The sequence below is a fragment of the Molossus molossus genome, unplaced genomic scaffold (genome assembly GCF_014108415.1).
Source record: "Molossus molossus isolate mMolMol1 unplaced genomic scaffold, mMolMol1.p scaffold_m16_p_2, whole genome shotgun sequence".
NCBI classification, from domain to species: domain Eukaryota; kingdom Metazoa; phylum Chordata; class Mammalia; order Chiroptera; family Molossidae; genus Molossus; species Molossus molossus.
In genome coordinates, this window is record NW_023425355.1 from 16,591,748 (window position 1) to 16,663,836 (window position 72,089).

A 72,089-nucleotide genomic window follows, 5' to 3' on the forward strand; every position below is an offset into this window, starting at 1 on the left:
TTCTATGTAACAGAGCACCCCCATGCTGTGTGGATTAAAACAACTATTTTAAGTCATTATTGTGCAGATCAGCCATTTGGGCTGTCCTCAGTTGGATGGTTCCCCCCCCCCCCCCCCCCCCCCCCCCCGCCCCGGGTTTACCCTTACATCGTGATCAGCTGCTAGGTTGCCTGGAGGCTGGCTGGTCTAGAAAACCTTGAACTGGGAGAGTGTCTCTGTTCTAAAGGCTCTCCATCCTCCAGAAAGCTAATCCCAGGCCTGTTCCCATGATAAATTGAAAAGTTTCCAAGGAATAAAGAGAAGCATGAAAACTTACAGCTTAGGCTCAGAACAGATATATGGTCATACTGTATTCTGTGGCTCGAAGCAGGCTACAATACTGACTGAGATTCAAAATAAGAAAAAAATAGATTCTATTACTTGATGGGAGGAACTTTAAAAATAGCATTGCACAAGGTCTGAATACAGGTAAGAGTAGAGGATTGTGGCTATTTTGACATTATCATGAGAGCTAACTATTTTTGTTACTTTACCAAAGCAACAATTTTACAATTTATTGATTGATACAATATTCGATTCATTAAAAAACACAGATAAACCGCCCTGGCCGGTTTGGCTCAGCGGTTAGAGCATCGGCCTGCGGTCCAGAGAGACCCGGGTTCGGTTCCCGCTAAGGGCATGTACCTCGGTTGCAGTTTGTCCCCGGCCCTGGTCGGTCGTGTGGGTGGCAGCCACTCGATGTGTTTCTTTCACATCGATGTTTCTCTCACTCTCTCTGTTCCTCTCTCCCCCCACCCCCACTCTACCTGAACAAAAAATGGAAAAATGTCCTCGGGTGAGGATAAAAAAAAAAAAACAAAAAAAAAAACACAGATAAACCAATTGCAAATGAAATAAATATATTTTAAAATTAGAACTGTAGTCCGGCCAGTGTGGCTCACTGGTTGAGCATCAACCCATGAATCAAGAGGTCACCGGTTCGATTCCTGGTCAGGGCACATGCCCAGGTTGTGGGCCCGATCCCCAGTGGGGGGCATGCAGGAGGCGGCCAATCGATGTTCTCGCTCATCAATGTTTCTCTTTGTCTCCCTCTCCCTTCCTCCCTCTTTAAAATCAATAAAGAAAAAATAAAAATAAAAAAATAAAATTAGAACTATAGCCAGCTATCTTTGTTAATAAAGGCTAAATATGTAACCTGCTAGTATAACATGCATTTCACATAGAAGTCTGCTTTTTTAAACACACAAACTTCAGAGATACTGAGGATTTAGTTCCAGAGCTATGAAATAAAGTGAATATCACAACAGAAGTAGCCACACATTTGTAAAACATTTCCTAGGACATATAAAAATTATGTTTATGTTGCACAATAGTCTAGTAAGTGTGCAATAACATTATGTCTAAAAACTGTACATACTTTAATTAAAAATACTTCATTGCTAAAAATGGTTAGCCACCACCGGAGCCTTCAGAAAGTGATAAACATTTTGCTTATGCAGGGTCTTGCTTCAATGTTGATGGCTGCTGACTGATAAGCACGGTGGTAGCTGTGGTAATTTCCAAAACAAGTCAACAATGACGTTTGCCACATCGATGTACTCTTCCATGAACAATTTCTTTGTAGCATGCAATGCTGTATGATAACATTTTACACCCAACAGAACTTTCAAAATTGGAGTCAATCCTCTCAAAATTTGCTGCTGCTTTGTTAAGTGAGTTTGGGTAATATTCTAAATATTTTGTAGTCATTTCAATGATTGTAGCCTCTTCACCGGGAGCGGATTCTATCTCAAGAAATCACTTTCTTTGCTCATTCATAACAAGCAACTCCTCACCCACTGAAGTTCAAGTCTTATTATTTAAGAAATACATTTTGTAAAATTAGAGCTGCTATAGATAGTGATTCCTGTGTTGAATCTGGGCAAATTAAAATGAAAACCCTCTAAAAAGGGTTCATCATTCTAGATGTCGTTAAGAACATGATGTTCACCCACTGCGGTTTTATCAGGAGATTGCAGCAAATCGGGCACCTCTTCAGGCTCCACTTCTAATACTGGTTCTCTTGTTATTTCCACCACATCTGCGGTTACTTCTTCTACTGAAGTTTGAAACACCTCAAAGTCATCCATGAGGGTTGGAATCAACTTCTTCCAAACTCCCGTTAATGTAGATATTTTGACCTGTTTCCATGAATCACAAATGTTCTTAGCGACATCGAGAATGTTGAATCCTTTCCAGAGGGTTTTCATCTTACTTTACCCAGATCCAACAGAAGAATCACTCTCTATAGCAGCTCTACTTTCACAAAATGTATTTCTTAAATAATAAGACTTGAAAAGTCAAAATTACTCCTTGATCCAAGGGCTGCAGAGTGGATGGAGTGTTAGTAGTCATGAAAACAACATTAATCTCGTTGTATTTCTCCATCAGAGCTGCTGGTGCTCCAGGCGTCTTGTGAATGACCAGTAAATCTTTTGAAATGAATCTTTTTTACTGAGCAGTAGTAGGTCTTAAACTCTTCAGTAATCCTTGTTGTAAACCAATATGCTATTATCCAGGCTTTGTTGTTCCATTGATAGAGCACAGGCAGAATAGATTTTGCATAATTCTTAGGGGCTCTAGGATTTCCAGAATGATAAGTGAGTATTGGCTTCAACTTAAAAGTCACCAGCTGCGTTAGCCCCTACCAAGAGAGTCAGCCTGTCCTTTGAAGCTTTGAAGCCAGGGATTCACTTCTCTTTTCTAACTCTGGAAGTCCTAAAGGACCTCTTCTTCTAATATAAGGCTGTTTTATTGACATTAAAATTCTGTTTAGTCCCCGGCCAGTGTGGCTCAGTGGTTGAGCATCAACCCATGCACCAAGAGGTCCCCAGTGGGGGGCACGCAGGAGGTGGCCAATCGATGTTCTCTCTCATTGATGTTTCTATCTCTCCCTCTCCCTTCCTCTCTTTCTAAAGTCCATAAAGAAAAAATATTTTTTAAAAAATCTGTTTAGTGTAGCCACCCTCATTAATTAACTTAGCTGGATTTTCTAAAAACTTGCTGCTTCAATCTTGCTTATGTGTATGGAAACAGCTGTTTCCCTTAAACCATACGAACCAACCTCTGCTAGCTTCAGCCTTTTCTTTTGCAGCTTCCTCACTTTTCTCAGCATTCATAGAATTAGAGAAAGGGCTTTGCTCTGGTTTAGGCTCGGGCTTAAGGGAATGTTGTGGTTAAATCTTCAATAGAACTTTGTCCCTATCAGCAATAAGGCCCTTTCACTTTCTTATCCTTGGTTGGTTTACAGGACAGCACTTTTAATTTCCTTCAAGAACTTTCGTTTGTATTCAAAACTTGGCCAACTGCTTGGCTCAAAAGGCCTAGTTTTTTTTTGGCCTGTCTCGGCTTCTGACATGCCTTCCTCACTAAGTTTAATCATTTCTAGTTTTTGAATCAAAGTGAGAGGCGTGGAACTCTTCCTTTTATTTGAACACTTTGAGGTTATTGTAGGGCTATTAATTGGCTTAATTTTAATATTGTTGTGTCTAGGGAATAAGGACACCTAAGGAGAGGGAGGGAGACAGTGGAAGGCTGGTCGATGAAGCAGTCAGACCACACAGAACATTTATCAGTTAAATTTGCCATCTTATATGGGTGCTGTTTGTGGTGCCTCCAAGTATTTACAATAGTAAATCAAAGATTATGATCCGGAACACCATAACAGACTTAATAATAATGAGAAACTGTGAAATATTGTGAGAATTAACCTACAGGGCACACAGAGACACCAAATGAGCAAATGCTGTTGGAAAAATAGTCTTGCTTGATGTAGAGTTGCCCCAGATCTTCAAGTTGTGAAACACACAACATTTGTATTAAAAAGGCAGGTCATTTTTTTATGATTCATTTTATCATTGCTATTAATTGATTTGTAGTAATCAATATGAAATCAACAGAACTTTCAACTGTGAGAAACTATTCTAACCTAGAATATTAATTAAAACTGATTTTTAAGCAGAAATGTCTGGGACAAGCATTTCTGTGATTATTATGTGGAGACAAACACACTATTTTATTAACCCTCTTCTGTTTCCCAAAGGAGCTTTTTTTTTTTTTTTTTTTTTAATTTAATTTTTTTCTCTGAATAACTGCAGTCCTGACCTTTTATTCTATAAAAATCAACAACAGACATTTCACTCTTTATTAAAAGATTGATTTCCAGAAACTTGGGGCTGTACTGAAAAAAAAAAATGAATTTTGGTTAGAAAAATATCAATGTCTCTGACCTCCTTTTTTTTGTCAGACAACAAATGACATTTTACTTTGGTATTGAAAAGTAAGCAGGTCAACCTGTCTCTAAGCTGCAAATAAAATCCAAATGATAACATACACTCTTGGGAGTACCCTGAAGGAGCCAAGTAGACAGAGTACAAAGTGAACATAAGAAAGAAAACTTTCGGGGCTTGAAGTTGAGCTGGTTCATTTTGTCCCTCAAATATACAGCAAGCAGAAACCCACTTCTTCTTTTTTTTTTTTTCCTATAAACATTTGTACAACAATCAGTCCAAAACACTGGTAGACAAAACTGTTCAGAGTCAAGCCCTTGTGGCTTATCTGAAGAAAAACTGGGTTCTCAAAGCCAATGGAATGATTGGCTTTCCTAAATACAAGTTGGAGCAGGAGAGAAGTAAGTTCTGTACGTTTAGCAGGAGGTAAACATACCATGAGAATGTTCTTTTTCACAGAAAATCAAAATCAAACATGAGTGTTTCAATCTGTTTATATGTTCTTTGCTGTTACAATGCACATTTAAAAACTGGGCATCGTTTTAAAAATATACTGGAAGCAGTCTTGGCCGGTTTGGGTCAGTGGTTGGAGCGTCGACCTGCGGTCTGGAGAGACCCGGGTTCGGTTCCCGCTAAGGGCATGTACCTCGGTTGCAGTTTGTCCCCGGCCCTGGTTGGTCATGCGGGTGGCAGCCACTCGATGTGTCCCTTTCACGTCGATGTTTCTCTCTCTCTCTCTCCCTCCCACTCTACCTGAACAAAAAAATGGAAAAATGTCCTCAGGTGAGGATAAAAAAAAAATTAATAAATATAAATAAATAAATAAATTATATATATATATACTGGAAGCAGAGTATTTCTTGATTGGAAGTTAATGTGTTACCTTCTCTTACATCTATGATTGGTATTTCAGGTATGAGGGCATGCTATTAGTGAACTCTTGTGAGAATGATTGGAATTCTTAAGGAAACTCAAGCCTGGTGGGCCATTTTGCGGAGAGATTTGCATAAATGGTGCACGGATACCTGAATCAGTACAAACCCATATCCACTGCTGAAAGACAACTTCAATCTCATATTCTTATGATAGCTTTGGGGTAGAATCAGCTGGTTTTAATTTAGATTGCATAGCTCTCACTTGGAAAAATATTTTAAAAAATGCAGCTATAGATGTATTCATTTGAAGACTCTATCTGAATGCTTATTAAAGTTAGTACCTACAATTGGGTGCTGTTTGGTGTTAATATGTTTCCAAATGCTTTTGCAAATTAGAAAATGTTTAAAGCAATGACAGCAGGAATGTGTTTCTCATTTTATTGATTTTAGAGAGAGAGAAAGGGAGAGGGAGAGAGAGGTAGAAACATCGATATGAGAGAGAAATATCGAACAGCGGCCTCCTGCGTGCCCCCCACTGGGGATTGAGCCGGAAACCTGGGCATGTGCCCTGACTGGAAATCAAATCAGTAACCCCTTGGTGCATGAGATGATGCTCAATCCACTGAGCCACACCGGCCGGGCACAAACTAGAAAAAATTTTAAAAATATAGGATAGTATCATAATAGATTTAATGTGAATAATACATATTTATTTGCTGGAGCCACAGTCTGTCATTTATAAAGCCTCATTTTATGTACTATTTTCTCCTAGGAGATATACAAATGGAAGTTTATATTCTTTTAAAAATCCAAGTCTGCTACCTGTTATTGCAAAGCAGGAATAAAGGACAATGCAGATCACTTTCTAAGCAATCAAGTGATTTGAGTCAATACTAGAACAAACCCAAACATAAATACAAATGTATTTGTTAATTTTTTTCTCCTTGTTTAAGGGTAATTGTTTTAACCTTGGAATATCCATGTCATGTACAAAGCCAGTGTTTATTCATATGCCATCAGGAACCAGATTTATCCACTGCATCTTAGAACCTTAGCAGCCAAACTGAAACTTGTAATAGTGTAAATTATTCATTATTGATTCAATAAGGAAACGTACATGTGTCAAATCTTGTACTAAGTACTAACAACTCATTGTAAAGTATTTTATATTCTCTTTTGTCCTAAGCAGTTCACATATAGGCAGACTTTCACATCAGATTTGTAAATAACTTGGGTAAATTCTTAAAATAGAATGTTATATGAAAAAGCAGGAAACAGCCCTGGCCAGTTTTGCTCAGTGGTTGGAGCATTGGCCTGCGGTCCAGGGAGACCTGGGTTCGGTTCCCACTAAGGGCACGTACCTCGGTTGCAGTTTGTCCTCGGCCCTGGTTGGTTGTGTGGGTGGCAGCCACTCGATGTGTCCCTTTCACGTCGATGTTTCTCTCTCTCTCTTGCTCTTCCTCTCTTTCCATCCCACTCTATCTGAACAAAAAATGGAAAAATGTCCTTGGGTGAGGATAAAAAAAAAAAAAAAGCAGGAAACAAAATTAAATATATTACATAATCACAGCACACACACACGTAAACACACGTACACACACACAGACAAAACACATACACATACACACATAAATTTGGTTTGAATATGAATGAATGCACATCTCAACTCTCTTTTTCCTACCTAAATTGCTTTGTGTGAATATGGAGTTATTTAGGTGTTTTGCATTTAATTAATCTATAGTCTCAGAATATAATTTTTTTTCTTAAAAAATGCATTTTCTAGGACTCATCTCAAAAAGAAAAATCCTTATTAATGGACAGTTCCATGATTGTATACGAATACATAGAATCATACAACCATTACCACCATTAAGATATACAGTATTTTGCCCTGGCTGGTTTGTCGCAGTGGTTAGAGCATTGGCCTGTGGTCCAGAGAGACCCGGGTTCGGTTCCTGCTAAGGGCATGTACCTCAGTTGCAGTTTGTCCCCGGCCCTGGTTGGGCCCTGCAGGAGGCAGCCACTTGATGTGTCCCTTTCACATCGATGTTTCTCTCTCTCTCTCTCTCTCTCTCTCTCTCCTTTCCACTCTATCTGAACAAAAAATGGAAAAATGTCCTTGGGTGAGGATAAAAATAAATAAATAAATAAAAAAAGATATATAGTATTTTTACTGTCTCTCCTAATTCCCCATGTTCTTTTGTAGTCATCACTTGTCTCTCTTCAACACCTTGGTAAACATTGATCTGTTTTCAGTTCTTATAGTTTTGATTTTTCCAGAATATAATATACATGGAGTATATATGTATATACTAAAGTAAGTATATAGTCATTTGAATAGCTTCTGTTTACCTTAATGCATTTCATATTTATCCATATTGTCAAGTGTTTCAGTAGTTTACTTTTAGTTGTGGTGGTATTTCGTTGTATGGATGTAACTCAGTTGACTCATTCATCTACCAGATTGAGAGATATTTGGGTTGCTTTCTGTTATGGGTAATTAAAAATAAAACAACTAAAATATTTATATACAAGTTTTTTGTGTGCATGTTTATTTTCATTTTTATAAAGTAAATATCTAGAAGTGGGGCTATTGAATTATATGGTAAGAATATCTTTAACATAAAATATTTCAAGATTGCTTTTCAAACTAGCTGCACCATGTGTTTTTTTTTTTTTTTTTTTAACCCTGAACAAGTTTCAGTTGTCCTGTGTCCTGTATCATCACCAATAATTGGAAATGTAAGATCATTATTATTTTTTAATTTTAGCCATTTCAGTAGGTGTGAAGTGGTATCTTATTGTGACTTTAGTTTGCATTTTATTTTTTTTTTCTTTATTGATTTTAGAGAGAGAGGAAGGGAGAGGGAGAGAGAGATAGAAACATTGATGAGAGAGAACATTGATTGGCTGCCTCCTGCATGCCCCCACTGGGGATTGGGCCCACAAGCTGGGCATGTGTCCTGACTGGGAATCGAACCAGTGACCTCTTGGTTAACGCTCAACCACTGAGCCACACCGGCCAGACTAGTTTGCATTTTCTTAATAAAAAATGATGTTGAACATCTTTTCATGTGCTTATTTGCCATCCATATATCTTCTTTACTTAAGTATCTCTCAACAATTTGGCATATTCTTCTAATGGAATATTACAAGAATAAAATATTGCCATTTGAGACAATATGGTTGAACCTAGAGGGTAAGAGGATATTTTGCTAAGGAAAATAAGTCAGACAAAGACAGATACCCCATGGTTTCACTTATATGTGGAATCTACAAAAATAGACTCATAGAGGCAGAGACCAAAGGGATGGTTGCCGAAGGGAAATGTAGTGGCGGGGAGGGGCGAAAAATTTGAAGGGGAATGCAGTCAATAATATTGTGATAAGTTTGCACAATGACAGATGATTATTAGAATTAGGGGGGGTGGTCATTACATTGTAAGGCAGAAAAATGACAGATCACTATACTGTGCACCCAGAACTAATATAATATTGTATAGCATCTATATGCAAATAAATAAATAAATATTTCCTCAGGAGATAATAAAATAATTTTTTTCCTGTATTTCCTTTAAGAAGTTTTACAGTTTGGGTTCCTTTTCTTTTCTTTTCTTTTCTTTTCTTTTCTTTTCTTTTCTTTTCTTTTCTTTTTTTTCTTTTCTTTTCTTTTCTTTTCTTTTCTTTTCTTTCTTTTCTTTTCTTTTCTTTTAATAGAATTCGTTTTGGAGAACTTTTAGGTACACACAAATATTAAGCAAAAGGTATAGAGGCCCTTACATACTCCTGTACCCTTCATATACACAGCCTCTCCATTATTGACATTGCACACCAGAGTGGTATGTTTGTTATGATGAAACCTACATTAACATATCGCTATTATCCTAAGTTCGTAGTTTATATTAAGGTTTATTCTTCATCTTGTACATTTTATGGGTTGGAAAAAATTAAAATAACATTTATTCACTATTATATTATCATCCAGTGTAGTTTTACTGTCCAAAATACACTTTGAGCTCTGCCTATTCATTTCTCTTTCCCCCCTAAACCCTGGAAAACAATTATCTTTTTTCTATATTCATAATTTTGCCTTTTCTAGAATATCATATAGTTTGAATTACACAGTATGTATGTAGCCTTTTTTTTTTTTTTTTTTTGGTATCTTTCACTTAATAATATGGATTTATCCTCCTCCAATGTTTTTTGTGGCTTGGTTAATCACATTTTTTAGTATGGAATAATATTGCATTCCACAGTTTATTTGTTCATTCACCTACTGAAAGACATCAGTCTTCATTGCTTCTAAGTTGGCAATTATAAATAAGGTTGCTATAAACATCTGGGTGCAGATGTTTGTGTGAACATAAGTTTTTATCTCCTTTGATTAAATACCATGAAACACAATTACTGAATCATATGATAAGGCTGTTTAGTTTTGTGTGAAACCACTACAATGTCTTCCAAAATGGCTCTCCATTTTGCATTCCTATCATCAATAAATGAGAGTTCCTGTTGCTTCATGTACTTGTCACCATTTCATGTTATCAGTGTGAATCTTAATAGATGTGTGGTACAATCTTATTGTGGTTTTAATTTTCTATTCCATGATGACAAAAAATGTTGAACATTTTTTCATATATTTATTTATTATGCCTTTTTCTTTTTTTTTTTTGGTGAGGCGTCTGTGAAGATCTTTGGTCCATTTTTAAATTGGGTTAATTTATTTTTCTATGTTTGAGTTTTAAGAGTACTTTGTGTATTTTAGATAACAGTCCTTGATCAGATATATATATATATATATATATATATTTTATCCTCACCTGAGGACATTTTTCCATTTTTTGTACAGATAGAGTGGGAGGGAGAGAGAGGAAGAGAGAGATAGAGAAACATCGATGTGAAAGGGACAAACTGCAACCGAGGTACATGCCCTCAGCGGGAACCGAACCCGGGTCTCTCTGAACCGCAGGCCGACGCTCTAACCGCTGAGCCAAAGTGGCCAGGGCCAGATAAATATTTTGAGAATGTTTTATCTCAGTCTGTGGCTTGTCTTCTATATCTCTTGATAGCTTCTTTCACAGAGAAGTTTTTAATTTTAATAAAGTATAGCTTATCAATTGTTTCTTTCTTGGATCATGCCTCTGGTATTGCATTTTTTTATTTTTTATTCTCACCTGAGGACATTTTTGCATTCATCTTCAGATAGAGCAGGAGGGAGAGAGGGGGTAAGAGAGAGAGAAACATTGATGTGAGAGAGACACATCATCAAGTGGTTGCCACCCACACGACCCCAACCTGTGCCGGGGACAAACCGCAACCAAGGTACACGTCCTTAGCGGGAACCGAACCCAGGACTCTGGTCCACAGGCCAATGCTCCAACTGCTGAGCCAAACCGGTCAGGGCTCTGGTATCGCATTTTGAATTAATTTTCATAGAAGGAGTAATGTCAGAGTCTACGTTTATTTTCTCGCATATAGAAATCCAATAGTTACACCATTTGTTGAAAGATTATACTTCCTCCATTTATTTGTCCATCGAACTTTATTGAAAATCAATTTTTATTATATTTGTACGGGACAACTTCTGGATTCTCCATTCTTTCCCATTGTTTAGTCTTTCATCAATAACACAGTGACAAAATTATTTTGGCTTTATACAAATTCACAAGTATTATGTGCCCTCCAAATCTTTTCTTATCAATCAAAATTATTTTGGCTACTTCCTTACATTTTCCGTATAAATTCTGGAAATACTTGACAAGTTTAAAAATATTATGCTACAATATTGATTGCAATTGTCTTGTATCTGTCTATCTATCTATCTATCTATCTATCTATCTATCATCATCTACCATCTAATTTAGGGAGAATTGACAATTCCTAACAATGCAAATTCTTCCAATATACAAACATAACATGTTGATCTGTATTTCTCCATTTATTTAGATGTTTAAAATTTTCTTTTATCAGTGTTACATAGTTTTCAGCCTATAAGATGTGTACATGGTTTGTTAAATTTATATTTAAGCATTTCACATAATTTTAAGAGGTTGTAAATGGTATTATACTCTACTTTTAGAGTTCAACTGTTAGTTGCTAGTATATACAACTGATTTTTGTATGTTTATTTTGTATCTTGAGACCTTTCTGAACTTCCTTATTAGTTCTAAAAGTTTTTTTTTTTCTTTTTGCAAATCCTTTGGCATAAAAAAGTGTCAGTAACAAGTTTTGTGTCCATTTACATTAAAACCTTCTACTTGAAATTCTTGAGTCAGTTGAAATATAAATACCATTTAAAATATTTTATTGTAATATTATATATATATTCATATGTTATATATTAAAATCTTGCTGTGGATGACATTCATTTTATTCTTTTATTCATATAACATTGTTGCTGATAATTTTTCATGTTTCAAATTCTTTGTAAAAATCTGACTAAGTGGCTGCATAAGATTTTATCAAACTCATGTCTCATTACATATGTGTTATCTATTTTTGGATACTTATTGTTTTCCAATTTTGATGATTATAAATAATATTGTGATAACTATATGTGTGTGTTTTTGTGCACGCCAGTATATAATCTTTTCAAACAATTTTCAAAGAATAGATTCTTAGAAGGGAAATTAGTATGCTAGGAATAAAAATAAATAAAAAAAATTTAAATCCCTTGCTTTTTTTTTTTAGGAAGCATGTGGTTAATTTAAAATGCAAATAAACTATTTTAATTTTAAATCTTGAATAACATTATCCACTGGTGAAAATCAGAGTTTGATTGATCCAAATTAACACAGCAAGATATATCTAATATTCTTCTTAATTAATTTCCTCATTTTAATGTGAGGTAAATTTAAAATTCTTAAAATTATTTGACTATATTTTCCCACTATTATGACTTCCCTTTATATACTTTACAGCTTTTATGTTGAAATGTCTGTAAAATTATTGCTACAAGAAGAGGAAATTGAAAATGTATAAGAAAACAGATGCACACTCAGGCATTATTTTATCATAATCTTTCTATTAGTTAATCCCTAAAAAATGATGTTGGTTAGATGCTAATAGTCAAACTCCTTTTGTTATACTAGATTAGGCTTGTATGTCTAGTTTACATAATTACTTCCATTTATGTAGGTCTTTGAGATGTTATCTATTTGACAGTAATCATAAATAATATGAGAATAAAGGAAATGGTCCATAAGGTAACTACTCATGGTTTTATTCTTCTCATTAATCGACCTTATTGTTTGTGGTTTATACCTGCTCTACCCAGTGATGCTTAATAGCCCTGCTGTTCTTACCGCCATCCATATCCAGGCCTGTCAATTAAGGACAGTTATTACTTAATGAACATGTAGTGAAGTGTAGAATCAAAAATTAGTAAGCTAATCGCTCATTACAGTTTTGATGATAAGTTATCAAAAATTCCTTCAGTTTGGTTTTACCAACATCTTTAGCAGTGATCAGCTTCATCAGTAGGAATCTGACATAAAACTTTGAGTCTTACCTGCATTAGTGCTCTCAAGTACATAAGTAAAGGAGTTATTTCAAAAAACTGTCTTAGGGTAGAAGAACACATGTTTAAATATCTAGAAGAACTTCATTTGTATTTTTCTCCTAAGTTCATCAGCAGACTGATCTTGGACTAGGATATGAATTTCTCTAAAGTTCATTTTCCTCATTTGAAATAGTTGAAAAATTCCTAATGTATTGGTTTGTGGTGAGGAGAGTTCAATAACCTAACATAAAGTGCCCAGGAAACAGTAGCTGCTGTCAGTATTTCTTATTATAGAAGATTTGATTCATTATCACTTGGACTTCTGTTTCATTTCAACCTCCTAAATGTTTTGGTTTTAATTTCATATTCTCTACAATTTTATTGTGTGTGTGTGTGTGTGTGTGTGTGTGTTAGGCTTTCTAGTTTTTTTGTTGTTGTTGTTGTTGTTGTTTTTTAATCCTCACCCGAGGACACTTTTTCATTTTTTATTCAGACAGAGTGGGAGGGAGAGAGGAGAGAGAGAGAGAGAGAGAGAGAGAGAGAGAGAGAGAAACATCGACGTGAAAGGGACACATTGAGTGGCTGCCACCCGCACGGCAACGGAGGTACTTGCCCTTAGCGGGAACCGAACCCGGGTCTCTCTGGACTGCAGACCGATGCTCTAACCGCTGAGCAAAACTGGCCAGAGCGTCTTTCTAGTTTTTAAACAGCGAATACTATAGCTCTAAAGTCACACTAAAATTAATTGATGATATTAAATGCATAAGCTTAAATAAAGAAGTACTTTATGTTTTACTGGTCTTTTTGCTGTCATATATTAATATTACACTACCTCCCGAAGTTAAATGTTAGACTCAGTAAACCTTGTATTGTAAAGCTCTCGGTCGAGGTGATGTTGGGACATTTTTATATTTAGGTCTGAGTATCTTCCTTCAAGAAAATATAAAAATAAAATAAAATTCTATGCACTCTGGCATATTTCAACCTTGCATATTGGCCAACTAAATATTTTGACATTAAAAGTAGATTTTGGCCCAGCTGGTGTAGATCAGTGGTTGAGCGTTGACCCATGCACCAAGAGGGTGCTGGTTCGATTCCCGGTCAGGGCACATGCCCAGGTTGTGGGCCTGATCCCCAGTGGGGGCATGTAGAAGGCAGCTAATTGATGTTTTCTTTCATCGATGTTTCTATCTCTCCCTTTCTCTCTAAAAATCAATAAATAAAATAAATGAATAAATGAATAAATAAATAAATAAATAAATAAATAAATAAATAGTAGATTTTGGCCCAGCCAGTGGGCTTAATGGTTGAGCATCGACCCATGCACTGAGAGGTGACCGGTTCCATTCCTGGTCAGGACACATGCCCAAGTTGTGGGCCCGATCCCCAGTGGGGGGCATGCAGGAGGCGGCCAATCGATGTTTTCTCTCATTGATGTTTCTATTTCTCTCTCCCTCTCCCTTCCTCTCTCTCTAAAAAAAAAAAAAATCAATGAAGAAAAAAAATTAAAAGTAGATTTTGAAATCTACATTCACAAAGTTGGAATATCTTGCTGCTCATTGTGCAAGTAAATAACAACAGGCAGAGATCACATAGTTTCTTTAACCGCTTGCAGCTATTTGACAGAAGGACAGAACAGTAAGACAAAGGACATGTAGCCCTTGTCCTCGGTATACAAATTGACTTCATTTTGGGGATAATGTTATTTTAAGTGGTGGTTTAAATGTTTTCTTTAATAATAATATTAAAGATGCAGTTCTAGGAAACAAGACCTTTTTGAATTTTAAAATCAATATCAAATAGGATTACATAAAGTATACCCTTAATGGGCATTGCTTGGACAGGAACTCATCAAAATATCAAATGTAAGATGTATGGTTCTTGCAAAAGTCTGTTGACTCTTGAGTAAAGGTTAACATGAATCTTTTAAGCTTTCCCAAGTTGCAAATTATTGTATACTGATATCAACAAATGACAAAAACACTTTCAATGAAAAGTGATATTAATTTGCTTCACTATCAGTTAGATTCATATATATATATTTATATATTTACATGACTATATATGTATATATTTTATATATACACATATATATAATATATATGTGTGTGTATATATGTGTGTGTGTGTGTGTGTGTGTGTGTGTGTGTGTGTGTATATAACCTGTGTGTAATCCAGATTCTGCCACTTACTAGCTGTGTATAACTTTGGGCAAATTACTTAACCCCTATAAGGCTCAGTTACTTCTGCAATTTGTGAAATGGGGAATATAATATTATCTCTCATAGGCTTGTTGTGAGGATTAAATGATAAAATGCACAAAAGATAGTTTGTAATTTCCTGGCACATAGGAAGATTCATTTTCAGACAATGATTACTAGTTAAGTGTTACTGAGATTGATAGCTTAAAATATTATTTTTCTTTTTTGGCAAAAAGAATCTTGCAGTCTGTTACATCTATAATTCTGACTAAACTTTAATATATTTTCCTCTAACCCATACCAATTCATAATAATTTCTTATCAGTGTCTAGCATGTAGTTCTAGGCCATGAGCTAACATAAGGACCTATTTCTCATCTGTCTCTCAAGCTGAAATTTTGAGATCTAATTATTATTAAGTAAGAACAAACAACATAGTTAATAAATCTCTGTTTAATTTGCACATTCCCCTCATTTATATGTGTATTCAATAACCAATTTATCTTTAATGGACTGATTTTTCTCTAATCATAATCCTGTCTGTAATGTGCCTTATCTTTTTGTTTGGTTTCTAATCTCAAATGTATCCTAACTGATACTAACTCTTACCTCCTTCCTGAGACCTCTGTTTCATATTTAATTTTCTGTACCTGGTACCTGACCCTAAGCATGGTTGATCTATATAATTCATGTTTCTTAAAAAGAAAAAATTCAAGAAAAGACCTGTCTTGGTGCAAACACTCTGTCTACAACATATTTTCCACAATTATGAGCTTTAAGATTTTTGTTTTTGGTGGAATAATAGAAAAATTATGGGGATGGCATCTGTAACACTTTCAATAATAAAGATACATTTTCAAAAGAGATTTAAAAAAATGATTGAGCAAAAATATGGCTTAAAATCAACTTTAATATGTTCTGTTGACTCAAATGCACATGCTAACCTATCATCATATTATTTTGTCAGGGGTTATTTGAAAGCTGTTCATATATAAATATACACTTCATGTTTATATATACATATGAATATCCATATGCATACACAAGCAATGAAAATTAGAAACTTTTGTCTTGGAACAAAAGCATCAAACATTATTTTCAACTTCCAAATGTTTAGGCTGGCACCATAAAACACAACTAAATAAATGTAGCAAATCATTTCAGTTGCATATATTACAGTGGCTTAAGAGAACAAACAGGAGGAAACAGAAAAGAAATAAAGAGAAGGTATCAGCACACTTGTTATTTTATTGGGGTTCAAATATAGCCAATACATAGTAGATACGAAATGCTTGAATTTGGGCTGCAATACCTAGAGTAAAGTGTTTGGGGTTTTGAATATAGATGTGCAGAGCAGTCTTTTTCTTGCTGCTGCTTTTTATTTTAATCATAATATAAATGTTACATTTTCATACAACAGAGGCTAGATATGTAGGCAGCTTCTAATCACATAGCTGTTTTTCTTATGAGGAAGCATCGCATACAGAAAGAATTTGTTCTTGGGTGACAGGGAGCACGGAACAAGCATTTAGCCCAGTATATTAGAGGAAAGCAACCGTCTATATATAGTTACTGAAACCTGTGTCAACTTGGAGAAATTGCTAATGAGTACAGTGTTTTCTAAAACTGTGCATAAGGACCGAGCAGAATGATGTGGCATAAGTGTAACTTGAAAATCTTAATTAAGGAATCAACAGAATCCAGATGATTAAAATGGAATTTGTACCAGATGAGATTACTCCCCTAGCTGGATCTGAGCACACATTTCACCAATTTATAGTGCAGAAGAATTACCGATTTAAAATTAGAACATTAGTATTTATTAATAATTGATAGCATATTGTTACACATATAGTTAAACGATTGATTTTCTTTCTGATTGTTCTCTTTCTCTTACCACATATGTGCATGTGTTTCTATATTTATATACAGAGAGCAAATAGTCACAAACACATAGCAGTCTAGTGCAGCAATTAAGCAAGAAAGTTTGGACAAAAGACTTCCTGGGGAGTTAATCTTGTCTTCATCACTTGCTGCTGAGTAACCATGGTAACGTATTAATTTTTTCCCTCATTTTTTTTTTATTTGTGAAAGAGGGATGGTGATAACTACCTCATAAGACTGTTCTAAAGATTAAATAGGACAATTACAGCAAACCTTGAGATCTATGCCTGACTCATAGTAAGCACTTAAAAATGGTGTAAGTTACTATTATTACACAGTTTTTATTCTATTTTTAATCTACCTCTTTTGCTGTATATATAAAACACTAAATTAAAGAATCATTCCATGTATTGAAGGAATAAAGTAAGGGTGAAGGAGACAGGGAGGGAGGCAGGAAGTGAGGAAAAGAAGGGAAAAAAAGCCAACAGGAGAGATCAGGTACTTTCTAAAATTAAAAAAAAAAAGAAAGAAAGAAAGAAAAGAAAACAAACTGAAGTGGGTTAAGTTTCCATTTCGGGGAAAATGGAGTAGATATACTTTAGCCAATTTCTTCTGTTAGGTACAACTAAAAATCCTGGAATGAATAAATAAACACACACACGCACGCATACACAAATACTCTGAACGGTGAGGAGAAGAAGATCGTCTAAGGACCTTTGTTTCCAAGGAATGACATGCTATTTAGTTCTTTGGGATTTCTTTTGCCTCATATTATCTCCTATATGCAGGCTAATAAAGCAGCACTCCAGAAATGCCAGTGGGAACAGGCAAGCCCTAACAAAAACCTCTTCTCTCTGGCCACAGGACCAGGAAAAAGACAGTCTAGCAAGATAGAATTCCTTCATCCAATAACTCCAGCCAAACACCACAAACACATCCATTCTGTGTCCATGTCGCCATCCATACCAGCAAAGGCTGAGTGAGGAGCTAAGATTTCCACTTTCACACCCTAAACCTCTGCTTTGATAGTGCCGGAGAAGGCAGGATTTTCATTCCTGCTAGATGGTAATGAACCTTCCCCCAGCCAAAGTGTCCACTTGGGGAGATCACATTGGGAGCCTTGACTTCCACTCCCATCCAGCAATAAAGAAGTGTTCTCCCCACTCCACCCCCCCCCCCAACACACACACAAACATTCTGGGGTGGTATTAGAGGAAGCCTAATGGAGAATGAGAAGTTCTCATCACTGTGGTCATCAGGCTATTTATCATCCCCATGCTGTTAGTGGCGGTTGCAGGGTGAACAGCAATGAGTCACTACCCCTCCCAGTAAGGGAAGACTTAGCAAGAGTCAGAGCAATGAGTCCCCCATATTGGGCATCAATGGAGACCACACAGGGAACCTGAAATTCAATTTCCACCTGGAATAATAAGAAAGCAATTCCTTCTTCCCCGACTAGATTGGTGCCAAACAAAGCAAATAAAACAGAAGATTTAGCCCGGCCGGTGTGTCTCAGAGGTTGAGCGTCAATCCATGCACCAGGAGGTCACCAGTTTAATTCCCAGTTGGGGCACATGCCCAGGTTGTGGGCCAAATCCCCAGTGGGGGGCATGCAGGAGGTGGCTAACAGATATTCTCTCTCATGGATGTTTCTAATCTCTCTCTCCCTCTCCCTTCCTCTTTCTCTAAAATCAATAAAGAAAAACATTTTTAAATAAGACAAAAAAACCCCAGAAGATTTAAATAAGATATAGACTTTCATAATACCCCAAATGTCTAGGTTTTACCTGAAAATCACATGTGGTAGAAAGTGCCAGAAAGATCTCAAAATGAATGAAAGAGACAATTGAGGACAATGCTAAAAGAACAGGGATCTTATCAAAATCTGAAAGAGATTTTAAAGCAACTATGATAAAAAAAAAAAAGTGTTAATGAGCAATTACTAATATGCTTTAAACATATTTAAAAAGACATCCTCAGCCCTGGCCGGTTTGGCTCAGCGGTTAGAGCGTCGGCCTGAGGTCCGGAGAGACCCGGGTTCGGTTCCCGCTAAGGGCATGTACTTCGGTTGCAGTTTGTCCCCGGCCCTGGTTGGTCGTGCGGGTGGCAGCCACTCGATGTGTCCCTTCACGTCGATGTTTCTCTCTCTCTCTCCCTTCCTCTCTCTCCCTCCCACTCTATCTGTACAAAAAATGGAAAAATATCCTTGGGTGAGGATAAAAAAATAAAAAATAAATAAATAAATAAAAAAAATGCAATTAAAAAAAAAATAAAAATAAAAAGACATCCTCAGCAAGCGAGTCTCAACAAAATAGAAGATATAACAAAAAAAGCAAGTGGAAATTGTAGAATTGTAAAATATAATAACCAAAACAAACAAACAAAAAACAAGAAATGGGTTCATCAGCACAATGGAGAGGCGGAGGAAAGAATTGGTGACCTTAAAGACAAAGCCATAGAAATTACCCAATATGAACAACAGAAAAGGGAAAAGAAAGAAGAGAGAAGAAGAGAGTGCACGCAAGAGAGCGAGACAGAGATTCAAGGACCTGTGATCTACCATTCATGTCACTGGAATTTCAAAAGGAGATGAGAATATGGGTGGGACCGAAAAAAGTATACAAAGAAACAATGGCTGTAAACTTTCCGATTTTGCAAAAGACAGAAATCTATGGGTTCAAGAAGCTGAGTGGACCCCAAACAGAATAAAGAAAAAAAATCTACACCAAGACACATCATAGTAAACTGAAAAATAATGACAAAAGAACGCTGTTGAAAGCAGCAAGAATGAAAGGCTACCTCATTGATAGGGGAAAACAATTCTAAGGATAGCAGGGTTCCCATCAGAAATCCTGGGTGGCAAAAGAAAGTGCCACAAATCTTTCAAGGGGTGAAGGAAAAGAACTGTCAACTCAGAATGTTATACCCAGAAAAAACATCTGTCAGGAATTTAAAGAGAAATCAAGACAGTCTCAAATGAAAGAAAACTTCGAGAATGTATAGCCACAGACCCACTCTAAAAGATTGGCTAAAGGAATTTCTTTATACAAAATGAAATAAAAAAATATAAAGGAACATTGGTACCAGGAAGGAGCAAAGAACACAAGCAAAACTATGGATAGATAAATAAATTGGCTTTCTTCTCACGTTTTGAACATTATGTTTGGTTTTTGAAGCAAAAATTATGTCTGATGTGAGTTTGAATGTAAATTGTTAGGTACATTGCTTGTGAATCACACATGTTTAAAAGAGTATCTGTTAAGACTTTGTTAAATTAACATTTATTAAGTGGAATACAGGATGCCAGATAAAACCATGGTTCAACAATACACCATAAGAGAAACTGAAATAAAGAAGTTTATTACTCACAAGTTCTAGAAGAAATACAGGCCACACCGTGAGAGGTCACAGGCAAAGTACAGACAGAAAGAGTGATGGAACCAGGGGACATCTCTCTATTTGGGTCAGTGGGTGGAATATTTTGGGATTCCAGGGCTAGGGCCATATTGGTCAATTCAAACCAAAACAAGAAGGTTTTAATGTGTTCCACGGAGGTATTATTTATGGGCCCATGAGGCGTACAGCCACTGAGAGACAGGAAAGAAAGGCTATTGTTCACAAGAGTTGTTGGGGAAGTAACATCAGGAACTTATATTTGTTTCTAATTCTTCAGGTTGCTCTGGAAACATGTTTTTGCATGAAGCAACTGGTGTCAGTTTAATGTTTCTGCAGGCCACTTGATGAAATAAAACAGTTGCAAAGGCAGCAATACTACTGAGTAGCTCAGCTAAACTTTTCATAGTACCGTTTATTACTTTTGTTACTATCATTATTATTTAACCATTTTAACATTGAAACTCATATCAAACAATATGAGTTAGAAGTGAAAAATCAGCCTTGGTGATAGACATTGATGCATATATTTTGGATAATATGCAACTGAACAGAATCTAGTAATACGTATATAAAAAGGTACAACATGATCAATTGGGATTATCGCTATAAATACAGACATCATTCAATCATAGTTTATCTATTTGCATAATTTACCATTTTTATAAAGGAGAAGAATGATCCTAATAAATGTTAAAAGCAAAGTTAATTTACAACTGGATTGCTAATCACAACCCTTGACAAATTAATCCCAAAATCTAAGCACCTTCTGGAATCATCAAGGGATATCTAAAGTTATAAAATCAGCATCTAATTATATTTGATGAATATTATCTTATCAATCTAATACATTTTATACTTGGAAAAAGTATGTTTCTCTGCTTTTGAAATACCTGTTTCTGAACTTTAAGATTATTTCATGATTATTGCACTTGTGTTCTCCTTTCTAATTTTGCTCAGGCAGTGGAATAAGGATTTTATATAACACAACATTTTGTTGTTGTGTTGGTAATAGTCATTTGCCCTTTGACATCCATCCATTCTTCACACGTCTAAGTAATTGACTCCCTTTGTAGAAAGTCTATTTTGAAAGTGACATCAGTAAAACGGTTGTGTGGAAATCCATGACCTTCCTTTTCCCAACAAACACAAAGATTCAGCAACAATTAATAAACACATTTTCTTTGTGAGAAATTTAAAAATAAATTGAAAAGTCCTGAACCTTCGATGAACATGAAACTAGACTCACCAAAGCTGGCAGCAAAATTCAGAACACTGTCTCAACAGACTCTCTACCCTTGGCATAGTGGCATACAACCAGGAAGAGACCAGGGAAGAGTTGATTCACCTGTCCATCTCTCCAACTTTTCCAAGTACGCAGAGGACTGGCTTCTGCCTTTCCAGTCTTAGAACTCTGATAGCTCTGGCATGATGTAATTAACTGAAGGGGAGAATAGAGATGGTACTTGAACTATTAGATGCCATAGCTTCTTCTTCCATCTCAGACCTAAGTGAGCAAACAGACCACAAGTTTTTAGTTTTCTAAAAATGGGGAGAGAAAAGGTGATGCATGTATCCAATGTCCCACCTTCTTTGGTGACGCTCAAAGCATAGGCAACTTTGTGAGGTGTATATTGTGACAGCAATGACATAAAAAGTATGTGGAGTGTGTTGAAGTGTAGTGTTTTTGTATAAAATTTTATACAGCTAAAATTGTTCTCATCTTAAAATAGACTGGTGTAAATATAAGATATTTTATGTAAGTCCCAAGGTAACCACACAAAGAACACTTATAGAAATTGCCCCCCCCCCACACACACACACAAAAGGAATCACTCTGGCCAGTATGGCTCCATTGGCTGGGCATCATCCTGGGCACTGAAAGGTTGCTGGTTCTATTCCCAGTCAGGACACATGCCCGGGTTGTGGGTTTGATCCTCGATAGGGGGCATGCAAGAGGGAGCCCATCAATGTTTCTCTTTCATATTGATGTTTCCCTCTCTCCTTCTCTCTTCCTCTCTCTAAAAAATCAATTAGAAATCTTGAAAAAAAATAAAATAAAGAAATCAAAGTATATCAAGACACAAAATTAACAAAATATAAAGTAACAGTAAAGGAGAAAAAAGAGACAAAATGACTACAAGACAAATTGAAAACAAGAAAATGACACAATTGAAAAGGCGACTAATTGTTGATGCCAAGGAAATGAAATGAATTTTATGAGACGACTATGGATAATTATATAACAACAAAATGGTATCCTAGAAAAAAAAAATTTTTTTTAATTCCTAGAAATATGCAACCTACTAAGACAGAATAATTTAAAATATACTAAGTCTGAACAGATATATAACTAGTACAAAGACTGATATTTTAAAATCTCACACAAGGAGAAATGCCCAGGATCATATGGGTTTACTGGTGAATTCCATAAAACATTTAAAGAATTAATGCCAATTCATCTCAAACTGTATCAAAAAATTAGAGGGGACATTTTAATCTTATTTTATGAAGCTAGCATTACCCTGATACCAAGGCTAGTTAAAGACACTGCAATATTCAACATCACTAATCATCAGAGACATGAAAATTAAAACAACAATGAGGTATCACCTCACACCTGTCAGAATGGCCGCCATCAACAAATCATCAAACAACAAGTGTTGGCGAGGGTGTGGAGAAAAGGGGACTCTAATACACTGCTGGTGGGAATGCAGACTGGTGCAGCCACTATGGGAAACAATATGGTGTTACCTCAAAAAATTAAAAATTGATCTTCCATTTGACCCAGTGATCCCACTTCTAGGGATATATCCTAAGAAGCCTGAAACACCAATCGGAAAGAATATATGTACCCCTGTGTTCATAGAAGCACTATTTACAATTGCTAAGATCTAGAAACAGCTCAAGTGTCCGTCAATAGATGAGTGGATAAAAAAGCAGTGGTACAAGAAAAAAAATGACGGCGGAGTGAATGGAGCTACACAGACCATCTCCCAGGACCAAACTGGATTTACAACGAAAATAAAGACAAATCATCAGGAAGAGGCAACCGAAAGACACCTTGAAGGACCACATAACCAGGGACACCGACTCAATGCTGGTAGGCTTGCGAGGACGCAAGAGGGGGCCGGGAGCCCACGGTCAGCAGTGGCCCAGGCTGCGACCAGCAGACTCGGCTGGGACCAGGGGACTCAGTGGGAAGCTGCTGCTGCCGCCTCGGCTGCGACCCCGCCTGAGTCCTGCGAACTCTGCTGCCTGCTAAGCCCTCGGCTGTTGCCGCACGGACTTTCTGGGACCAGGGGACTCTGCGGGAAGCTGCTGCCACCTCGGCAGTGTCCTGCTACCGCGGCTTAGTCCTGTGGCTTCTGCTGAGTGCCACGCCCTCAGCTAGAGCCACAGCCAGGCCGCCCTTGGCTGGAAGCAGCGCCCTCGGGTTAAAAGTCCCAGGCGGCTCCAGGACGCAGAGTCCAGACAGAGGCTAAATTGGCAGCAGCCACTCACCTTGGGCTCCGGCAGAGGGAGAGCGGACTGGACTGGAACTGTGTGGGGACACTCGGGATTTGGAGGGTGCACAGAGCTTTTGCTGAGTGCAGCCACGCAGGACCTTGATCATCTTACTCCTTCCCAGGGCCCTGGGAAGAGGCGATGGCCTGTCCCTTGGAGATTCAACCCCACCTGGTGGCCATTGAAATGCTAATTGAGGCCCATTAACAACCAGCAGGTGCCCCACCCTCAGGAAATCCTCTTACACTGAGCACCTGAGGGAGTTTTTCAGGCAACTCAGAAACCAAGGTTCTACAGGTGACCTCTACTAATAGCCTCCAGGCACAAAACGCTAGAGGATAACTACCATTCCCTGGCCTAGCCACTCTAACCAGAAAAGCTAAGACTTGACAGTGGTGTTTAAAGTGGGTCCTCCCTGGCTCATCCTAACCCAGGAGAGGGAGCCACAAACAGCAGAACATCAACACCCACAGGGAAAATTTGGCAGACTCCAAAGCCCACTGTGATAGCCAAAATGGTGAAAAACAGAAACAAAAGCCAAATGAAAGAACAAGAGATCTCTACCGAAGATGAGATAAATGAGGTGCAGTTAAGCAAGTTAACAGAACTAGAATTTAGAGCCATGATCTAGAGGAAGCTCAACAGCATGTGTAAGGAGATGAGCACCATGACTAAAGACATAGAAATGTTGAAAATCAACCAGTTGGAAATTAAAAACCACCAAGAAGAAATGAAGAATGACATATCAGAAAGGAAAAATACATCGGAAGGTCTAAAAAGCAGAGTAGGGGAAGCTGAGGACCAGATCAGTGAATTAGAAGACAGGGTAGAAAAAAATTGAACCACTCAAAAAACCAACAGGAAAAAATGATTAAAAAACAGGAAGACAGTTAAAGAGAGCTATGGGACAATTGTAAACGAAATAATATTTGCATCATAGGAGTTCCTGAAGAAGAAAATGAGCAAGGGTTAGAGAATATATTCAAAGAAATAGTGACAGAAAACTTCCCTAATTTGGTGAAGGAAGAAGGCATTCAAGTTCAAGAAGCACAGAGAGCCACAAGTAAGAAGAACCCAAACAGGCCCACACCATGACACATAGTAATCTAACTGCCAAAAATTAAAGACAAAGGGAGAATCCTAAAAGCAACAAGAGATAAGCAACAGGTGACCTACAAAGGAAATCCCATAAGGCTCTCAGCTGACTTCTCAACAGAAACACTACAGGCCAGAAGGGAATGGCATGAAGTAATCAAGGTCATGAAAAACAAGGATCTGAAACCAAGACTACTCTACCTAGCAAGGCTATCATTCAAATTAGAAGGTCAAATAAAGAGCTTCCCAGACAAAAAAGGCTAAGGGAATACAATAGCACCAAACCAGCACTGCAAGAAATGTTAAAAGGACTGCTGTAATTAGCAGGAGAAATGGGAAGAAAAATAGAACCACACTAAACAAAAGTGGCAATAAATAAGGACATATAAATAATCACCTTAAATGTAAATGGATTGAATGCTCCCATAAAAAGACACAGAGTAGCTGATTGGATAAGAAAGCATGACTCATCTATATGTTGTTTACAAGACACCCACCTCACAACAAAAGACTCACATAGGTTGAAAGTGAAGGGATGGAAAAAAATCTTCCAAGCAAATGAAAAGGAAAATAAAGCTGGGGCAGCAATACTCATATCTGATAAAATAGATTTCAAAATGAAGGCCATAACTAGAGACAAAGAAGGCCACTACATAATATTGAAAGGATCTATCCAACAGAAAGATATAACCTTGATAAACATATATGCACCCAATATAGGAGCACCAAAATATATTAAAAATCTTCTGGAGGACTTCAAAGGAGAAATTGATAGCAATACAATCATAGCAGGGGACTTCAACACCCCGTTGACATCACTGGATAGATCCTCTAGACAAAAAATTAGCAAGGAAATAGAGACTCTAAATGAAGCACTAGACCAAATGGATTTAATAGATAGCTACAGAGAATTACACCCCAAAACTACAGAATTCACATTCTTCTCAAGTGCACATGGGACATTCTCAAAGATTGACCACATGTTAGGGCATAAACTAAATCTCTACAAGTTCATGAAGACTGAAATCATATCAAGCATCTTCTCAGATCACAATGGCATGAAACTAGAAATCAATTGCAAGAAGAACATACAAAGACATTTGAACACATGGAAGCTAAATAGCATGTTATTAAACAATGAATGGGTCACCGAGGAGATCAAGGAAGAAATCAAAAACTTCCTGGAAACCAATGAAAATGAAGACAGAACAACACAAAATCTATGGGATGCAACGAAAGCAGTTTTGAGAGGGAAGTTCATAGCACTACAGGCCTACCTCAAAAAACAAGAAAAATCTCTAATATATTATCTAACCTCACAACTTAAAGAACTAGAGAGCAAACAAAAAGAAAACCCCAGAGCAAGTAGAAGGAAGGAAATAGTAAAGTTCAGAGCAGAAATAAATGACATAGAGACCAAAAAAAAAACAATTCAAAGGATCGATGAAACAAAGAGCTGGTTTTTCCAAAAGATAAACAAGATTGATGGACCCTTAACTAGACTCACCAAGAAACAAAGAGAGAGAACCCAAATACACAAAATCAGAAATGAAAGAGGAGAGGTAACAACTGACACCACAGAAATATAAAAGATTGTTAACAACTACTATGAACAAATATATGGCAACAAATTTGACAATCTAAGCGAAATGGACAAATTTCTAGAAACACCCAGTATCCCAAAACTGGATCAGGAAGAGATAGAAAACTTGAACAGACCAATAACAACAGAAGAAACTGAAGATGTAATCAAGACTCTCCCAGCAAACGAAAGCACAGGCCCGGATGGCTTCACTGGGGAGTTTTTTACAGAACATTCAAATAAGAACTAATACCCATTCTCCTCAAATTATTTCAAAAAATTCAAGAAGAAGAAAGACTTCCAAACTCGTTCTATGAGGCCAGCATAATTCTAATTCCAAAACCAGAAAAAGACACAACAAAGAAAGAAAACTACAGGCCAATATCCCTGATGAACATAGATGCCAAAATCCTGAACAAAATACTAGCAAATCGGATCCAGCAATACACCAAAAAAATTATCCACCATGACCGAGTGGGATTCATCACAGGGATGCAAGGCTGGTACGATATTCGCAAATCAATAAACGTGATACACCACATAAATAAAATGAAGAATAAAAACCACATGATCATATCAATAGATGCCGAAAAAGCCTTCGACAAAATCGAGCTATTTCAGATAAAAACGCTCAGCAGTGTGAGAATAGAGGGATCATATCTCGACATAATAAAGGCCATATATGAAAGACCTACAGACAACATCATACTCAATGGGCAAAAACTAAAAGCATTTCCCTTAAGAACAGGAACAAGGCAAGGTTGCCCACTTTCGCCACTCTTATTTAACATAGTACTGGAAGTCTTAGCCACAGCAATCAGACATGAAGAAAAAATAAAAGGGATCCAAATTGGAAAGGAGGAAGTGAAATTGTCTTTATTTGCACATGACATGATACTATACATAGAAAACCCCAAAGTCACCATCAGAAGTTTACTAGACTTAATAAATGAATTTGGAAAAGTAGCTGGATACAAAATCAATGTCAAGAAATTGATGGCATTCTTATACACCAATGATGAACTCACAGAAAGAGAAACTAAGAAAGCAATCCCATTTACCATTGCGGCAAAAAAATTAAGATACCTAGGAATAAACTTAACGAAAGAAATAAAGGACCTATTCACAGAAAACTACAGGTCATTGAAAAAAGAAATAGAGGAAGATATAAAAAAGTGGAAGCACATACTCTGTTCATGAATTGGAAGAATTAACATCATTAAAATGTCCATATTACCCAAAGCAATCTATAGATTCAACACAATCCCAAAAAAATACCAACGGCATACTTCACAGAATTAGAACAATTACTGCAAAAGTTCATATGGAACCAAAAAAGGCCTCCAATAGCCACAGAAATCTTGAAAAGGAAGAACAAAGTAGGAGGGATAACATTACCAGATTTCAGGTTATACTACAAAGCCACTGTAATCAAAACAGCCTGGTACTGGCACAGGAACAGGCATATAGACCAGTGGAACAGAACAGAGAACCCAGAAATGGACCCAAGGCAATATGCTCAATTAATATTTGACAAAGGTGACAAAAGCATACAGTGGAGGAAGGACAGCGTCTTTAATAATGGTGCTGGGATAATTGGACAGCTACATGCAGAAAAATGAAACTAGACCATCAACTTACACCCTACACGAGAATAAACTCAAAATGGATAAAAGACTTAAATGTGACTCATGAATCCATAAAAATCCTAGAAGAAACTGTAGGCAACAAAATTTCAGACATCTTGCGCAGGAGAATTTTCACTGATACATCCCCTAAGGCAGCAGAAACAAAGGAGAAATTCAACACATGGGACTACATCAAACTCAAAAGCTTCTGCATAGCGAAAGATACAATCATCAAAATGGAAAGGCTACCCACTGTATGGGAGAGCATCATTGCCAATGATATATCAGATAAGGGGTTAATTACCAAAACATATAGAGTGCTCATATAACACCACAAAAGGGAGACAAAGAACCCATTTAAAAAATGGGCAGAGGAATTAAATAGACACCTCTCCAAATAGGACATACAAATGGCTAAGAAACACGAAAAAATGCTCATCATCATTAATCATCAGAGAGATGCAAATTAAAACAACAATGATGTATCACCTCACACCTGTCAGAATGGCCGCCATCAACAAATCATCAAACAACAAGTGTTGGAGAGGGTGTGGAGAAAAGGGGACTCTAGTGCACTGCTGGTGGGAATGCAGACTGGAGCAGCAACTATGGAAAACAATATGGTGTTACCTCAAAAAATTAAAAGTTGAACTTCCATTTGACCCAGTGATTCCACTTCTAGGAATATACCCTAAGAAGCCTGAAACACCAATCAGAAAGAATATATATACTCCCATCTTCATAGCAGCACTATTTACAATAGCTAAGATCTAGAAACAGCCCAAGTGTCCATCAGTAGACGAATGGATTAAAAAGCAGTGGTACATATACACAATGGAGTACTACGCAGCTGTAAGAAAGAAAGATCTTTTATCCTTTGAGACTACATGGAGGGACCTGAAAAGTATCATCCTAAGTGAAACAAGCCAAACAGAGAAAGACAAGTTTCATAAGATCTCGCTTATTTGTGGAATATAATGAACATAACAGTCTGAGGAATGGGGTAGTCCCAGAGACGTGGAAGTGGGGTACAGACTGACAATACCCAGAAGAGGGGGTGGTGGGGGAGTGATAAACCACAGAACTTATATGCATGTATGCATGAAAAGTGGACATGGATAACTAACTGGGGAAAGGGCAGGGAGGGAGGGGGAGGGGGGAATCAGTGGGGGAAAAAGGAGAAGCATCTGTAACAAAAATTAATTAATAAAAATAAATAAATAAATAAATAAATAAATAAATAAATAAATAAATAAATAAAGCAGTGGTACATATACACAATGGAATACTATGCAGCTGTATGAAATAAAGGTTTCTTATCCTTTGAGATGACATGGAGGGACCTGGAGAGTATTATTCTACGTGAAACAAGCCAATCAGAGAAAGACTAATATTACATGATCTCACTTATTTGTCGAATATAATGAACAAAACAAACTGATTAACAAAATATACCCAGAGACATAGAAGCAGGGTACAGACTGACAAACCTCAAAAGAGGGGTGTAGGGGGAGGGAAGAGATAAACCATAGAACTTATATGCATGTATGCATAACCAGGGGCATAGACAACAGTGCTGGGGCAGAGCGGGAGGGAGGAATCAGGAGGAGGGTGTCAATGGGGGAAAAAGGAGAAACATCTGTAACAAAAATAAATTAATTAAATAATAATAATAAAAATAAAGACACCATAATAACATAAAACTAAAAGTCAATATACCTGATGAGTATTTATGAAAGAAAAACCTCAGCTAAACACTAGCAAACTTAATCCAACTGCATATTAAAAAGTGGAATTTATCCCTGGGATCACAAAGATGATTCAACATAAGAAAATCAAATAATGAGACATACATTGACAGAATAAAGGATAAAGATCACAGGATGGTCTCAATAGGTTCAGAAAGAACTTATGACAAAATTCAACAAGTTTTCATCTTAAAAACTCTCAACAAACTAGGAATAAAAGATAATTATTATGCCCAGGCTGTGGGCCAAATCCCCAGTGGAGGACATGCAGGAGGCAGTCAATTGATGTTCTCTCTCATCGATGTTTCTTTCTCTCTCTCTCTCTCCCTTCCTCTCTCTAAAATCAAGAAAGAAAAAAAGATAATTACTACATTATAAACGCCATGATGAAAAGCCCACAGCTGGTATAATACTCAATGATGAAAACCTGCAAGCTTTTCCTAAGATCAGGACCAAAGCCAAGATGTCCACTCACCAATTCTACTCAACGTAGGTCTGGAAGCCGAAGTCATACCACTGGACAAGAAAAAGAAGTAGATAATCGAAATTAGAAAGGAAGAAGTAAAATTGTCCCTGTTTCACACATAGACTTATATGTAAAAATCCCAAAAATTCCATTGCAAAAACCTATTAGAACTAATAAATTCAGTAAAATTTTATGATATAATATCAACCTACAAAAATTACAGTTCTGTACACTGAACTTGTATAAGACCAATACAAAGTACAATACAAAGGAAGAAATTTAATAGAGAAAGTGAAAAACTTGTATATTGAAAACTGCAGAACATTGATGAAAGAAGGAAGACACAAACAAATGGAAAGGTATCCCGTGTTTATGAATTGGAAGACTTAAATTTGTTGAAATGTTCATACTACCCAGTGATCTACAGATTCAAAACAATTCCTATCAAATTCCCAATAGCATTTTTAATATATTTTCTTTCTCCCTCTCCCTTTCTCTATTCCTCTCTCTTTAAAAATCAATGAAGAAAAAGAAAATAAAAACAAAAAAACAAATGGTGTTCTGAAAATTAGAACTTATCACTTACAACAATGCACAAAAATCAACTCAATATGAATAAAGACTAGTCACAAGACCCCAAACTATAAAATTGCAAAGAGAAAACATGAGAAAAGGCACATGGCATTGCTTTGTGAATGATTTCATAAATATGGCACTAAAAGCACAGGTAACAAATACAGAAGTAAAAAACCGAGAGCACTTCAAAATAAAGAAGCCCAACATCACTAAACATCAGGAAATAAAAATCAAAACCACAATAAGGTATGACATCACAGCAGTCAGGATTGTTATTATAAGAAAAAACAAAAAAGGCAAAATTGAAACTCTTAAACAATATTGGTAGGGATGCAAAAAATGGTACAGTCTCCATGTAAAACAGCCTAGCAATTCCTTAAATAATGAAAACTAGAACTACCAGATGATCCAGCAATCCCAGTTATGAATATTTTTCTAAAGGATTGTATTCAGATCTTGAAGAGATATTAGTACTACCACATTCATTTAAGCACTATTCACAATAGCCAAGAGATGGAAACAACTTAAATCTTTATATGTGGATGAATGGAAAAAGAAAATGTGTTATACACATATGATGCAATGCTACTAAGCCTTAAAGAAGAAGGAAATTCTGCAATATGCTACAACCTGGATGAACCTTGAGGACATTATGCCAAGAGTAATAAGCCTGTCACAGAAGGATAAATACTGCATGATTTTACCTACACGACGTATCTAAAATAGTAAAACTCAGAAACAAGAGTGCAAGGATAGTTTCCAGGGGCTGGGGTTGGGGGTAGAATGGAGAATTACTAATTAGTGGGCACAAAATTTCAGTTAAGCAAAATGAATAAATTCAAGAGATCTGCTGAACATCATTCCTGCTGTCAACGACACAACATTGTACACTTGAAAATGTGTTAAGAGAGTACATTCCATATTAAGTGTTCCTAGCACAATAAAACAAAATGTTTATAAAGTTGTATTCTGAGGGGGTATTCACATTTTTTAAAATATGTTTTTATTGATTTTTTTAGAGAGAGAGGAAGGGAGAGATAGAAACATCAATATGAGAGAGAAACATTGATTGGCTGCCTCCTGCACGCCCCCTACTGGGGATCGAACCCACACCCGGGCATGTGCCCTGACCAGGAATCAAATCAGTTCCTCTCAGTCCATGGGAAGACACTCAATCCACTGAGCCACACCGGCCGGGCTATTCACATATTTTTATTGACAAAATAGTTTATAACACAAAAAGTTGATTAATTATAGCACCTGTTTGGCAGTCCTTCATCTATGGCTCTAGTTCTAACTGTTTCAATGTAACTATTTCTTCATTTTTGCCCCCTCAGAAATCATCGTGGCCATTACTTCCTTCTGTTGCTAGTTGCCAAATGACTCAATCTGCCTTACCTGTTCTCTTAATCTTTCCACAAAACTGTGACCAGTCCCTTTAGTGAATTCTCTTCAAATCCAGAGTTTGAGTGAGTCTTGTTTTCTGTCAAGAACAGCAGCAAATATATCCTCCTAGCTTTCAGGGATGGAATTTCTACTTAGGCAGAGTAGGTGGGGAGGGAGTCTTATATGGTTTGATGTAAGTCATATCAACACAGAGCTCGAGCCCTGGCCAGTTTGGCTCAGCGGTTAGAGCGTCGGCCTGTGGTCCGGAGAGACCCGGGTTTGGTTCCCGCTAAGGGCACGTACTTCGGTTGCAGTTTGTCCCCGACCCTGGTTGGTCGTGCGGGTGGCAGCCACTCGATGTGTCCCTTCACGTCGATGTTTCGCTCTCTCTCTCTTCCTTCCTCTCTCTCCCTCCCACTCTATCTGTACAAAAAAAAAAAAACAAAAAACACAGAGCTCTTTTCCTAACTATACTTATTTGTATAATAAAATACCAAAATTATTTAAAAATCATTTTAGATAAACTAGCACACTTTTCGAACGTTTGTCATTTTAGAATTGAGATGTTCACTGGATGTCTAACATATTCAGTCCCTTAAGGAGCCATGTGATTTTGGGGGCTGAGGGTCAGGAATGTAGCTCATTTACTAGTGAAATCCTGAGTACTGAAAGAGGTTCAAATAATACAGAGAGGAAACCTGATCCCAAAACTTCTTTTCCTTTCTAATTTTCTATTTTTCGTGGGCTATTTGTAAATTATTTATAATATATATATATATATAATGTGTACCCTGAGAAAGAAAATACCTACTAAGAATGGCTCCTGATGACTGACTGGGCTCAAAATTTAAAAGCAAATAAATAAACAAATAACAGAGTCCAGCGGCCATTTCTACACAGGAGTTTCTCACGCAAACTGCACTTTGTGGAGAAGCCTGCACTGAACTACCTGCCTGAATTGTAATTCTGCCCTCTGGGCCAGCCCTTTAAAGGAGTTCCTGGAATCCTATTTTAACCAATAGGACTGAGGCTTTTCCCATCCAATCGGAGCTGCACAGCTATGTCTCCATCAACATCTCCTCTGATCCATCAGAGCAGCTCCGTCCTGAAGAATCAGGAAAGGACCTTTTCAACCAATTAAACTGCAAGGCTTTGGAATCCTTATTTGCATGTGGACAGACCAATCAGGGACCAGGGTACAGGACTTCTGGCTATATGAACCAGCTCCACTCTGGCTCTGGGAATGCACTTTCCCTTTTCACCGAAGACTGAAGACTTTGTTTCCCTGGCTGAGCTGAAACGCTGAAGATGTCTTGCCTGAGCAGACTGGCGCAGAATGGAGCAGACCAATGAGGAGCGGAGCTGTGTAGCCACAGAGAGGCCTGGCCCCAGGGAGGCCTCCCAGCCGTGTTGTTTTCACCACTGTTCTGTATCACAATTGAGCTGTTTTGCACTGAAAAATCCTTCCCTTTCCACCACACTGCAAATTGTGGATTCCTGTTGCCTTTGAATTGGTGCCAACAGCCATCGGTTGACAATAGCAAGTTCTATTTCTTCACTTTTCAGTATTGGTGAGTAAATTATAAAACATGAACTGTATAATATATAAGCATATATCAAGTTATGCATGAGCATAGTGCAGGTATAGAAATATTCAAAGTAGACTAGACAGGCCCCTGGCTATTGGTTATCTAATATATTTTGGTTTCTGCTTGAAATTGGAGCAGAAAGAATCTCGAGGCATGGAAAAAGAGTGTGTACTGTCTTCTGGAACGTCATGATCTTTCTCGTGTCTTAACACACATAGTTTGGGGTCCCATCCTCTGTCCCTGGCTTATCTGTTTCATTGTAACTGATTCTGCTCGAGTTTGGGTCATGTGCTAATATTTATTGTTGACATCTCTGGACCCCAACAAGACCTTTGTTCTTAAAGACCACAGACTAAGTTCTCCTTGTCTGAAGTCCAGCCCTATATTGGTCATCACGTCTCTGAACACTTTTACAGTTTTAGGGCCTGCAGAAATACTTTGACATTTTTAGATCATGCAGAAACTTTTGGTTCTTCCCCATGACCTACCAGAACAGTGTGAAACAGAGAAAAGGCTTACCTCGGATAATCTTTTTACCTAAACATGCATCCCCTTCTGTTATACTTCTCTTATACTGTAGCTATCTCGTGCTGACATGTTATACACTGCAGTGATGTATTCTCCCAGAATTCCATAGAAGAATTAATGCAAACACTGTATTTTACTCATACTGCAAGTCTTAGAATTCTATCTTTTTGTATAACCAATAGCCAGGGGCCTATCTAGTCTACTTTGAATATTTCTATATCCCCACTATGCTCATGCAGTGTTTTTCTTACCTTTCTCCACAGTTAACATTGCCCTTGTATCATATCTAGTATCCCTAATTTATGGTGAACCTTCATAAAATCTATATTTTAGTCCTTTAGCCTTAGTCATTGAGATTTTAAAGCACAATATGCGTACAGTTCTGAGAAAATAATTTTCTCTCTCAATTACCCAGCTCTTGAAATTAAAAGCCAGGATTTTCATGGCATTTGTCTCTGTTTTTAGGTTTTAAAAGTAGTATATTTTGGAGTTCAAAAATGAGTATTTAAAATTGTTTTTCTTTGCCCAATTGGTATGGCTCAGTGGTTGAGCATCGACCCATGCACCAAGAGGTCACTGGTTCAATTCCCAGTCAGGACACATGCCCAGGTTGTGGGCCCGATCCCCAGTGTGCAGCATGCAGGAGGCGGCCAGTCAATGTTCTCTCTCATTGATGTTTCTATCTCTCGCTCTCTCTCTCCTTTCCTCTCTCTCTAAAATCAATAAAGAAAAAAATATTAAAATTGTTTTTCTTTATTTTCTTCCTAAAACAATATTCATACTCCTTGAGGCAATGAGTGCCTGAGGCTTAATAGGAAGAATGAAAGAATCAAATAAGAAAAACAATTTAAGAATTCTAATACATTTCAAATGTTGTTTTGTTCCATGTTCCATGAATGCATGTTTCCTTGGTCTTTCTCAGTTACAAACAAAATGTAGTATATATTAAAATTAACCTAAAAAATTAAATATGTATATATTATTGAGAGTTAGGAGGCTGAGAGTTGTTAATGTTATATTTTTACAGTAATAAGTATCATGATAATGTGATTAATTTGGCATGTCAATCTAGATATTGAGAAAAGGTAATTATTTTCAAAATATAAAGGAGTTTAGGTCTGAATCATTAAAAAAAATTCCCACATGGTTGTCAAATTTGAAAGAGAGGGAGGGACAATAAACATGACTTACATACAACAATACGGAATATTAGAAGATGCTACATAGTGTGGGGGGATGACTGGACATAGCAGGATAAGGGACATCACAAGTATGGAGGCATACAATGCTCAGTTTTCATTAGAGTGATCAATGACTTGAAAGAGGTGAAGGAGTCAGCCATGTAGAAATTTGGGGAAAGAACTAGAGTAGGTAGAGGGTAGGAATAATAATAACAACAAAACTTCTGATTAGGCTATGGGAGGAAAAGATAGAGAAGAGAGGTAGAAGAAAGAAGAGAGGGATAGCAAGAGAGCTAGCACAACGACCTCATGAGGTAAAGGTAGGAGTTAGGTGTAAGTAAAAGGAAGGAATGGGTACAAGGTAGGTAAAGGGGGAAAACTAGCGTAAAAGACCCAAAGGCGGGTAGGTGCCCAATATGTTAGAGAAACAGCAAGAAGGCAAGTCAAGGTAGATCATAGTAATCAAATGAGAAAATAGTAGGAGATAAAGATAGAGGGTTTGACAACAGAGTCTATTCAATCATGACAAGAACGTTTATTTTAATTCTCTGTAAGATGGAAACTTGTTGAAAAGTTATAAGCAGAAGACAGGTAGAACAAGACATTTTTGGAATAAGCAATATAACTTCAGTGCTGAGAATAGACCATAGTGGGAGAGGTGGCAAAGATAGAGACTAATTAGAGGCTATTGACATAATACAGATGAGAGATAATGGCTTGAAACCAGGCTATAGCAGCTGATGTCGTTAAAAGTTGTCAAATTCTGGATGTATTTTTTATGAAAAAGATGACAAGATTTTATTATGGACTAGAAGTAGAACACAGAAGAAAGAAAGGCATCAAGAATAATAAGATGTCTTCCAGTCAAGGTGGCAGTAGAGGTAAATGTGGTACTCTCCTCCTCCCACAACCATATCAAAATTACAACTGAACTACAGAATAACCATCATTCAGAACTGCCTGAAATTGAGCTGAATGGAATTCCTACAACTAGGGCATTAAAGAAGCCACACCAAGACTGGTAGGAAGGGTGGAGATTCGGAATTGACTGGTCTCACACCTACGTGTGGCAAATGAAAAGGCTGTGGAGGTCTGCCCTGAGGAGTAAGGGGTTATAGCCCCACACCAGGCCCCCCAGCCCAGGGTTTAGCACCAGGAAGAAGATATGGAACATACTCAATAATATTCTCATAACTGTGTATGGTGTGTTTATTAGGATCATGGATTATCAAGTTATGTAATGTCTAATCACTGGGGTATACACCTGAAACTAATATAATAATGTATGTCAACTGTACTTGAAAAATTTTTTAAATGATAGAAGTAAAAAAATAAAATAAAATGAATAATAAGAATGACAACTGGTTAGCTGGTCGCCTGCCATTCTTCTTTAACCACTAAATCTTATTATTGGAGATGGCAATTTCCTCAGGTAAAGAGAAAAATGAATTGGAAGAAGAGGCAGAAGATGAGAAATTACATTTCTTAGCTTATTCAGATAAAGGTGGCCAAGAAAATGCAAAGTTAGCCAGGCCATTATGGCTCAGTGGTTGAACATTGACCCATGCACCAAGAGGGCGCCAGTTCGATTCCTGGTCAGGGCACATGCCCACCCAGGTTGTGGTCCAAATCCCCAATGGGGGGCAAGCAGGAGGTGGCCAATCAATGTTCTCTCTCATCAATGTTTCTATCTCTCTCTCCATCTCTCTTCCTCTCTCTAATCAATAAAAGAAAAAAGAAAACCTTTAAAAAAGAAAAGAAAAGAAAATGCAAGATTAAAATTGTTGAGTGGACCTTCAAGAAAAGCATCGTAAAAGGAATTGACTCACCTAAGATTGTTTTTGTTCTTTTCCTATTGCCTTCTCTCTTTTCTTCTTTTTGACAACTGGAATGTGGCCAAAAAGGCTATTGTTATACATTTCATATCTTAAGCCCTCAAACAAATAACAACAGTTGCCCATATCTAAAAATATGTCATATTGGAAAAATACTGATATTTTTGCTCATGGAATCAGATCTCTGTTACTTGTATCTTAGCTTGATTTCTAATGAAAACAAATGAATTCAAGGTATTTTGCCTGATTAATTAAAATGATGGCATGGCCATTTGCTGGAAAGAGGAAGACAGTGGAAAGAGCAGACTTAGAGGGAAAGTTAGGAGCTCAGCTTTTCATGCATTATGTTTGAGGTATCTATTAGGTATTCAAGTGCAGATTTTCACTAGGTAAATGGACAGATGAGTCAGATGTTAAGGATGAAGCTTCGAGATTGATTATGGCAAGTGTACAGATACCTGTGAGCAATGTCTAAAGGCTGGGACCAACCCTGTGGTTTCTAAATCTTATTGATTCTTTTAAAACAAAATCTTATTGATTCTTTTAAAACAAAATTTATTTTTTTTAATCTTTCATTGTTTCCTTTTATGTATGATTGGGTAAATATTACTTCAAAACTAATTCATAAAAGATGGATAAATATCCTCTCTGTATTCCTTCCATCATAATGGCATGACAATGAAAATTTTACTAAATTGAATAGAATTTACTGTTAATATCTTAAAATCTTTGTAATAATTTAGGTGTCAATTTATTTAAATCAATTTGGACAGAAGCCATTTTTAGTATAATAAATTAAATACTAGTAAAATCATTCTTTCAGCCCGGCCAGTGTCGTTCAGTGGTTGAGCATCGACCCATGCATCAAGAGGTTGCTGGTTCGAATCCCAGTGAGGGCACATGCCCAGGTTGTGGGCCTGATCCCCAGTGGGGGGCATGCAGGAAGCGGCCGATTGATGTTCTCTTTCATCGATGTTTCTATCTCTCTCTCCCTCTTTCTTTCTCTCTCTCTAAAAATCAATAAAGAAAAGAAATGTTAAATTGAAGCAGGAATTATTCTTTGAAGAAAAAGAAATGAATAAATAAAATCATTCATTCTGTTACTTAAATTTTCATGATATTGTTCACTTGTACCAAAGTAATCATATATATATATATAAAATATGCAAATAATTATTATGAACAAAAATATAAATGATTCCATCAAAGCACAAGGAAAATATCTCCATATTTATGGCTACCGATTAACATAACTAGCTAACAGATACCTACCAACCTGAGGTTTTAGAATATATCAAAAAGGCAAATAGTAATAAAAATAGCCATGAAAATATATAACCCATTGAGTCCATCCAACCTAAGCAGTCTTACTATTGCTGAAGTAGCATTGTTGAAGAAGTATGGGTGATTACATTTCCAAAGATTCTTTCTCTATAAAAACCTTGCTCCGCACAGGCAGAATGTCAAAATTTCCATTCACATTTTAACACCACAGCTACATGTTTCTTTACTCTCACTGTAATTACTTCGAGGAAAATTAGTACCATAAAGTTGCACATTTATCATCTTATAGTGTTCTTCCCATTTTTGATTCTGCATTTATGAGCTTGCATTCAGCCAGGAGTTTATTATTATCCATTTATAAGCAACCAACAAAATAGTAAATTATGCATTTGAAAGCCCTGCTGGCTGACATTTTTTAAAGTTCACTGGACTTTTTTGGGGGGGTGGGGGGGAGTAGTAGAAATGTTCTGCAAGCACTCAGGGTCTGAAATCTGATTCCCATTTAGATGTCGTTGAGAGGTAAGTGCAATGAGTTCTCATTCATATTTCATGGTCTGAGCGTGCTGTACTTTGACACTGCTGTCTTGTAGTCATTTTTCCTACATCTAAGGAGCAACCTGTAATCAGATAGGTGTGATCTGATAGGTGAATTAAGCTTTATGATACCTCACTTTTCCTTCCCAAGAATAATTTTAAGTGATGCATTAATTAATTCGTCAGTGTTTTCTGTTTACTCTTTCTATAGTGTGATGAGCAGCATTAGGCATAAGACAACTTGCTATTAGGCCAAAAAGTAATGATATGCTTTCCCAATAATTACAAAACACTTTCAAGATACTGGAAATTTGTGACATATGTTTTTTACATTTATGAGAAGCCAGAAGAGGATGCTTTCAAGTGCTATTTTTTATAAATGCCTCATTAACTTTCTCATTGCTCTCAGATGTAGAGCTGTAAAAAAGTCATCATTTTTCTTGTCTATTAGAAGAAATCTTTTGAACTCCCCATTGAAAGAAAGCATTAGGAGTAGACGGTAGCCATATTCAAAACATTTTGTTTTACTTGTGATAAGTTGTCATGGAATAATGAGGACTAGGGAGGAAAAAGAAATGAACAAAATAGGGTCAGCCTACAGCTATGCTCTCTGACTATGAATACAACTAATTGCATCTTTGGATTTGTTTTGGAGGTCTTTCTTTAGACTAAAAGTTTGAAAAAATTGTGTAGGGGCACTTCTCATTTCTTCTATTTGCTTCTTTGAACTCAAAAGAACATGTAATGAAGTAATACTTTTTAGCAAAGTATAAAAACACTTTTTTTGATTAAAGTCAAGTGGAGTTTTTGCTCTTTTGTTTGCTTTATTTTGCTTTGGTCAAGAAATATATTTAAAACACTTTCTTTCATAGCTTTCCATTATATAGGTTGTCTAAGATATTAATCAGAAACACAATTTTCAAAGCAACGTAAATGTCTATGTTGGAGGCTCCTTGCCTTTGACTTTGACTTTGGGTGGTGGGCATGTGGTGCAGCGTACCGATCTTGTCTCATGGAGATCTACACCTACAACCCGTATGATCCTGTTGACCAATGTCACCCCAATAAATTTTGATTCCCAGTCAGGGCACATGCCCAGGTTGTGGGCCCAATCCCCAGTGGGGGGCATGCAGAAGGTGGCCAGTCAATGTTCTCACTCATTGATGTTTCTATTTCCCTCTCCTCCCTTTCTCTCTCTTTAAAATCAATAAAAGAAAAAAAAAAAAAGGCTCCCTGATCTCCTACTCTTTGGCTTTTGAAACAAATGTATGTGACAAGGTGAATTTTCTCTACACCAGACTACTTAGGGTCTCCTGAACTCTTTTTTTTTAAATATTTTTTTTTCCTTTATTGATTTTAGAGAGAGGAAGGAAGAGGGAGAGAGAGATAAAAACATCAATGAGAGAGAACAATAATTGGTCACCTCTTGCATGCCCCACTCTGGGGATTGGTCCCACAACCTGGGCATGTGCCCTGACCAGGAATCAAACCAGTGACCTCTTGGTGCATGGGTCAATGCTTAACCACTGAGCCATACTGGCCGGGCTCCAGGTGTATTTTTAATATGCTTATGCATCAAAATGAGTGTAGAAGGGAGTTTTAGATTATTCTTTGGTCTACTTGACTGCTTTACTTTTATTTTGGGTCTGTCTGGTTTTAATGGGGTTTTAGTTATTTGTTCCTCTGGCTTTATCTGTCCTTGGGTTTGGCTGGCACAAATGGCATTAATTGTGTCTCTGTCTTCTATTTCCCCAACTAGGGTGATTTAAACTATGTATTCTCAGGTTAAGGAAAAGGGTATAAACTATTTCCTCTGAAGTGTCCTTGGTTAGAGAAGATAAGGTTTTGCAATTTACTAGATGGCTGTAAGTTGTTCAAATTGTTTGGCCTTATTTAATTTTCTTGTCTCAGTTTCCCTATTTCACTTGCCCAGGAATTTTCCAAACTTCTTACTGTCCTGCCACAAAACCACTTACATTAGCCTGCAGTTGGGTAAATCATCTTGCTGTCAGCATATGTTTTGTTATTAAGTTACCTGGGAAATGGTGGAGGATTTCTCACCTATTAATAAATTTTCAATGGTGGCGATGATGGTTCAATTAATATGTTAATAGAAAGCTTTAAGATTTGGCCTGGTTATAGTTTTGTGACAGGATTTAAGAAGCTAGGTAAATTCCTGGACAAGAGGAATAGGGAAACTGAGACAAGAAACTTAAATAAGGTCAAGCAGTTTGGACGGCCTGCAGCTGCCTTCTAAATAACAAGCCATTATCGTCCCCAACTAAGGACACTTCAGAGAAAATGGTTAATACCTTTCCTCCCTGACCAGTGAATATATAGCTTAAATCGCCCTGAAACTGCTAAGGCAGGAGGGGGTAAGGGGGATGAAAAAAGGGGGAGTTTTATCTCACTCACTGAACAAAGTTTTAGAACTGGCCAAATAAGATGACCAGTGTATGTACAATCATCCCAAGAAAAGCCACAACAGTGCAGCAGGGGACTTTGAAACCCAGTCTACTATCCAAGATATCTGGCAGAGGAATCTTGAAACCTGTAGACTGAAGGGTATAAAACTCTTGAACCCCCACTGAACATGTGCTCGGATTAGCTGAGTGGCCTGCTTGAGCTTTGTGTAAGTATATTTTTAATAAATTTGCTTGCTTTGCTACAACCCTGCGGTCTGGTGACACTCATTTGAATCTTACAAAACTGACAAGAACCAAGAGGGGACAACTGTGTCCCTCTGACTCGGGGCTGTCCAATAACATCTTTTCTAGGTCCGATAACAGTTTTCTTTTTATAAGAATCATTTCCTGAATGAGCACGCATTGTGCTCTCTTAGTTTTTCTGGTCTATTTTCAAGGACATTTTAAAAATTACAAGTTACAGAAAAAAAAATTAAGCATAAAAGAAAATTTATTGGAAGCATCTCAGGAATCTTACAAAGCAATCTCAATATGGGAAGGAAAAGAATAAAGGATGGCCAGTACTCTATCAGTACTTCTGTCAGTATTTTGAATTTTTGTCTTTCTCACTTTAGAATGACTTTTTATACAAGTAGAAAACATATTTAAATATCATGCTATGTCTTGCTGTTGTGGAAGCCCAGAGGGATATTTTGCCAAATTTGCTCAAACCCAACTTTGAAAATCCTAGGGAAGATTGAAGAAAATATTGAGCACAATTCATGAGTGCAACCTTTCAGAATTAAACTATTGCCAACCAAGCTATTAGCAAAATGTTAATGAGAACCAGAAATAGCTTTGAGAATATAAAAAATAGGCAAATGAAAGTTACATAACTTATCAAAAATGATTTCTGAAGAAAACAAGTTGTCTTAGAAGTGGATCAGTATTAAATATGTGCCAATACAAAAGCTGTTTACTCTGTATAAATTCAATTTATGTTGTTTTCTCTTAGACTAAAGGGAGCTAATTAAATTTCCATAGTGACTACTACCTTTTCAGAATGCAGCTGACTTTTTAAAAGAATGAGGTATCTACAGGCAAATAAAAATATACTTTAAAATCAATGTTTTATGTATTATATCTTACCTTCAAATTCAAAGTAATATTATTATAGAACCTATACCAATTCTAATTTTAGTTTATTATCTCACACTTATTTTTGGTCATCAAAGAACACAAAATAATCTTATTATTTGGAGTTGCAAGACTTTACAACTGACTTTGTAAACAGCAACTGAACAATTTACCATACCTGCTTCTTGAAATATATCACAGATTGTGGAATGAATTTGGAATTAAGTTTTATTTGGGTGGGGGGAGTCTGTATATGTTCTTTCTTTAAGCTATAAGATTTTTGGGGGGTTGTAGAAAGGTACAAAAGACATATTATACCAATTTAATACCTTTAAATTGCTATTACTAAGAAAATGTGTGGCCCTGGCCAGTTTGGCTCAGCGGTTGGAGCGTCAGCCTGCGGTCCTGAGAGACCCGGGTTCGGTTCCCGCTAAGGGCACGTACCTTGGTTGCAGTTTGTCCCCGGCCCTGGTCGGTCGTGCGGGTGGCAGCCACTCGATGTGTCCCTTCACGTCGATGTTTCTCTCTCTCTCCCTTCCTCTCTCTCCCTCCCACTCTGTCTGTACAAAGGATGGAAAAATGTCCTCGGGTGAGGATTAAAAAAAAAAAAAATGTGTGTATTATATGTAGCCTCATCCAGTGAGAATAGCTTATTTAATATTTTTTTTAGTTTTTATTCTGAATTTAGCATTAAAACTTAATATAACCTAATCTGTCTTTTGTTAACTGTTAATATTTATTATAGCAATTACTTCTGATATCTCTGGGACAAAGAAGTAAATTAATCACAAAAGGGCAATCATATATATATATGTGTGTGTGTTTATATATAATTCTTATTTATAGGAGACATTGAAGTGTTAATTTTAAAATAAATCACTCTCATATTTTACAGTTATTATCAGGACCTGTGTTCAAAAACAGTAATAATTTCAAGTTTTTTTCTTACCAATTTTAAATCTTTAGGTGAAACCTACAAATATAAATGTTGAACTAAGGACAAATACTAATTGGATCAATTTTCAATTGTTATTCATATTAGAACAGGATGTGATGACAAGTTATAACTGCTGGATTCTGACTTCTCATATCTATTCTTGATAACAACTGCTTGGGTTAATTTGATTCAGATATTTGAGTTTTGGGGTCTTACTTTACACATAGTTAAATGATAATATAATGTAATTTCTTTGAAAACATGGTAAAGTCTAACTAGTAAACCTATAAGACAGAAAGACTCTAAGTTGGCATGCAGGATTGTTGCAAGATATTTAATACAATACTTCAAAATTTTTCTTGGAAAAGAACTAACAACCAATGTACATAAAATGTGATTTTTGAAATTTCATGTATTCTCTGAAGAGCTGTTCCTTTATTTTCTGTCATTTTAGTAACTGATTTTGAAAATTGAAACTGTGTATGTGAAAAGTTATATTTCAAAACACTATACTTTTACAGGCTTTTTAAAAATTTTATTTACTCAATACTCACAATTATCTTTCTGTATGAGAGGTGTCAAGCTATAGCCACCTGATAAAAAAATAGAACTGGTTATTTTAATAAATTAACTTAAACAACTAGTAAATTCAAAGAACATAATTACTGTGGTGGTGCTCTAAGTACTTTGAGAACCATAATTTGCTTTGTAAATGTGAGGTTTGGCTATTATGACTCAATACAATATTAAGAAATACAATATTTGTTTTTTTATTCAGGTATTTTAGAAGTTTGGCTTATATACAGTTTTTTCTTTCTTTATTTTTTTAAAAATTTATCTTTATTGTTGAAAGTATTACAGATGCCCCTCATTTTTCCCCACTGACCTTCTCGTTCATGCTGCCACGCCCCCAGGACTTCACTACACTATTGTATGTGTCACTGGTTATGCATATATGCATCTAAATTCTTTGGTTAATCTCTCCCCCCCACCCCCAAATATATAAAGAACTCATACAACTTAACAAAAGAAGAAAACAATCCAATTTAAAAATAGGCAAAGGACCTAAATAGATACTTCTCCAAATAGGACTTATAGATGGCCAAGAGACATATGAAGAAATGCTCAACATCACTAATCATCAGAGATATGCAAATTAAAACGAGCATGAGATATCACCTCAAACCTGTCAGAATGGCCGCCATCAACAAATCAACAAGTGTTGGTGAGGGTGTGAAGAAAAGGGAACCCTGGTACACTGCTGGTGGGAATGCAGACTGGTACAGCCACTATGGAAAATAGTATGGAGTTTCCTCAGATCTCGTCATTTATTTGAGGCAAAGTAGGTAAAACTTGTTAGTTATTTTCTCATAACACCTCAATGTGATCACAAATCCAGAGGTTTTCCAAACCTCATTGTTTAGGGTTTTTATGTAGTTTACATTATGTTTGCGTGACCAATGAAATCATTGATCATTGTGATTAATTCAGTCTCCAGCCTGCACGTTTCTGCCTGGAACTTGATGGTATGGGATTGAAAGTTCCAATCCTCGAATCAACATGGTTAGTTCCTCTGGCAATCAGCTCCCATCCTAAAGCTACCTCGGGGCCCACCAAGAGATACCTCATTAGCATAGAAAATGACGCTCATAACTTGAGAGATCCAAGGTTCTAGGAGTTCTTTTGTCAGAAACTAGGAACTAAAACCAAATATTATAACAAAAGATGTTCTAATCACTCTCATCACTCAGAAAATTATGAGTATTAAAATTCTTGTGCCAGTCCTGCTGGTGTGGTTCAGTGGTTGAGCATTGACCCATGCACCAAGAGATTGCCGGTTCGATTCCTGGTCAGGACACATGCCCAGGTTATGGGCCTGATCCCTAGTGGGGGGCATGCAGGAGGCGGCCAATAGATGTTCTCTCTCATCGATGTTTCTATCTCTCTCTTCCTCTCACTTCCTCCCTCTCTAAAATCAATAAAGGAAAAACAAAAACAAAGTCAGGGAGGAAAACCCAATATGACTTTCTTATTATATCATAATATCACAGGTGTGTTATTAAGTTCTCTTATTCTAACCCAAGATTGCCAACATGTTCTTTTAGGTTGTCATCTAACTGTTTTATAGCATTAATTTTATATTTAGTTAACTCCATAATGAGTTTATTTTGTATAACAACTTTAAAAAATTTTTCTTTATTGATTTTTAGAGAGAGAGAGAGAGAGAGAGAGAGAGATACAAACATCAATGGGAGAAACCATCAAATGCAGGGCAAACCTCCTGCATGCCCCCCCACTGGGGATCAGGCCCACAACCTGGGCATGTGCCCTGACTGGGAATCGAACCAATGACCTCTTAGTGCGTGGGTCGATGCTCAACCACTGATCCACACCAGCTGGACTGTATAACAACTTCTTTATACTAAGTCTTTTCATCTGGAAGAATCATGTCTCATATGCTGGTTCAGGAAGTTGGAAACGAATTTCAACACAAAATGGAACTGGAGAATATGAAATGGAGAGTCTTACACAAGCACCCTCAGGAAAATAAAACTTAAGTACAGAAAGATTGATTTTCTGTAAATGCCTGATTTAAAAAAGACCAAAATGTATCTTCTGAGCAAGAACATCTGCCAAGAATCTCCCCCCATCCTTCAGCCAATGAACTTACTGCTTGAAATCTGACGGAATTACCCCTTCTTTGCACTTCTTCCCCCCAAATTTCAGTGGACTTGCCTATAGATTGTTACAGTTTGCATTTCCTGAGTTGCAATTTCCTTCTGCTCCTGAATAAATGCAATTTCTGGTCATTTAGGTTTGCCTCAGTTTACCTCTTTATTTACATTGACAAAGTCAAAATGGTATCCTTGTACCTCAGTAACTGAATTATTGATATTATGTATAAAATGATCAACTATATACATAATAGCAATTATATATATATGCAATTACTGAGAGACACAGCGCTTCTGAATACAATAGTCCCTCCTCCCTTATCTGCAGAGACCCCTAGTGGATGTCAAAACCATGAATAGTACAGAACCCTCATATACTATGTTTTTCCTATACATACATCTCTACGATAAGTTTAATTTATAAATTAGGCACAGTAAGAAATTTAAAATATCTAATAATAAAATTAAACAATTATAACAATATACTCTAATAAAAGTTATGTGATTGTGGTATCTCTCTCTCTGATAACTGATTTGATAACCAAGACAGTTACTAAGTGACTAACAGAAAGGGTGACTCACTGGACATAGGGATGATGTACATCCCGGGTGGGATGGAGCTGGATGGTGCAAGATTTTATCACAATACTCTAAATGGCCCACAATTTAATATTTATGAATTGCTTATTTTTAGAACTTTCTATTTAATGTTTCCTGACCAAAGTTGACCATTGGGAACTAAATCCTTGAAATCTTGGTAAGTGAAACTATGGATGGAGGTGGCAGGGGAGGTACTGATATAAATTTACATATGCCCGGCTGGTGTGGCTCAGTGGTTGAGCATCGACCCGTGGACCGGACCGAGAGGTCACAAGTTCAATTCCCGGTCAGGGCACATGCCCAGGTTGTGGGCCCGATCCCCAGTGAGGGTCATGCAGGAGGCAGCCAATCAATGGTCTCTCTCATCAATGTTTCTACCTCTCTCTCCTTCTCCCTTCCTCTCTCTCTAAAAATCAATATTGAAAAAAATTTTTTTTTAATTTTACATATACATATTCTGTTATTTGCCTTTCCTTATAGGACAAGTGTTAATATCTGGAGAAATATTTGGTTTTTATACCTGGGGTAGTTGTATTACTCATATGTAGTGAGTAAAGACCATGGATGCTGCTAAAATTTCTGAATATCCTACAATGCACAGGGCATCATACCACAATAAAACTGGTTCACAAACTCAATAACATCCAGGTTGAGATACCCTATCTCTCCTAGCTAATATTCATAGTGTACCATCCTTTAAAATTGAGACTCGTCTGACAATAATTTTAGCATTTTCTTTCCCAGCACAACGTTAAACTTCAACATGTTTTGCTTACTATTTATGAGTGATTTCCCCACAGATACTACTGCATCTGGTCCCATTTGTTTTTCAGCATCAAACCAAATACAACAATTTAAGCAACCAGTGACTTCTGAATACAAGTACTAAAAAATATGATTGAGACTGTGTCTCCAGATTTAAAACAATATAACTTATTTCCATATTAACCATAGTATACATGTAGATATACCCTTGGGTATTGGGTAAAATTTTTATGGGATTACTTTTCTTCTAGAAAGTTTTATCTTTTATATATGAGTGTGTGGGTGTTTATATATATGACATATACAATTCTATGTAATTTTTTGTGCAGTTTTAAAATGATCATAAAGCCAATAAAATTTTAACAATTATACTGATTTTTTTTTAAATCCTCACCCAAGGATATTTTTCTATTTATTTTCAGACAGAATGAAAGGGAGAGATGGAAACATCGATGTAAGAGAGATACATCAATTGGCTGCCTCCTGCATGACCCCGACCAGGGCTGGGGACCGAACCGCAACCGAGGTACGTGCCCTTAATCAGATTTGAACCCATCACTCTTTAGTCCTAAGGCTGACCCTCTAACTGCTGAGCCAGACTGGCCAGGGCTATACTGATTTTTAAACCTGATTATTATCAATAGCTTTGAAGTCCTACATTAGTCCTCATGGATCTCACTTTTCTCACTACTCCTGGATAGAACAGCTCTCCTGAAATAAACATGCATAAACACTTGTTATTCCTTATCAGTTATATATCTATATCTAGATATAGATATATACATATATGTATGTACATATATTCATAAGCCATACTTTGTTTAATTTGTCATGTTTTGAAATTATAATATAACTGGAGAAACATTATAGTTATTTTTCAGTAACTTGTTTTTCTTGTCCAAAAATATCTATGAAATACTTTCATCCTTGTTCTTGGTATATCTGGAGTTCATTTTTGTATAATTTTTCACTATACAAAAATTCTACAATGGTCACTTGGGTTGTTTTCATATTTATTTATAATACAAACAATAATACTATGAACAGTCTGTAATTTATATCGGATATATGCTTTTCTCTAGAATAGTGATCTTTAAACAATATTTTCTTGAATATTCCTAAAATAATTGTAAAAACTATGCCTCCTTCATATATATTTCTCATACATATTTTGGCCTTTGTCTATAGTTCCTGGCTCACAACTTCCAAAATCTTTGGAATTCCTTGAGCAATAAGAGAATAGAGCATCTTTTGTTATAATATTCCATCTCTTATCCTCAGTTTGTGAAATCCCATCAGAGCCATAAAAGTAAGAGAGATGTCTTGTTATTCAAAACAAGCCTCTTTCCCCCCACAACTAGGTTTATGTTAATGAGGCAACTTTTGAAAAGCACCTAACAATGGGGAGGTGTTTGCCAGGAGAACCAACAAAGTAGAATAAGCCAGTCAGAGAAACACAAGTACTATACAATTTCACTCGTATGTGGAATCTAATGAACAACAGGAACTAACAAGCAAAATAGAGACAGACTCATAGCTAGAGAGCAGGCTGAGAGCTGTAGGTGAGAGAGTTGGGGCGGCTGGTTAAAAACAGTGAGGGGAGTAAGCAAAAGAAGAACTCATAGACAGACAACAGTGTGATGATTAACAGATGGGAAGTGCAGGGTAGAAGAGGGTAAAGGAGATAAATGGTGAAGGAAGGAGACTTGATTTGTGGTGTGAACACACTATACAATATATAGATGACGTGTTAGAGAATTGTACACTTGAAACCTATATAATTTTGTTAACCCAGGTCACCTTAGTAAATTCGACAAATATATATATATATGGATCATCTGAGGCTTATACATGGTAATAAGCTTATCAATCACTCTTCTGTCACTAACTTGATGAGAATGTGTCTCTGTGTGTTTTATATTTACCTATTTATTAGCTCTTAAATTAATTTCCCTTTAAGGTTCCCTGTAGAAAATGGAGTGTGGGGGATTATGGGATGGGAATAGGTCCTTACATCCCTTACATACCTTCAGGGCTGATTTTGCCAGGTAATTCTGAGAAGTCACCAAGAGAAAGTAGAACAATAAAGCTCGGTTCCCTTTCAAATTTTAATTTACAAATAAAATCCTGAAAAATTGCATTTTTATGACACACATTTATAAAAAATATTTTATTTATTTTTTGTATTGGCTGAGCCATTTAAAACCTCCATAAGGAAGTTCTCATTTATTCCCAAAGCTGAATTATAATGTGAATATTGTTTATTCTGATTCCAACCTGACTCCACTTTACTTCAACAGTTTTTATAACATATAAATAGCTCTAAGTATCCAGTACTTAATTACAGTTTCAACCAAAGGAGTTCCTTAAAAATGTAACATGGTTCCAGATTATAGTCATATTAATACTTGACTAAGACTGTGATTTGCCTAAAGTGAGCAGAAACATATTGTGGTGAGAATCAGCCTCATCTGTAGTAGGAACAGACTATGTTGTAAATTTTGAAGGATGCTAGAATGCCTTTCTCACACAATAGATCTTGCAATTACATTGACCATGGCATTTATTTGCTGCTCACTCCATTTACTTAAGGCAGTAAATACCTTGTCAAAGACAAATGTCATCAGGAAGAGTTGAAACATTGAAGTAAGACTATTCTATAGCAACTCATTGCATGTTAATCTATGCAGTATCTTTATCCAATTGAATGGGAGTCTGAGTTGTTACATACAAAAACAATGACACAAATGTCTGGAGGTTGGAGCTATTAGTACAGGAGAGCTGTCAGCATATGTTCAGAAAATTCCACAGTTGGGGGATTTGAGCTGCCAAGAAGCAGAATAAGAAGTCCAAAAATATGACTCAGTGTACACAGAATAACAACTTCTAAGTTCAATAAGTTCCAATCCTGTATACAATTATTTATACAGAATATTTTAAGTGTTCTACCTTATCACTTGAGCACAGTAAGAGCCCTCTGATTATTATTTATTTAAAATGCCTAGGTTGTCTTCTTTCATCATTAGATTAAAAAGACAACCATTGAGAGGATGGTGTCCCTGCTCAAGATGCTAATGCACTGATGTTTTCTTTATTGCTCTGGGAAATAGTGGCATTTCATGTTATTATCTTGAGTTCCTCTGTATCTGTTTAGCACTAACAATTTATTCCATAATATAATACAACAATAAAAACAAAGTGGTGACCAGCTTTACATCCAAAGCCAATTCCAACTTCGAAACTAAATAAAGTATTGTCATAAGTGAATGCATGTAACTGGTTTTCAAAATGCAACCTCTTCAGTTATTCAGGCTTTGGTTATATAGGCCATACATTATGGAGATTTGCCTGCTGTTTTTTAGCATCACCACTCGACTTTGGCCTCAGAAAGAGAGAAGAGAAAGAAGCCATGACAACCAATTCTACTACCAGGAATCAATTCTTGTACTAACTGATGCTATAGAGAGAAGATGGCAGTGCTTTGCTGAAACAAGAATCGTGGTTCCTAGCAGAATTTATTAACCCACAGTAAATACCTGTTTTATCAGAACCAAGAAATGACACAGAGTTGAAATGTCTATACATTTATAAATATATATTAACAAAAAAAATTATTTTATTTTATTTTTTTTCATTTTTTGTTCAGATAGAGTGGGAGGGAGAGAGAGGCAGAGAGAGAGAGAGAGAGAGAGAGAAACATCGATGTATATACCCATTATATGTATATATGTGTGTATATATATGTAAATCTTTACAATGTCTCTTCATGATTTTTCTTTTTACATTTAAGGTACAAAGTTCTTTCATTGTCCAAAATCATAATACACAACACAGGACTCCCATACATATATATGTATGTTATAAAAACAAAAATTCCATGAAGTAATATTTACCTTTATTATGTGTTATGCTTCGATACTTCTTTGTCTATGCATATTTCATATTTTAAAAACTTATGAAGTCCAAATAAATTGATGTAATAACCTAGCAATTAATCTAAATCAGGTTGAAATAAATGGGTTGTTTGACTTGACAGGTTATCCTGACATTGCATATGTCTAGGTAACTGTGAATTGTGCATATCAAATTCCCTACCCCTAGTAGCACACCTAGATTGCTATTGAAGGGGTTAATATCCTTTTATTTTTTTTATTTTTTTATTTTTTATTTTTATCCTCACCCGAGGACATTTTTCCATTCTTTGTTCAGATAGAGCAGGAGGGAGAGAGAGGAAGAGAGAGAAAGAGAAACATTGACGTGAAAGGGACACATTGAGTGGCTGCCACCCGCACGACCAACCAGGGCCGGGGACAAACTGCAACCGAGGTACGCGCCCTTAGCGGGAACCGAACCCGGGTCTCTCCGGACCACAGGCCGACGCTCTAACCGCTGAGCCAAACCGGCCAGGGCTCCTTTTAAAGGGTAAAGGTGAAAGCTTGCAAAAGGTGAAAACTGTGAAAAATGCATTGCTTACATGACCTTTGCTCAGCCTTCTGTTAAGTACAGATTGCCTGTAAGGCCAGAAACCACCCAGCAGACGCAGGATGTGCTACCAGACCAGTCCAATTGCAAATTTCATGAAGTAATATTTCCTGAAGTGGACAATGGGCCGTGCAGAGTACGGCAGCAGGAACTTATAGAAGCTAGAAACAGGGAACATAACCTACACCTCAACTGTGATTTGGGGCTGACTCCATTTTCGGACTTAGCCCGCCTGCACCCAGGCACATGCAATCAAGTCGTTTTGCTCTACATTGGCCTTGTGTTGTGGATGTGATCTCCCGCTGGCTCAGACCTCTTCGTTATTATATACTTTTTAAATCATATTAACTAATTTCATAATATGCTATTATGTCATACTTAAACTACTAGAGGAAGTGGAATTCATTTGAAAAATTCAAGATCTCTCCTATTAAAAATTTGCTAAGTCTTTCTGTAGTCCTGAACTCTAATGATACAATTCTAATAAAAGTAATATGAAAGCCTTTTCTAGTTTTCCTAGAGCAAGTGAAGTGGATTTCCAAGCATTTATGGAAACTGACACTGAACTGGAAATAAAAAAGAACCAGGGGTGGGGAGAGGGAAGAGAGAAGCAATCCAAACAAACTTCAGTACCTCAAATAATTTTATTGCTTTCTTCACTATATTTATTTTTAACGGGTGGTACTCTGACTAGTGGGGGAAGGTAAAAAAAAAAAAAATAGAGTATGAATGAAAACAAATACAAGAGAGTGAGATAGAGCCTTATAAATTTATCATTGAAATAGCTTTGAGTTTAAGATAAATTCTGGCTTGAAAGCTCATGAGTTCAGATACCACGCCTGTGTAACTTACCTTGGCAACTGTAGTCTGTACCATGGAGCGTGGGAGCATAAAAATCCTTCATAAATATTCATTGCATGAGTGTACAAATTGATGTGTGATTTTTGTATGTTTGTAAGTATTAAATATTTCGCAATGTTGTCTTCTGCACACATCATGCACTTAATACATATTTTTGAATGATGATCTTTCTGCCTGCTTTACGCAGCTTTCACAGACCGGTAACTTTCACTAGAACATTCAATGACTTAAAACAAAATTTCATCGCGATGATGACCATGCATAAAAAAATTCCACATTAGTCTGAATTTCACATATTTTTCTCTGTTGTCAAATGCTGCACCTCAAAATTTACTTTTGAACATACATAATAAGACAGTGGTTAAGGTTTTGGCTTCTATCACACTTTTAAAATAGTAAAAGAAACTAGGTTTTTACCACCATCATTATATATATGGACCCCAGTATAAAACCCCATTATTTGAAGTCTTTTAAAGTTCTAAATCTACACTAAAAAATTACAGTGTCTTCCCTTATAAAAGAGATTTTGTTGTTGTTGTTGTTGTTCAGATAGAGTGGGGGGCAGAGTGAGGAAGAGAGAGAGAGAGAAACATCGACGTGAAAGGGACACATCGAGTGGCTGCCTCCTGCGTGACCCAACCAGGGCCAGGAACAAACTGTAACTGAGGTACATGCCCTTAGCGGGAACTGAACCCGGGTCTCTCTGGACCACAGGCCAATGCTCTAACCGCTGAGCCAAACTGGCCAGGGCTAAAAGAGATTTTTAAGCAATTATTCAGAGGCTGCTATTTAATCTAACATGGATTCCACCCCCAAACCATAGGATCAAGTCATTTGCTCCTCAGGCCCAGACTATTGTAAATAGAATGAATTCAACCATCCCTTTGTGTGCAGGAAGCAGGAAGTGACCATAATAGAAAGATTTGAAGTGATCCCCATTATCTGCTAACTAGTAAATTATTTCCCAGGTCAAACTATATATATTGCATAAAACTTAAAACAATAAAGTTATTCTTTCGTTAGCGTTAGACAGTAATACTACTTAAATAACTATCATGTGTCAGGAACTTCCAGATATTTTTAAATGATCTTTGTTGAGATATAGACTTTTATTTCATGCAGTTTTATTTATCATGCCGTTTGATGAGTCTTGATTAATGTGTACACCTGTGTAACCATTACACCAAAGAAGACATAGACTATTTCTATCACCCCAAAATTTCCTCCCTGGCTCAGTGCTGTCAATCTCCACACCCTCTACTACAAACAAGTAGTAATATTATTTCCATCTCTGTAGATTAATTTTGCTTTTTTTAAAACTTTATATTAATGGGATGTATCTTAGCAATTGCTCTTTTATTGTATTTGCTGAGTAGTATTATATTGTTTGAATATGCCATAACATTTTTATCTATCCAGTTGTTGACAGACATACAGATTGTTCTAGTTGGAGTGTTTTTTTTTTTATAGGTGCTAATATAATTTTTGTCCAAGTAATAAGAGTTTTGTGGATATATTTTCAGTTCTTTAATTAAATACTAAGGAGCTGAATTTCTGGATCATAGATTAGGTTTATATTAACTTCATAAGAAAATGCCAAAATATTTTTCCCCACGTTGGTTATAACATCACTACCCAATCCCAGCTGTATATGAGGGTACCATTTACTAGATATATCCATATTGATATTTGGTATTATCAGTCCTTTTTTTTTTTTTTCATTTGATGGTCTGTGAAGTAATAATACCTTCACATAGTGTTTTAAATTACAGTTTCTCTAATATTAAATGATATTGAGTAACTATAGATGTATCTAATTTCCTTGAACATATCTTTTGTGAAAAATGTATTCAAATTTTTTGAATTTTCTTCAATATATTTATTTAACAGTTTATTGAAATATTTAAAGGAAAAATATGCACTTTTAAAAGCTTAAACTGTTGAAGTCAGTCAAACCTGATACCTCGTCCTTCCCCTCGCCTTCAGACTCCTTAGCAGTTGCTAAGGACACTAGGTAATTAAGCAGCTCACTTTCTAACACACTGAAGGAATGCAGTAATCACCAATAATGCAAATAGGAGGTTTAAATTTGTTAAAGTCTTTTAAAGTTATTAACATAAAATACACGTTTGTTTGCCTGGGTTTAAAAAAATAAGTTCATAGTGTTTATCTCTGTTACAAAATTTGTGAAGAAAATGGCTTGGGTAATAATTAACTTTAAAATCTCACAGAGTTTTTAAGAACTGATAGATGTAACTAAAATGAAGGGTTTTCTATAAAGCTTTTCAGTCATAATTATATAGATGCTTAAGCATAGCTTTCCAAAGTCTTTGGTAACTTAAAACTTTAGAGTATTACTAAGTTAAATAATAAAAATTATTAAATGTCTAGGTATTTTGAAATAACAGAATACTAACTCATTAATTGATTTAAGTTTACCTAATTTTGGCTTTTTATTACAGAATAGCTAGAAAATAAATTTGGATCTGTTGATGAATATCTCTTGTATATTATTTGAAGTGTATCTCTTGAAATTGTAAGGGTGTTTGCCAATGAAAAAAACTGTTTCTAGAAGTTATGAACTGTACTCATAAATTTGCCAATCTACAAAATGTTAGTTACTTACTTTTATTTGTCACTAAAAATTAAGGTTTCTAAAAGTTAAGAATTCTAATTAGCTTGGAAAGAAATTGTATGGTTTGGTAATAGAAGGTATAAAGCATGGAGATAGTTGTTGAAAGAAAAGGAAGAAAATGAGTTGTTCTAAAGCAGGTTATTTCTGAATGGATAAGACAAAGCAAACTAAAAGTGTCTAGAAAAGTTGTAGAAAGTTTGTAAAGAGAAATCTTAAGAGGAAATTACATAGCTAAGGTGAATAATGAAGTTAATTAAGTAAGTGAATTTAAAGATCAAAAGTAAGCTAATACAGAATTGGAGTTTAGGTCTTTTCCACTTTTTTTTTTAGAAGAACAAGAATTTTCCTCTTGCTTTCCATATATAAGGAGACTTACTTTTTTAAAAGCAATTTGGTGAATTATGTATTTTTCTCCCTACCTGGTCCCTCCAGAATTTGGTAACTCTTAATTAGTGAGTATTATTATTTCCATGGCAATATGTTTGTTTCATGAATCGAATAAGAACCTGATCTCTTTATCATAGAACATATAAAACCAGTTTCCAAGTGTGGTTTTATTAACCAGGACTTTAACTGGAATGTTATGTTTGAGAGAGACACGCTTAGACTCTGGATGTCACCAGAAAGACTTAAGAAATGGCCCTGGCCAGTTTGGCTCAGCGGTTAGAGTGTCGGCCTGCGGTCCGGAGAGACCCGGGTTCGGTTCCCGCTAAGGGCATGTACTTCGGTTGCAGTTTGTCCCCGGCCCTGGTTGGTCATGCGGGTGGCAGCCACTCGATGTGTCCCTTCACGTCGATGTTTCTCTCTCTCTCTCCCTTCCTCTCTCTCCCTCCCACTCTATCTGTACAGAAAATGGAAAAATACCCTCGGGTGAGGATTAAAAAAAAAAAAAAAAAAGAAATGAAGATTGACTTTGAAAGACAATAAACGCCCCCTGGGGAAATGGTCTGGTACCTTGCTTATTCACATGGTTCATGGAAGTCTTTCTGGGAAAGGAGGGAGAGGTGCTTTCCTAGAAGATGGCAAAGAACAAACCTCAAAACACTTTGAGGACCTCAAGACTGGAGGAATTTACCCACACCTATAGGTATTGCAGGCAAAGCCAGATGGCAACCATGTAGTTTGGCTTCTTCACCCTGAAGGGCTAAAGTTCAATCTAGAGATCCCTTATAAGATTACAGCAAAGTAAATTTAAGAAAGCCTAAATAATAAATTGTTATTCTTGTTGTATTTATGAAAATAATCAGACCAAATTGAAACTGGACTTCAATGCAGTAAATCAATTGCTCTTGCTTTGGCACTTTGATAAAAATAAGGGTGTTTTCAATGGAGTACTATGCAGCGGTAAGAAAGAAAGATCTCTTATCCTTTGAGACGACATGGAGGGACCTGGAAAGTATTATCCTAAGTGAAACAAGCCAAGCAGAAAAAGACAAATACCACATGATCTCACTTATATACGGAATATAATGAACATAACAGTCTGAGGAATACAGTAGACCCAGACACATGGAAGTAGGGCACAGACTGACATCCCTCAGAAGAGGGGATGGGGGGTGGGGGGGTGGGAAGAGATAAACCACAGAACTTATATGCATGTATGCATGACCAATGGACATGGACAACTAAGCCGGGGACAGGGTGGGGGGGGGTAGGGTGGGGGGTGCCAATGGGGTAAAAAGGTAAAATATCTGTAACAAAAAAATAAATAAAAATTCATATTAAAAAAAAATAATAATAAGGGTGTTTTTTTGGGGGGAATTTCTGTTGCACTAGACTAGACTCTATAATACACAGTTTTGAATATTAGACTAGTTCAGTTAATTGTCTTTAAAGTTTTATTTTTCACCTATAAATTGAACTGGGTCCTGAATTTTTCTAGTTTTCTTAAATATGTGGCTAAAACCCTCCAAACTAATGTTTCATTTTTCTTTTATCCTTTGACTTGGAATTATTGAGAACTAAAACTTTTTCCTTCTATCGACCATTTGTCATAACTCTTGTCATTCTAGCTTTTGCCCCAATAATGTTGAGATTTGTAATACAGTTTGTCTCCACCCGGCTACAAGCCCTACTCATAATCAGAGAATACCACCCTTAGATACTATCACAAACTTCTTGCATGCCCAGGCCTCACTGTCCCTCTGACAGAGAGCAAAGATCTTTTGGCTCTGAAGGAAAACATTGCCCCTCTTCAGTAGGAAGCAACTACAGAAGAAACCCTGGGCCCCTTTTCCCTGAAAGAATTCAGAGCCAAGGTCTTTGAGCGGGGAATGTAGTAGGCAGTTAGACAGACAAAATCAGAGCAAGGTCAATAGGCCAGATACAGAAGGTCACTAAGGCAAAAATCCCAGGTGCATAGCAATGGGTAAAACTGGAAAAACAAGGACCTCACACCCAGGGTGACCTTTCCTCCCCTAGTGAATTGCTGGTCATGCAGTTATGAACCCTTCCCTGACCTTTCCACTCCTGGCATTTTGCTTGGACCACGCTTACAGAGGAAACAAACAAAGGAGGCGGAGAATAGCGCGTAAGCATTAAGCCCCAAGGACAGTGAGCTTCTGACCAACATTAAATACATCTAGGCCTCAGTTATGTTTCAGCTCCAGGCTCAGTAAAGCAGAAAAACCAGACAAGGGATACCAGCCACATTAACTGAAGATCCCAAAGAGAATACGACCCCCGGGATACGAACGAAAAGGACCTGTGGATGAGAATTAATGATACATTACAGAGAGAAGTCCCAAACTCAATAAGGGAAATACAGATAGAGAAAGTAGTAAAAAGAGAGGCACATAGGCCGATGGTGGAGTGGAGCAGTGACTCTGATGATGAATGAAGCATGGGAGCTCTTCTTGATTTTTCAAAACCAGTTGTTATTTCCCCACAGGAGCCCTGGGTACAATTGACAGTGGAAAACAAATTGATTGATTTCTTAGTTGACACTGGAGTCACTTATTCAATTTTATATACAAAGATGACTAAAAGAAGTCAGGAAACCATCCAGGTAGCAGGAGTTAGCAGACAGATGAAACAAAAGGCCTTTCTCCAACTCCTAGAGTGTCAATTAGGAGATTTTAAATTGTCACACTATTTCCTCTATATGCTAGAATGCCCAATACCCTTGCTGGGACAAGATTTGTTATGCAAGCTGAATGTTCAGGTAACTTTCTCACCAGAAAAACAACAGCTCCATTTACAGGTTCTTCCAAAGCATGCATTATAGTTCCAGATGCTCTTAGCCTATCTGGGTGGAACAGAGGGAGAATTGTTCCCACCAGAGAGCTATGAAAGAGTGCACTTATCCATCTGAGAAACTTTTTCCCCCCTTTCCAACCTGGGGACAAAGTTCCTTTGAAGACCTGGAAAAATCAGAGACCTGAACACCAGTTGGCTGAAAAGTAAACAGGTCCATATGATGTACTACTGACAACTCATATCTCTCTAAATCTTGCAGGGGTAAAGCCAGGGAGCCACCACACTCAAGTGAAAAGGGCTCTATCTGAAGTGAAAGAATGTGCCACACCCACAGTTGCAACGTAGACTTGTGCTCACATATAAGATCTCAGGTTTCCATTTAAGAAGCAGAACTCCTAGGGATAAATGACTGCATCTAATAGTTGTCTTATTCCTATTTTTATTCCTCCTCTTTACTTATTCATGAATTGACAATGATCTAATCCATATCTCTCAACCCATAGCTTCCTCTGTTCACTTATCTCACTGCTGGATATGCTACCTGAAACCTTGTTTTCGACTACAACATGGAAATCTTCTTGGGTCTCCCATTTACAATTGCACATGAATTCATCCTTGCTGAAATGGAAATCCTTCACCGAAGGACTCATTTCACACCCCACTGTTCGAAGGAACCGGAGATTGGTTTGTAAGTCTGTTCTCATGGATACCTCAATGACTCAGGTCCATACAAGGAAGAATTCTTAAATTAGCTTTAACTGTTCTTTTCTTTGTAGTACTTACCTTTATTATCCTAAAAAATATTCATAGTTTGCCTTTCCTGCATCAAAAAATTATATTTGCTTGAGATGTGTCTTTAAGAGATAGACCTACTTTTAACTCATGAGATTTTGGTTTACAACAGGCTCAAGTTTTTCATTCCCCCAGAAGATTCAGAAGACATCCATATCTTCATAGACATGGCGAAATAATTGACAGTGGGGAATTGTAGCAGGGAATAAAAACTTTATACTACTCCGACTAACCATGAAATATAATTAGAATAAATGTACTAACAAACTTATAAAAAGAACTGATAAAATAACAGTTTTCTTAAGAGCATACTGCAGGCACCAGCAGTTCCAGTTTGTACAAGAAACAGCCTGACCACAAGACTTTGGCTGACACAGATCTCCCAACCGCAGGAATTTGGCTGACGCTGACCAGTTCCAGCATGGTGACAATAAAAATCCATACTGGGACCAGCAAGGACAGTGTTTGCACATCCACAGCCCCTTCCCCTGATTTCTTTGTTCTGCTTTCCCTCTCTCATCTGATAAATCCCCCTGCCTGCACCAAGATGTTAAGATGGTCTTTGGGGACTAGATGGGAGTTTGCTATCTTCTCAGGCTGTTGGCACCTGAATAAAATGTCTTTCTTTGCAACAGCACCTGTCTCTTGAGTATTGGCTTTCCAAGTGGCAGGCAGCCAAACCTGAGTTCAGTATCAGACTTATATCCACCTTTCAGTGAGCCCTTATGTTAACTAGTCTCAATTTCTAAAGCATTGAAAGAGAGGCAGGGAGTGGTGGTATTGATAAAAATGTTAGGTAGACGCAATAACTGTGAAACAATGCTGAAGTCCAGTTCACAAGTTTTCTAGAGCAATGTCTTCTGGATATACAGTTTCAAAATCAGTTATTGTATTAGTGAGGCCAAAGCTTCTTTTCTCTGTGACCTTGGGTCACTTATTGAAGATTTTCTAAGCCATAATTCTTTGTATTATAGACTCCTGAAAAAAATGAGAAAATGCATGGCTCTAGAATCAATAGAAAATATGCCAAGCATAATACAAAGCGTTATCTGTCATTTTAAACATTGATTTTGCTCACTACACACTCTCACCACACCTTCTGTGCCCAAGTTGAGTTTCCTGTTTTGATTCCTCATCTATGCCAAAATGTACTGGTTGTTAGCAGCTGGTCTATCGTTTTTATTTCACCCATTAAATAGTATCTCATGATTGTTGCTCTATGAGTCAGTCAGTGACACCAATGAAATGTGTCAGTTATCTCAATATATCTTATCCCCTACAGCTGGTATTTACATAGTATATCTGAAGCCAACTAATGATGGCTCTGTTAGGGGGGTGGTGAGAAAAAAAATGTGGTATGAATTAATTAAAGTTCCTTGGTTTCAAGGGTGAGTAAGCTTCCTTTGCCACAAGATTGGGCATTTGCATTATTAAATGTGCTGGCAGTACTCATCAGAGATTTTTCATATGAAGGAGTTTTTAGCTTTTCATCTGTTTCAAACAGGAGGATGTACTTTTCCAAAAACTGCCACATTTTTCATTTTCTTCTTAGAATTTTTCAACCACTTTTATCTTCTTTTTTCTTTGATGATCTTAAGAAGGCTTTTCTCCTCCTAAAATAACCTTGTTGTTTGTATAGTTAATTTTATACCTTTTTTTTTTGGTTAATCCTCTCCTGAGGATATTTTTCCATTGAGTGGAAGAGAGAGAGAGAGAGAGAGAGAGAGAGAGAGAGAGAGAGAGAGAGAGAAACATGGACGTGAGAGAGACACATTGATTAGTTGCCTCCCGCATGACAACAACCAGACCAGTGCCGGGGATTGAACCTGAAACTCAGGTACGTGCCCTTGACCAGGAATCAAACCCAGGACCTTTTGGTCCACAGGCCGATACTCTAACCACTGAGAAAAGCGGTGAGGGCAACTGCATACTTTGTTGTTTCTTCACCTATCCTCACTTTCTCCATCTCTCCTCGTTCCTTTCCATCCCTCAACAAATGTACAACTGCTCCAACTCCAAAAACAAAACAAGCAACCAAAACTACTGCTCCCTTGAGTCTTCTTAATATCTAAATGTAGGCTTTTATCTATCTTCTTCTATGAGCACATAAATCAATACAATATTACAAATGTTTATTTCACTTTAAAATATACATTCATAGGTTTCTGATTGCTGCTTTTATCACACATTTTGAAATTGCTACCTCAGAAATCAGCTAGAAAAATCCCGTTACAAATTTAAAAGCCTATTGTCAGTACTCAACATAATTTAAATCTGGAACACATTGTCCTGATGATTACCCACTTCGTGAAATTTCCTTTTTCCTTGGCTTCAGTGACAATGCACTGTTCTGTTTCTTATCTCAACCCTAATTTATTCTCATTCTTCTTTTTTTGTACGTGTCCCTAGCGGGAACCAAACCCCGGACTCAGGTTGACACTACAACAGCTGAGCCAAACCAGCCAAGGCTTATTCTCATTCTTTACTGACTCCTTTTTATTCATTCTTCCTGTACATAAAGATTGTTCTTAAAATCCTATTGCAATGTCTTTTCTTGACCCTTACTCCCAATCTCATCAAATTGAACTGATCTTGAAATTTCAATTGTTACATTTCTTTGATATAAAACCACATCTCTGATTCTGAATTTTGTTATAAGATCCCGCTGTGCATTTTCAATTGCCTATGGATAGTGTCATATTAATATTTAGATTTTAACATGTGCAAATCCAAATATATATAATTTTTTCTCCAAAATTCACGATCTTTGTTGTGTGTTTGCAGAACCAAAACGCTTCAAATAAACTTACAAGAATGTATTAAATATCTTATTGATATCACACTTATGATATTTTATTTTTTTCTATTGAAAAGTTAACGAGATAGATAATATTTTCTTTTACAAATAAGAAATATGAGACTTAGATTTTATACCTTGTATAAATTCATATGACATTAGGTGTCAGTTTCAGAATGTGAACTCTTTATCTCCACTAGCAAATATAGCATTATACCATGCTAAATCCCAGTCACACTCAAAACTTTAGAAATACTTTAGTCTTTTTCTTTCTTTTTTCTTTTCCAACTTTAATCCTTAAATATACATTTAGTAGGCCTTGGGAAGTTTAGCTCTGAATTTTTCCTGTATCTATCCGTCTTCTCCCATTTACATTGCTACCGCTAATTTCTAACATAAGCCCTCATCATTTCTTTCTTTTTTTTTTTTTTAATTTTTTATTTATTTTTTTTGTTACAGATGTTTTTCCTTTTTTACCCCATTGGCAACCCCACCCCACCCCAACCCCGCCCCATCCCCGGCTTTATTGTCCATGTCTATTGGTTATGCAAACATGCATATAAGTTCTGTGGTTTATCTCTTCCTACCCCCACCCCCTCTTCTGAGGGATGTCAGTCTGTGCTCTACTTCCATGTTTCTGGGTCTACCGTATTCCTCAGACTGTTATGTTCATTATATTCCGTATATAAGTAAGATCATGTGGTATTTGTCTTTTACTGCTTGGCTTATTTCACTTAGGATAATACTTTCCAGGTCCCTCCATGTCGTTTCAAAGGATAAGAGACTTTTCTTTCTTACAGCTGCGTAGTACTCCATTGTGTATATGTACCACTGCTTTTTTTTTTTCTTTTTTTTTCTTTTTTTATCCTCACCCGAGGATATTTTTCCATTTTTTGTACAGATAGAGTGGGAGGGAGAGAGAGGAAGGGAGAGAGAGAGAGACATCGACGTGAAGGGACACATCGAGTGGCTGCCACCCGCACGACCAACCAGGGCCGGGGACAAACTGCAACCGAAGTACGTGCCCTTAGCGGGAACCGAACCCGGGTCTCTCCGGACCGCAGGCCGACGCTCTAACCGCTGAGCCAAACTGGCCAGGGCGTACCACTGCTTTTTTATCTATTCGTCTACTGATGGACACTTGGGCTGTTTCCAGATCTTAGCTATTGTAAATAGTGCTGCTATGAACATGGTGGTATATATATTCTTCCTGATTGGTGTTTCAGGCTTCTTAGGGTATATTCCTAGAGGCGGGATCACTAGGTCAAATGGAAGTTCAATTTTTAATTTTTTGAGGTAACACCATATTGTTTTTCATAGTGGCTGCACCAGTCTGCATTCCCACCAGCAGTGTACTAGAGTCCCCGTTTCTCCACACCCTCGCCAACACTTGTTGTTTGATGATTTGTTGATGGCAGACACTCTGGCAGGTGTGAGGTGATACCTCATTGGTGTTTTAATTTGCATCTCTCTGATGATTAGTGATGTTGAGCATTTCTTCATATGTCTCTTGGCCATTTGTATGTCCTGTTTGGAGAGGTGTCTATTCAGCTCCTCTATCCATTTTCTAATTGGGTTCTTTGTCTTTCTTTTGTTGAGTTGCATGAGCACTCTATATATATTGGAAATTAACCCCTTATCTGATATATCATTGGCGATGATGTTCTCCCATACAGTGGGTTGTCTTTCCATTTTGATGATTGTTTTTTTTGTTTTGTTTTGTTTTGTTTTGTTTTGTTTTTGCTGTGCAGAAGCTTTTGAGTTTGAGGTAGTCCCATGTGTTCATTTTTTTCTTTGTTTCTGTTGCCTTAGGTAATGTATCAGTGAAAATTCTGCTCCGTATGATGTCCGAAATTTTGTTGCCTACATTTCTTTCTAGAATTTTTATGGTTTCACGGGTCACATTTCTTTTATCCATTTTGAGTTTATTTTTGTGTATGGTGTAAGTTGATGGTCTAGTTTTATTTTTTTGCATGTAGCTGTTCAGTTTTCCCAACACCATTTATTAAAGAGGCTGTCCTTACTCCACTGTATGCTCTTGCCAACTTTGTCAAATAATTGAGCATATTGCCTTGGGTCCATTTCTGGGTTCTCTGTTCTGTTCTACTGGTCTATATGCCTGTTCTTGGGCCAGTACCAGGCTGTTTTGATTACAGTCGCTTTGTAGTATAACCTGATATCTGGTATTGTGATCCCACCTACTTTGTCCTTCTTTTTCAAAATTGCTGTGGCTATTCGGGGACTTTTTTGGGTCCATATGATCTTTTGAAGTATTTGTTTTAGTTCTTTGAAATATGTCATTGGCATTTTGATCGGGATTGCACTGAATCTGTAGATTGCTTTGGGTAGTATGGACATTTTAATGATGTTAATTCTTCCAATCCATGAACAAGGTAAGTGCTTCCATTTTTTTATATCTTCCTCTATTTCTTTTTTCAATGTCCTGTAGTTTTCTGCGAATAGGTCCTTTACTTCTTTGGTTAAGTTTATTCCTAGGTATCTTAATTTTTTTGCCACGATGGTAAATGAGATTGTTTTTTCAGTTTCTCTTTCTGTGAGTTCATCATTGGTGTATAAGAATGCCATCGATTTCTTGACGTTAATTTTGTATCCTGCTACTTTTCCTAATTCATTTATTAAGTCTAGTAAATTTTTGAAGGAGTCTTTAGGGTTTTCTATGTATAATATCATATCATCTGCAAATAATGACAGTTTCACTTCCTCCTTTCCAATTTGGATCCCTTTTATTTTTTCCTCATGTCTGATTGCTATGGCTAAGACTTCTAGTACTATGTTAAACAAGAGTGGTGAAAGTGGACATCCCTATCTTGTTCCTGTTCTTAATGGAAATGTTTTTAGTTTCTGCCCATTGAGTATGATGTTGGCTGTAGGTCTTTTATAAATGGCCTTTATTATGTTGAGATATGATCCCTCTATTCCCACATTGCTGAGCATTTTATCAGAAATGGGTGCAGGATTTTGTCGAATGCTTTTTCAGCGTCTATTGATATGATCATGTGGTTTTTATTTTTCATTTTATTTATGTGTTGTATCACATTTATTAATTTGTAAATATTGTACCAGCCTTGCATCCCTGGAATGAATCCCACTTGGTCATGGTGAATAATTTTTTTGATATATTGCTGGATCTGATATGCTAGTATTTTGTTCAGGATTTTGGCATCTATGTTCATCAGGGATATTGGCCAGTAGTTTTTTTTCTTTGGAGTGTCTTTTTCTGGTTTTGGAATTAGAATTATGCTGGCCTCATAAAATGAGTTTGGAAGTTTTCCTTCTCCTTGAATTTTTTAAAATAGTTTGAGGAGAATGGGTGTTAGTTTTTTTTTTGAATGTTCGGTAAAACTCCCCCGTGAAGTCATCTGGGCCTGGGCTTTTGTTTGCTGGGAGAGTCTTGATTACCTCTTCAGTTTTCTTAGTTGTTATTGGTCTGTTCAAGTTTTCTATCTCTTCCCAGTCCAGTTTTGGGAGACTGTGTGTTTCTAGAAATTTTTCCATTTCGCTTAGATTGTCAAATTTTTTGCCATATAGTTGTTCATAGTAGCTGTTAACGATCTTTTGTATTTCTGAGGTGTCGGTTGTTACGTCTCCTCTTTCATTTCTGATTTTGTGTATTTGGGTTCTCTCTCTTTGTGTCTTGGTGAGTCTGGCTAAGGGTCCATCAATCTTGTTTATCTTTTCGAAAAACCAGCTCTTTGTTTCATTGATCTTTTGAATTGTTGTTTTGATCTCTATGTCATTTATTTCTGTTCTGATCTTTACTATTTCCTTCCTTCTATTTGCTATGGGGTTTTCTTTTTGTTTGCTTTCTAATTCTTTAAGTTGTGAGTTTAGACAGTCAATTAGAAATTTTTCTTGTTTCTTGAAGTAGGTCTGTAGTGCTATAAACTTCCCTCTCAGAACTGCTTTTGCTGCATCCCATAGATTTTGTGTTGTTGTGTCTTCATTTTCATTGGTTTCCAGGAAGTTTTTAATTTCTTCCTTGATCTCCATTGTAACCCATTCATTGTTCAATAACATGCTATTTAGCCTCCATGTGTTGAAATGTCCTTGCATGTTCTTGTTGCAATTGATTTCCAGTTGCATGCCATTGTGATCTGAGAAGATGCTTGATATGATTTCAATCTTCTTGAACTTGTAGAGATTTAGTTTGTGTCCTATCATGTGGTCTATCTTTGAGAATGTCCCATGTGCACTTGAGAAGAATGTGTATTCTGTAGTTTTGGGGTGCAATTCTCTGTAAATATCTATTAAACCCATTTGGTCTAGTGCTTCATTCAGAGTCTCTGTTTCCTTACTAATTTTTTGTCTAGAGGATCTATCCAGTGATGTCAGCGGGGTGTTGATGTCCCCAGCTATGATTGTATTGCGGTCGATTTCTCCTTGGAAATCCTCCAGAAGATTTTAAATATATTTTGGTGCTCCCGTACTGGGTGCATATATGTTTATCAAGGTTATATCTTCCTGTTGGATAGATCCTTTCAATTTTATGTAGTGGCCTTCTTTGTCTCTAGTTATGGCCTTCATTTTGAAATCTATTTGATCAGATATGAGTATTGCTATCCCAGCTTTTTTTTTTTTTTTGCTTTCCATTTGCTTGAAAAATTTTTTTCCATCCCTTCACTTTCAACCTATGTGAGTCTTTTGTTGTGAGGTAGGTCTCTTGTATAGAACATATTGATGAGTCATGCTTTCTTATCCAATCAGCTACTCTGTATCTTTTTATGGGAGCATTCAGTCCATTTACATTCAAGGTGATTATTGATATGTACTTATTTGTTGCCATTTTTGTTCAATGTTGTTATATTTTTCTTCCTATTTCTTATGCTAATTACAGCAGTCATTTTATCATTTCTTATAGTGCTGATTTGGTGCTAATGTATTCCCCTAGCCTTTTTTTGTCTGGGAAGCTCTTTATTTGACCTTCTATTTTGAATGATAGCCTTGCTGGGTACAGTAGTCTTGGATTCAGATCCTTGTTTTTCATGACCTTGATTACTTCATGCCATTCCCTTATGGCCTGTAGTGTTTCTGTTGAGAAGTCAGCTGAGAGCCTTATGGGGTTTCCTTTATAGGTAACCTGTTGCTTATCTCTTGCTGCTCTTAGGATTCTGTCTTTGTCTTTAATTTTTGGCATTTTAATTATTATGTGTCTTGGTGTGGGACTGTTTGTGTTCTTACTTGGGACTCTCTGTGCTTCTTGAACTTGAATGCCTTCTTCCTCCCCCAAATTAGGGAAGTTTTCTGTCACTATTTTTTTGAATATATTCTCTATCCCTTGCTCATTTTCTTCTTCTTCGGGGACTCCTATGATGCGAATATTATTATTACGTTTCCAGTTGTCCCACAGTTCTCTTAAGCTGTCTTCCTGTTTTTCAATCTTTTTTCCTTTTGTTTTTCTGATTGGTTTATTTTTCTACCCTGTCTTCTAACTCACTGATCCAGTCCTCAGCTTCCTCTACTCTGCTTTTTAGACCTTCCAATGTGTTCTTTATTTCTTATATGTCATTTTTAATCTCTTCTTGGTGGTTTTTAATTTCCAATTGGTTTATTTTCAGCGTCTCTATGTCCTTACTCATGCAGTTGAGCTTCCTCAAGATCATGGCTCTGAATTCTAGCTCTGTTAACATGCCTAACTGCTCCACATTGATCTCATCTTCGGTAGAGGTCTCTTGCTCTTTCATTTGGCTTCTGTTTCTGTGTTTCACCATGTTGACTATCACAGTGGGCTTTGGAGCCTGTCAAGTTTTCCCTGTGTGTGTTGGTGTTCTGCTGTTTGTGGCTCCCTCTCCTGGGTTTAGATGAGCAAGGGAGGACCCACATTAAACACCACTGTCAAGTCTTACTTTTCTGGTTAAAGTTGCTAGCCCAGGAATGGTACTGTTATCCTCTAGCTTTTTGCCTGGAGGCTAGCAGTTGATGAGTTTTGGGTTGTCAGTTGATTGAAAAACTCTCTCAGGTGCTCAGCATAAGGCGATTTCCCGAGGGTGGGTCAGATGCTGGTTGTTAATGAGCCTCAATTAGCACTTCAATGGCCCACAGGGTGGGGTTGGATCTCTGAGGGAGGCGCTGTTGCCTCTCCCTAGGGCCCTGGGAAGGAGCAAGATGGCCACTGTCCTGTGTGGCAGCAACTCAGCCAAAGCTCTGAGAGCCCTCCAAATCCCGAGTGTCCCCACACAGTTCCATTCCAGTCTGCCCTCCCTCTGCTGGAGCCCAAGTTGAGTGGCTGTGGCTTTTCTAGCCTCTGTCCCGGCTCTGTGCTGTGGAGCCGCCTGGGAGTGTAACCTGAGGGCAACGCTCTTAGCTAAGGCCGCTGCTGAGCTGCTGACTGTGGGCCCTCAGCCCCTGTCCCGTGCCTTTGCTGTCCTACCAGGATCAAGTCAGTGTCCCTGGCTATATGGTCCTTGCAAGCTGCTTTTCTGTTGCTTTTTTCCCGTCGATTTGTTTGTGTTATAGTTGAAATTCCAGTTTGGTTCTGGGAGATGGTCTGTGTAGCTTCCGTTCACTCTGCCGCCATTTTGCCAATCCCTCATTATTTCTTACCTTGACAGAAGCAATGACCTGCTTACTGCTCTCCCTCATTTTTAGTCTCATTATATTCCTAGTTATATTTTATATGACCACTGATATTATCTTTAGAAAACATTCTATTGTGTGTGTCAGTACACTGCTATAAGGTGCCTGAAAAAAGAAATCAAAAGATAGCATCATATTCAAGGTTATCCATGACCCTTCATCATTCTAACTATCCAAATGCTCTGTTTGTGCTTTTACTAAATCCACACCAGGCTATTTGCAATAGTTCAAAGGGTAGTGGCTTTCCCTTCTTTCAGCCTGGACCTTTGCTTATTACATTTTCCTATGCTTTTAATGCCTTTTTCTTTGTTAAAAAATTACGCTAATGTGGAAACAGTTAATATATGGACAGTTAATTTTAATGAAAGTTCAAAGCACATCATTGGAGAATATCTGGTATTTTCATTAAATGGTGTTGAAACAATTAAAAACTCATATCCAAAACCAATAAAACTTGCTGGAAAACTTGCATTTATAAACATACTGGCTCAAAATATTTCATAGACCTAAATGTAAATCCAAAAGCTCTACAACAACTAGAAGCAAACATAGGAGAAAATCTTTGTGACATTGAATTAGGAAAAATATTCTTGAATTGATCAAGTTCCACATTTTAACAAACCAATGTACACCATTCATTCATGTGTCAATATACATGTGCATGTGTGTTTTTATGTGCATCTATGTAGTTGTTCATTCCCTTATTTTGCATTTTACATGCTCAGGATCTATAAATAAACTCCTTTTGTCCCTCAGAAACTCCTCAAACACAGCTGAGCAGTCATCTTGTTGCCCAGCAGAGTTGGAAATTGAGGTATTGCAACATGGAGATGTACAATGCAATAGTGTGTTCGAAGTGGGTGGGGAAACTAAAAAGCTGTCCTCCCTGTAAAATTCTACGAGGGATGGCAGAAGTGTTGTTGAAGCATTTTATAATTTCATGACCCTTGTTTATGAAGTCTTTTGTCCTTAGTGTGTAAGTCACAATTTAGAACTTCATTATGTTTTACCCATGCTAGTGTCTATTTTTATGAATTCTCCAGATGTTTCATTTCATGGAATGTTACCTATACTGGCATGTTCTCTTCAGCAGCCAGTGTTATTAAAAAGCATCTGGAATTTAGGGTTGGCACGTTGAAACCTTTTTTTATAAAATTAACTAAATATGAACTTAATAAACATTAAATAATATATATTTCGAATGTAGATTCAGAGCCTGAATGTGAAAGTTGAAATTGCTTTCTCTGAATTACCTTTAATTCAGCTATGTTTTTTTTTTTTTTTTCGTTTATCTTCAGACAGAGTGGGAGGGAGCGAGAGAAACATGGATGTGAGAAAGACACATCGAGTGGCTGCCACCCACATGACTCCAACCAGGGCCGGGGACAAACTGCAACCGAGGTATGTGCCCTTAGCGGGAACCGAACCCAGGACTCTCTGGTCTACAGGCTGATGCTCTAACCGCTGAGCCAAACTGGCCAGGGCAATAAAGCTATGTTTTGAATGGATTCTCTTGGAGTTTCTGTTACACAAGCACAATTGTTGATGTTACATTTAATCTTTCTACAAAAACCCTCATATATTTTTTATATTTATGCCTGGACCCTGGGAAATCATAATTATAATTTGGTATTCATTATTACATAACTTAATGCAAAGTGACGAGACAGACTTTAGTTCCTTTAATCCAAGATTAGTAGCTTTTTCTTCTGAAGATGTGATAGTTGTAAGTTATGCCCCTGATTTTCTTAAACTTTCTTCTTTTTTAAAGGAGTCATTTTTTGTATTTACTGAGATATTTTGTTTTCCTCAAAGAGTTTTTTGTCCATTGTTGTCCTAAATCTTTGCTAGTAACCATCTCTAATAAATTTGTCAGTTTCTAATAAAAGCAGGCTGAGCCCGGCCGCTGTGGCTCAGTGGTTGAGCATCGACCCATGCACCAAGAGGTCGCCAGTTTGATTCCCAGTCAGGGCACATGCCCAGGTTGTGGGCCCGAACCCCAGTGAGGGGCATGCAGGAGGCAGCCAGTCGATGTTCTCTTTCATTGATGTTTCTATCTCTCTCTCCGATTCCCTCTCCCTCTCTAATATCAATTAAAGAAAACAAACAACAACAACAAAAAAAACAGCAGGCTGAAATACAGTTATATTTATGACATATATTATATATATCATCTGTATATGATAATACATGATGTGTTCTGTCAGTCAACAAATAGTTGTTTGATTGCTTTATACCTGTGACATTTTAGTTATACCTTAATGATGATATTTCTCCCCTGGTAAGTTCAGCATAGCTCTGACTTCAAGCTTCTTCTAAAAAAATGTAAAATTTAGAAACATGATGAACTGTGTGTGTACATATGTATACCACACATCATATCACATATCACAATATTTCTAAAAGAATAAGTTTCAATAGTATGATCAGATAGATTTTGTACTCGGACTACAAATTTAAGAACTGAAACCTCAAATTACTTTAATAGAGTTATTATAAATTGAACAATATATTTATTATGAAAGACCCGGGATGATCAGGACGATAGGTGAAGAAAGGATGTGAGAATAAGAACTATATAATTATTATTATTATTATTAACCTATGTGATATCATTTCTTTTCTTTTTTGACATGCAGTGTTAGAGATTTTATTAATATGAAATAAGATAAGGACAAAAAATTATAATATCAGTGAGTGCTCTAATTAAATGTCACTTAGTGATTTTAGCAATTATTTGATATTTAATTAACCAGTTGAGTACCTTGGGACTTATTATTAAAATGGCATTGCTCTGAACTTGCCGGCGTATGTTCCCTATTAAGGTAATCAGTTTATAATGACAAACATGTATCTTTGCAGCATATTGGATACAGAGAGCAATGTACTCAAGAGATTTATTTACTCATAGTAGCTGGGTAAATGCCTGTTTCAAAGTGTTTGTCAAGTACACAACAACTAAGTCAAAAACTTATCCAATAGAAATTAATGTCAGTATATTATATCTACATGGGATGCCAAATACATTTTTAGGAAGTATGTATTTGGAAAAATTATTCCATCCATTGGGAACCTTATAGTTGGACTTTCTTGTAAAATAAATCCCTAAGCATATCCACGTTGTGGAGTAGCTTCTCACACATGTGCTTTTC

General features: G+C 36.8%; 1 pseudogene; it reads right to left on the minus strand.

The window, feature by feature from the left end:
- Nucleotides 1-1,449: 1,449 nt before the first annotated feature.
- Nucleotides 1,450-59,458, minus strand: LOC118636103 (annotated as a pseudogene).
- Nucleotides 59,459-72,089: the final 12,631 nt, after the last annotated feature.